This window comes from Chlorella variabilis, assembly GCF_000147415.1.
Source record: "Chlorella variabilis unplaced genomic scaffold CHLNCscaffold_18, whole genome shotgun sequence".
In the NCBI taxonomy this organism is placed as follows: Eukaryota; Viridiplantae; Chlorophyta; class Trebouxiophyceae; order Chlorellales; family Chlorellaceae; genus Chlorella; species Chlorella variabilis.
In genome coordinates this window covers 137,973-202,320 of record NW_005435070.1, presented here as the reverse complement: position 1 = coordinate 202,320, position 64,348 = coordinate 137,973, and the positions used below count along the sequence as shown (strand labels likewise).

At 67.4% G+C, this 64,348-nt stretch overlaps 12 protein-coding genes across 12 annotated transcripts in view; 6 read left to right on the top strand and 6 right to left on the bottom strand.

The window, feature by feature from the left end:
* The window catches only part of CHLNCDRAFT_58591 (expressed protein), a 4,561-nt gene extending 4,069 nt beyond the window's left edge, over positions 1-492 (bottom strand). Inside the window, exon 1 of the mRNA XM_005845205.1 lies at positions 90-492. Coding sequence (XP_005845267.1) covers positions 90-374 — 285 coding nt within the window. The 5' untranslated portion in view covers positions 375-492. The remainder of the gene's footprint in view (positions 1-89) is intronic.
* A 3,623-nt stretch (positions 493-4,115) lies between these two features.
* Positions 4,116-8,732, bottom strand: CHLNCDRAFT_36508 (hypothetical protein; the record flags this gene model as incomplete). The annotated part of the gene is made up of 14 exons (XM_005845204.1): positions 4,116-4,249; positions 4,411-4,484; positions 4,694-4,771; positions 5,000-5,127; positions 5,828-5,928; positions 6,109-6,223; positions 6,395-6,502; positions 6,731-6,839; positions 7,062-7,129; positions 7,309-7,401; positions 7,550-7,612; positions 7,836-7,922; positions 8,163-8,277; positions 8,467-8,732. 14 exons carry the CDS (start codon positions 8,730-8,732, stop codon positions 4,116-4,118), a joined length of 1,539 nt encoding a protein of 512 aa, XP_005845266.1.
* A 1,397-nt stretch (positions 8,733-10,129) lies between these two features.
* On the top strand, positions 10,130-12,332 carry CHLNCDRAFT_136953 (expressed protein; the record flags this gene model as incomplete). The annotated part of the gene is made up of 4 exons (XM_005845336.1): positions 10,130-10,164; positions 10,875-11,157; positions 11,337-11,891; positions 12,054-12,332. 4 exons carry the CDS (start codon positions 10,130-10,132, stop codon positions 12,330-12,332), a joined length of 1,152 nt encoding a protein of 383 aa, XP_005845398.1.
* A 9,506-nt stretch (positions 12,333-21,838) lies between these two features.
* Positions 21,839-25,221, bottom strand: CHLNCDRAFT_53844 (hypothetical protein; the record flags this gene model as incomplete). Its single annotated transcript, XM_005845203.1, has 9 exons — positions 21,839-21,960; positions 22,112-22,173; positions 22,402-22,498; positions 22,665-22,797; positions 22,950-23,786; positions 23,970-24,142; positions 24,374-24,517; positions 24,728-24,839; positions 25,114-25,221. The coding sequence occupies 9 exons, from the start codon at positions 25,219-25,221 to the stop codon at positions 21,839-21,841; spliced, it is 1,788 nt and encodes a 595-aa protein (XP_005845265.1).
* A 737-nt stretch (positions 25,222-25,958) lies between these two features.
* On the top strand, positions 25,959-38,536 carry CHLNCDRAFT_53843 (hypothetical protein; the record flags this gene model as incomplete). The annotated part of the gene is made up of 28 exons (XM_005845335.1): positions 25,959-26,026; positions 26,434-26,884; positions 27,076-27,498; positions 27,715-27,823; positions 28,042-28,124; positions 28,370-28,681; positions 28,863-28,971; positions 29,115-29,329; positions 29,525-29,599; positions 30,341-30,965; positions 31,153-31,483; positions 31,629-31,855; positions 32,006-32,220; positions 32,374-32,610; positions 32,754-32,867; positions 33,101-33,619; positions 33,768-33,887; positions 34,094-34,205; positions 34,437-34,829; positions 35,012-35,487; positions 35,649-35,752; positions 35,969-36,121; positions 36,333-36,416; positions 36,619-36,692; positions 36,820-36,893; positions 37,037-37,382; positions 37,534-37,746; positions 37,956-38,536. The coding sequence occupies 28 exons, from the start codon at positions 25,959-25,961 to the stop codon at positions 38,534-38,536; spliced, it is 6,843 nt and encodes a 2,280-aa protein (XP_005845397.1).
* A 592-nt stretch (positions 38,537-39,128) lies between these two features.
* Positions 39,129-40,867, bottom strand: CHLNCDRAFT_36505 (hypothetical protein; the record flags this gene model as incomplete). Its single annotated transcript, XM_005845202.1, has 5 exons — positions 40,695-40,867; positions 40,377-40,497; positions 39,711-40,175; positions 39,419-39,521; positions 39,129-39,284 (listed from the first exon to the last, which is right to left on the bottom strand). Exons 1-5 carry the CDS (start codon positions 40,843-40,845, stop codon positions 39,129-39,131), a joined length of 996 nt encoding a protein of 331 aa, XP_005845264.1. The 5' UTR covers positions 40,846-40,867.
* A 174-nt stretch (positions 40,868-41,041) lies between these two features.
* On the top strand, positions 41,042-47,440 carry CHLNCDRAFT_58587 (hypothetical protein; the record flags this gene model as incomplete). The annotated part of the gene is made up of 16 exons (XM_005845334.1): positions 41,042-41,245; positions 41,356-41,496; positions 41,692-41,785; positions 42,010-42,079; positions 42,242-42,278; positions 42,458-42,529; positions 42,696-42,829; positions 43,058-43,241; positions 43,477-43,603; positions 43,785-43,924; positions 44,140-44,287; positions 44,515-44,657; positions 45,481-45,558; positions 45,800-46,415; positions 46,767-46,915; positions 47,101-47,440. The coding sequence occupies 16 exons, from the start codon at positions 41,042-41,044 to the stop codon at positions 47,419-47,421; spliced, it is 2,658 nt and encodes an 885-aa protein (XP_005845396.1). The 3' UTR covers positions 47,422-47,440.
* Positions 47,441-49,472: 2,032 nt separating this feature from the next.
* CHLNCDRAFT_11901 (hypothetical protein) lies at positions 49,473-50,241 on the bottom strand (the record flags this gene model as incomplete). The annotated part of the gene is made up of 2 exons (XM_005845201.1): positions 49,473-49,905; positions 50,036-50,241. Coding segments are annotated over 2 exons (639 nt in total), but the record flags the coding sequence as incomplete, so codon positions are not given.
* Positions 50,242-50,493: 252 nt separating this feature from the next.
* Positions 50,494-51,013, top strand: CHLNCDRAFT_25875 (hypothetical protein; the record flags this gene model as incomplete). Its single annotated transcript, XM_005845333.1, has 3 exons — positions 50,494-50,611; positions 50,729-50,820; positions 50,912-51,013. The coding sequence occupies 3 exons, from the start codon at positions 50,494-50,496 to the stop codon at positions 51,011-51,013; spliced, it is 312 nt and encodes a 103-aa protein (XP_005845395.1).
* Positions 51,014-51,451: 438 nt separating this feature from the next.
* CHLNCDRAFT_58586 (hypothetical protein) lies at positions 51,452-55,586 on the bottom strand (the record flags this gene model as incomplete). Its single annotated transcript, XM_005845200.1, has 12 exons — positions 51,452-52,072; positions 52,244-52,346; positions 52,550-52,662; positions 52,826-53,053; positions 53,104-53,335; positions 53,477-53,544; positions 53,853-53,948; positions 54,101-54,215; positions 54,329-54,617; positions 54,798-54,957; positions 55,165-55,373; positions 55,454-55,586. The coding sequence occupies 12 exons, from the start codon at positions 55,584-55,586 to the stop codon at positions 51,809-51,811; spliced, it is 2,010 nt and encodes a 669-aa protein (XP_005845262.1). The 3' UTR covers positions 51,452-51,808.
* Positions 55,587-56,500: 914 nt separating this feature from the next.
* On the top strand, positions 56,501-58,260 carry CHLNCDRAFT_53838 (hypothetical protein; the record flags this gene model as incomplete). The annotated part of the gene is made up of 7 exons (XM_005845332.1): positions 56,501-56,564; positions 56,701-56,885; positions 57,006-57,114; positions 57,327-57,404; positions 57,604-57,685; positions 57,784-57,951; positions 58,101-58,260. 7 exons carry the CDS (start codon positions 56,501-56,503, stop codon positions 58,258-58,260), a joined length of 846 nt encoding a protein of 281 aa, XP_005845394.1.
* A 1,176-nt stretch (positions 58,261-59,436) lies between these two features.
* On the top strand, positions 59,437-63,842 carry CHLNCDRAFT_136939 (hypothetical protein; the record flags this gene model as incomplete). Its single annotated transcript, XM_005845331.1, has 21 exons — positions 59,437-59,481; positions 59,603-59,672; positions 59,803-59,847; positions 60,069-60,374; positions 60,527-60,559; positions 60,696-60,794; positions 61,122-61,187; positions 61,295-61,360; positions 61,488-61,553; positions 61,682-61,747; positions 61,875-61,940; positions 62,068-62,133; positions 62,261-62,326; positions 62,454-62,519; positions 62,664-62,729; positions 62,907-62,972; positions 63,077-63,142; positions 63,247-63,312; positions 63,416-63,481; positions 63,621-63,686; positions 63,808-63,842. 21 exons carry the CDS (start codon positions 59,437-59,439, stop codon positions 63,840-63,842), a joined length of 1,557 nt encoding a protein of 518 aa, XP_005845393.1.
* Positions 63,843-64,348: the final 506 nt, after the last annotated feature.

Below are 64,348 nucleotides of genomic sequence, written 5' to 3'. Positions count from 1 at the left end.
ACAGGGGTGCGCGGCGGCCTCTGTTGCCATGCCTGCTGCATCGCGCTTTGATCGATCGCCAGGCACGCCATGCGATGTGAGGATCTTGCCTGGAACTCGAGGGCGGTGTGCGCCTGCATGTCGGTCAGGTAAGCCTCTGGCGAGGCGTGCACGTCTGGCAGCGCTGCCGCCTCGCCCGCCTTGCCGAAGGTCAAACCCCGCCAGTGCTCCTCCGAAGAGCCCTTGGCCAACTTGCGAGCGAAGTAGTCGATAGCAGGTATTCGCCCCACGTTGTGGCGATCGCTGCTGTCGGCGGCACAGCCGCTGACAGTGACCTGACAGCCACCCAGTCTGAGCCGGGCAAACACGTCGGCCAGCGTGTCGCCATCTGCCATCCTGATCGAGCACCTACATCACGTTTGCGGCAGAAAAAGAATGGTGTCTGGACATCACCGTGTTGCCCGTGTTGTGGGTGGGCCCGTGGGGTCTGACCCACAAACGAGGGGGCCCGGATATGGCCAAGAGGCGTGGCCGAGACAACAGTGCGACTATTTGCTCGCTTCAACCACAAACACATGGGATCTTTCCACCTCACCTAAAACTGACGAGTCTATTGTTCAAAGCTTGTCATGATGAATTTGGGCAGACAACCAATCGTTTACAGCTCCTTAGGTGATTGCGACGTTAGCTGCAGGTGCTAGAATCTAAAAACACCCGAAACCACGAGTGCCAGCCAGCTGGCGTCTTCTACTTTCTTCCCCCTTTGCCCCTCACCCCAGGTGCAAGGAACCCGTAAACTAATATTGTAAACTGTCTTTAGGTAGGTAATAACCCCGTGGAGGCAGACATGCCTCACCTGGTGGCGCATCTGAGATCATGAGACATGCGATTCCAAAAGCAACCAGCGGCCCAGGGCTCTCTTGTTTTGACTCCTGTAACGGTTCTTACAATCGTGCCAGTGTATAAGAGGGGCCAGAAAGTCAGTGGCTGCGGCCTGTCCCCGCCATGCCCCCACAATCTCCTCTTTCCAATGGCTGCCGGGCGGGCGCGGCCTGGAAACAGATCCTAATTGTCGAACAGAGTGTGTGAGGGGTGAAATATCGGCGAAAATCGCACGGCGGCGCCTTGCCAGGTGGCATGAAATGCGTGCTGAGGAACCCACCTTGGACGCACCTTCAGAGCCATCGCAGGACAGTCTTAGGTTTGGTAGGCTGAGGTCTGGTTCCTGAAACTCCACACCACCAAAACTTCCCAAGGTCTGAGCCGCGTCAGGCTCTGAGAGGGCGAGCGCAGCTGCTGCCATCAGCACGCTGTGGCCAGCCGCCACCGCCAGCCATCGCCAGCCGCCATCGGTGCCAGCGGTCCCGCCCCCGTGACCCGCCTGATGCCTGTACGCACCCCCCATGGTGCTGCTTGTTCCCAGTGAGCGGATCAGGCCTGCATGCTGGCCCGCTCCCAAAAGCCAGGCGCTGATACCGCCGCACTCGCACTGCCGGGTCTGTGCTCTTACCCCCGGCAGCCCCACCCGGCAGCCGAACCTCCCGTCCCCTCCCCACCGCAGTTTACATCGCCGTCTGCCTCACGGCGCTACTGCTGCTCCTGGCGCTGTGCGGCATGCGCACAGTCAATGCGCACTGGCCTTTTGAGGCGCGCAGCGAAGCAGGCGTGCCTACGCCACACGCCGATTCCGGCGAGGCCCACCGCCGCGACGCGCAGCAGCCCTTTGCCGTCGATGGCGGCGCTCAAGCAGGCGCGCTCAGCCGAGGCAGGCAGCAGCTGTGGTGCCGGCAGCGCAGCAAGCTGGCAGCCGCGGCCTCTCACTGTCCGCGTCTGCTCTGGTTCCTGCATGCGGCGACCCCTGCTCCATCCATGAGTTGCTGCTGCCGCTGGGTCGCTGCCGCTACCCGGTGCACCTGCAGGCCAGGCCCGCCCGCCCTGGACCCCGAGAGGGCGAGGTGCGGCGGGGCGGGTGCCGGTGGTGGTGCTGGAGCCTGATGGCCACGTGACGGTTGCCTACCTGACCCAGGACGCCAGCGGCTCTCCTCCCTGCTCTGGCACCAGTGCTGGCAGCGAGCAGAGCCCAGCTACGGAGCCCAGCGAGCATGGCAGCAGGTGGGCTGTCGCTGTGGGGGCAAGAGGGTGGAGGAGGTCAGCCTAGCATGAAGACGGCAAGGCTGGCATGGCCACAGCCTCACATGTGCTATGCGCTGGCCGGCTGCTTGCAGCACGTGCAGGGGAGTCGGGCAGGCACCCAGTGCCAGCGCGGCGCCAGCTGGCTCTCTAGCCGGCGGTCCAGCCGGCGCAGCGGCAGGGGTGGAGCCCCGCCTGGCGGGCAGCCACATGCGGGATTCCTCAGAGCTTGCAGCTGATGGTGGAGAGGGGTCAGACCTGGAGCAGGGCCATGGTGGCAGCCTGAGATGAGACCGCCAGGCTGGCACTGGCATGGCTGCGGCACACAATGGGCGCCCCTCCACCCGCCAATGCCCAGGCAGGCCACACCCGTCCAACCAGGCGCCATTGCGTCCCTGCACCGCTCCTGCATGTCGCTGTCTATCAGTTTACATCATGCGTGCATGGGCTGGGCAGCCCAGCGCAACCTCTCAAAAAAGTGCACTCTGCAGTCCAGGTGGCAGTGCACGTGGCAGGCATCTCAAAAGGCCGGGCACAAGCAGAGATCGAGGGAATGGCCTCGTGCCAGGCGGCAGGCTCAAGGAATGATAGGCAAAGGGGATGGGGCGCCTGCGCCCGCAGCAGCAGGCAGGGCCACTACGGCCGCAGCTCCGCTGCAGCAAGGTGCAAGCAACATCAGTGCACTGGGAAGACCGCAAACACGCTCCTGCTGAACACTAGCAAAGGGGATTGGTGTAATAAGGGAGAGGAAAAAATAACCAGTGGGAGAAGTGTTTGCTGCGATTAGTAGGCAAAGGGCAGACAGAGGGGGGCAGGCACTGGACACAGGAGCACGGGGGCACAGGTGTTGGCAGGGTAGCTGGGTGGGTGCTTGGGATGGGGCATGGTGAAGCTTTGCATGGGGGGTCGCGAGAAACACACAGGCAGCAAGCCGGGGAAGGTTGGGTGGCATGGTAGCAGCACGCGGCAGCCAGGCTGAGCCGCTGCTGCCTGCTGCCCAGTGCCTCGCATGCACAGCCTGCAGCTATTCAATCGGCGGCTGGCTTGCACACATCGTCCCACAGGCTTCTGGCCGGAAGCAGCGACACTGACGCCCATCACCTCTCGGTGGCGGAGCTCAGCGTATGTAGCAGGGCCCCGGTGCCGCCCAGGACGGGGCCGGCGTCCGAGCGGCGAGGGGATGCCACGGTGTAGCGGCCGACCATTGAGGCGCGAGGGGTGAGAGCCGCTGCAGGGGTGGGGCACAGGGGGGGCATCAGCAGGGGGAGCAGGCACGCATGCATGCACACACACACGCACGCATGCACGCGTGCATGCACGCGGCAGCGACCGCCGCCGCTGCCCACCTCCGCCGCTGGGGCTGGTGGGCATGACCCAGCCGCCAAAGGGCGAGCTGTCGCCGATGATGTCGGCCTCCTCCCACCCCGCATTCATCTCGCTGTTGGGGCCAGACATGACACGCAGCCCGGTGCCGTACTTGTTGACCTGCGGGGGGTGGTGCGGGGAGTGAGAGGCACGGTGTAGCGGGTGGCGGAGTAGGTGCAGGTGCTGGGGCTGTTGTGCGCGTGTGTGTGCGCATGCGCGTGCGAGTGGTGTGGACGGGCAGGGCAGGCAGGCAGAGAGGCCCTGTGCCGAGCTGACGGGCGCGCAGCACGGCGTGCCACCCACCCAGGGCCCCACCTGCACCACCTTCACCACCATGGACCCCTTGACGCTCTTCAGGCACACCACGTAGTCGTTGGGCTTCACCAGGCGCTGCACAAAGGCGGCGCTGATGGCCTCGCTGATCAGGTCCTCTGCGAAGCAGGCGCAGGGGAGGGCACGCAGGGCAGACACAGGTGAGGATGTGTGGGCGGGGCAGGCGCAGGGGAGGGCGCGTCGGCGTGAGATGAACAAGCGCTGGCAGGCAGCTGGGGCAGGGCCGATCGGCGACGCGTGGGAAGGGAATGGTAGGCGGGATCGTGCCAAAGCCTCTTGGCGGCGCTTGTGGCGCGTGTGTGCAGCCACTAGGCCACTACGCAGCCAGGCCAGGCCAGGCCAGGCTCGACAGCCCTTGCCCCACCTGAGCCCTCAGACATGGGCGCCGCCAGCATCGGCACCACACCGCGCAGCAGGCAGGTCTGGCGGGCCAGGTACTTGCCTGCAGGGCATGCAGGGTGGACAGGCAGGGTCAGCCAGCCAGCCAGCCGGAAGAAAGCAGGACAAGCACAGGGGCGATGGCCGCTGCTCCCAGCTGGCGAGGCACAGCGCGGCATGGTGCGACGAGGGTGGCACCGCGCAGCGCAGCGGCATGGCGCCCACCCTCCAGCTGCCAGCCCAGACGCGTGGACTTGAGCTTGGGCACCACCACAGCCATGATGGGCATGGGGGGGCGGCTGCAGGCAGTGGAGCACAAAAGAAAGGGGGAATAAATGCAGAGAAGTGGGCGGCGTGGGGTGCTGTCACATCACCATGGCTGGCACCACATCCAGGCACCCCCCGAGGCCTGAACAAGAACCCTGACACCTTGCCCCTGCTGCCGGCGGGCCGTGAACCCTCCGCAGCCATTTAAACAAAAGGCAGCCTGCACGGCAGCACTGCTCACTACTTGGACACGAGGGACACGGTCCTGCCGCTCTGCACCATGACGATGATCAGGCCGGCATTGATCTTCTCCGCCACCCTGCGGCAGGAGGGCAGGGCAGGGAAACACGTCAATGGAAGGCAGGCAGGGGGTGCTCAATGCAGCATCTGTTGTGGTAGCAGTTCAGACAGACGAGCACCGCTGGGGCACGGCCAGCTGCGGACCAGGCCACCCTGCAACTCAGCCCACCCCGCGCCCACCCTGCACCCCCACCCCCACCCCCACCCCCGATGCCGCCCAAACAGGCGCGAACCGCAGCCGCCGCACCTGGTGGCCGAGGAGGCCAGGCTCTCCAGCTTGGTCATGTAGGGGGCGTGGGTGAGCAGGATGCGGTTGAGCTGCATGCTGGATCCCGCCATCTTGGGCCTCAGGCTGCCAAACTCGGAGACGTATGGCTGGGCCGGGGAGCCGATAGACGTCTCCATGGCCAGCCCGCCGTTGCCGTGGTCGTCGGAGGCGTGGCCGTCGCCGGCGGTGGCGGCGGCGACGTCGGCGGCGCTGCTGCCGGGGCTGGTCGCCGCGGCCAGGGCGTTGCTGCTGGGGATGGGGCGCATGCGGTGCGTGTGCACGTTATGCACGGTGTGGTCGGGGGAGCCGCCAGTTGGGTGGTACATACCAAAGTCTGCGGCAGGAGCGATAGGAGGTGGTCGAGGGGGCGGGCGACACGCGTATGCGCAGATGAACCGCGGGCTGCGGCTGCCAGCCAGGCTTCCAGCAGCGCACATGCCCAGCAGGCTTCCAGCTGGGTTGAAGGGCAGGCAGCAGCAGGGGGCACACACCTGAGACTGAGTCGTTTGCGTGGCCAAAGGATACCTCCTCCTGCACCAGCCGGGAGCAGCAGGGGAGCGTGGGTGGGTGGGTGAGGCGAGCGTGCGTGATCGGGTGAGACACCCAGCTGCCCACCCCCACCAGCCAGCATGGGGTGCTCTCTGCCTGCTGCGCCCTGCCGCGCCCCAACCCCAGCCCCCGGTACGGCCCGGGGGGAAGGAGGAGCATCAGCGTGCAAAGGCGTGCCTGGTAGGCCTCCCCCATCAGCTCCTCGTGGTGGCTGCGGAAGTCAAAGTGCTGCTCCGCGGCGTGGCACAGCCGCAGCACCGTCTCCGCCGTGACCAGGGGGTGCAGGCCGCGCAGCGTCTCAGCGCCCAGCAGCATGCCGTCGGCGCCGTCCAGCACGGCGTTGGCCACGTCGGTAGCCTCTGCAGAGCAGGTTTTCATTGTGTTGGGGGAGGGGAGGAGGAGGGGGAGGAGGGTGGAAGGGAGCAGCGGGAGGGTGGGAGGTGGTAGCGCGTAGGGGAGGCCAGCGGGCACGGTCCCAGCAAGACGCAGCAAGCCAGCGCGGCCCTCGGCCCCCTGCCACAGCAAACCGGCATGCCCACCCGCGCGCGTGGGGCGTGGCGTTGCCACCATCGTGTCGACCACGCGCGTGATCAGCACCGGCTTGCCCAGCTGGTTGCAGCGGGCGATGATACGCTTCTGCAGAAGCGCCATGGCCTGCAGGGAGGGAGCGGAGGGGGTGCGGGCAGGCCGCATGTCGCATCCTGGCGCCGCGAAGCAGCCAACAGCCCAGCCGCAAACCAGCAGCTGCATGCCACAGTCCCTGCTGCACAGCGCCACAATCCCCAAAGTAGGCCCAGCTGCAAAAAACAAAACAAGAGGATAAACACTCGCCTCTGGCTCGAAGTCGAGGCCCAGGTTGCCCCGCGAGATGATGATGCCGTCTGCCGAGTTGGCGATGCCCTCGAAGTTGCGCACAGAGCTCTTCCGCTCAATCTGCGGGAGCACGCCAGAGGGAATGCGCGTGTGCGTGTGTAGGTGGCGTGCTTGTCTGTGCGTGACGGCGAGGCGGCGAGGCGGCGGAGGCACACCCGCCCCCCGTTCCTGCAAGGAGGCTCTGATCGACCACCACCACCACCCGGCTCGTGTCCAGCTGTCCCACACACCACAGACCTCCACACCACCACCGGTACCGGCCCCCCGGCCCCTGCTTGCCTTGGCCACGATCTTGGTGTACTGCATGCCCAGGGAGTCGAGGAAGGAGCGGGCGGCGTACAGGTCCTCCTCGTGGTTGCAGTACGACAGATTCACAAAGTCGACCTCGAAGCGGGAGCTGCGGGTGGCAAAGGGAGGGAGGGCCTCAGAGAAGGAAAGGTGCGGGCGTGCAATACGGCACATTGTTGCTCGCAACGGCGCAGTGGCGGGGACAGAGCGGAAGGAGGAAGGCCGTGCGGAGCATTCTGGCGCTGTACCGCCAAAAACCTATCGCAGGCTAGGGCCCAACGTCAAGGCATCCTCCCAGCCAGCCAGTCAGCCCAGCCAGCCCACTCCTCACCCCAGGTACTTGATGCAGTCTGCGTCGTGCTCTGTCAGCAGCGGCAGCGCAAAGTCGCCGCTAAAGTCCTCGTCCTGTGCGACGGTGGTGTGGCGGTGTTTATGGTGGGGTGCCAGTGCGCCTGCCCCTGGCAAGCCACGGCACGCCCCCGCTGCTGCGTCACGGCACATTGCCCCAGACTGGCCCGGCACATCTGCACATGCCTCAGCACTGCTCGCCACAGCAGCACCCTCCAACAGGAGCCCACCTCGGTGTGGCAGATCATGACCGTCAGCAGGCCGTCCAGCACGGCAGAGTTGAGCGCCACGCAGGTCACCGTTGTCTCCGTCTTCTCCAGCACCTGCAAGGAAGTGAGCCATGGCTGGGGTTGGTGGAGGGCCGAGGCGGCGGCGAGCGTTGCCGTCCCCCCGCTTGCCATCGCCGAGACCGCTGCCACAACTCTGCCTCTCCTCGATTGCCCCCCAGCCAGCCAGCCGGCTTGCCTTGACGTACAGCGAGGCGCCCTCTGCGCCGGTGGCCAGGAAGCGGCCAAACTGGAGCTGGTGGTCCACCTGCACACGGGTGCGGCGGCGGCGGGCAGGCATGATGGCATCGGTGACCACAACGCACGTGTGCCGTGAATGGGCCGGCGGCAGCCCAACCGGCACGTGGGCAGGGGCTCTCGAGGTGCAGGGTGAAGGGAGGCAGGCATCACGGGCTGTGCCGCCATCACACACACACACCCTCGCACTCGCACACAGCACACATACACACACCACACACACACACACACACCTCCACAATCTCGGGGAAGCCTGGGTAGGAGACGGGGAAGAGGGTGGAGGAGGGCTCGGCGGTGGGGTCGGTGGTGATGGTGATGATCTGCAGGTGGGCAGGGAGGCGCGCGTGTGTGCGTGTGTGTGTGTGGGTGGGTGGGTGCGAGTCGTCCGCAACATGCACCCATCAGGCAGATTCCAGTGGGCATCCCGATGGAATCTGCTTGACGAAAGGCAGCCTGGCCCTTCGCGCCAGGGGGAGCAGACAGCCGCGCGCCACTGCGACTGCGAGGTAAGCGGGGTGGCCCGTACAGGGGGCCAGCTGGCCTGTGGCGGCCGGGCCCACCTGGTCCTGCTCCACCTCCACCTTCTTCTCCCCCTTCTGTGTGGGCCAGCCATGCTCGTCAAACTGCACCGGCCGCCGCACCGTCACCTCCCGCCCCACCGTGTCGACAAACACGCTGCAAGCAGGCGGGCAGGCAGGCAGGCCACATGAGCCGACCCTTGCCAAGCAGTGGGAGGCGCGTAGACAGGGCAGCAAGACCAGGGCTGTGGTGCCCTTTCAGTATCGTGTTCAGCATGTGTGCAGGGCATCGCCGGCTACCTCCATGCCCAGCAGCGCTGCACATGCCTCCATGCATTCGCCCCACCTGCACAGCCGCTTGGTCTGCTTCATCGCCTCAGCCAGGTTGGCCAGGGAGCGGGCATGGTACTCGCGGGTGCCCCAGCTGAGGTTGAGCCGTGCGCAGCTCACGCCCGCCCGCAGCAGGCTGACCAGCGTCGGCACATCCTGGCACTGCGTAGCGGCAGGGGTGGGGTGGGCGGCGGCAGCATGTGTGAGCGGCAGCCGCACGCCCGACCTGTGCCGTGCATGCAGCAGCAGAGGTGGCTGCAGCTGCAGCAGCGGCTTCGCCATCGGCTACACCGGCGGCACAGCGGAAAGGGCAGGCAGGCACTGGCAAGGAGGGCCGCCGGCGGCAGGCGCGCTCTGTAGAGGCCTGTTCCTCGCTGCTGCAGGCGCGGCGCTGCTGCAGGCGCGGCGCCGCTCACACTCGGGCCGATTGTGATGACGACTTTGGAGCCTGCCCCAGCCCGGATCTCTTCCTCGGGAATGGTCTTCACCACCTCCTCCATGGCCACATCCATGAACACATGCGCCTTGGCCTTGTGCTGCCTGCAAAGGCAGCACCCACGCACCGCGGCGGCGGCGGCAGTGAGGTGCTTCGCACGGGGGCGCGACAGCTGGGTGGCTGGCCTGGCCCTCCCCCGAATGGCTGGCATGCATGCCGTTCGCCGGCTTGCAAGGCACTGTACCGACATATCTAGCAAAGCAGGGCAGGCAGGTGCATGCGGCAGGCGCGGTCGGAAGCGGTCAGCGGTCAACGAGCCTCGCGGGCGGCGACGAGCGGCAGTGTCCCAAACGCAGCGCTGCCTGCGGGCTCTCAGCCAGCGCTGCAAGGTGCATCCGAGACTGCGGGGCACGCCCCTGAAGCCCAGGCGATGCGCGCTCACCTCCACGGCATGGCGGCGGCTGGCTGGAGAGTCTCTGAGGCGGGAACAGTTGCTGCCTGGTGGAGTCGGGGCGAGCTTTTTAGCGAGGTCGACAAGAGGCCTTGCACCACGGGCGGCGCTTGGGCTAAACACAGGCGCAACTGCGTCGGGACGGTGCCGTGCTGCGCAGGTTGAAGAGGATGCAATGAGTGATCAACCAGGCAAGGCGAGGCGCAGTTGCCGCCACATGCACATCCATGCATGGAGCGACGGCATAGCCGCCACCGCAACCGGGAACCTGGCGGCATTTTCTTTGCTGGCGCAACAGCTACAGCTACAACAGCATCGGTCAGGGAAGATATCTGCTGGTGGTTCTGCTCACGAGGTTAGATTGGAATGTTGCTCAGAGGCCCCAGCTGCTCGCTGCTCGCTCGCCGTCGCTGCCAGCGGCGGACCACTTCTGCGTCGTTGTTGCAAGGATGGCAGCTGCCTGCACCGAACGACGCCACATGTCCTGTTGGCACTCTCCATATTGCAGGGTGCACTGCACCTCACGCCCCGCATGTGGCAGAGGCGGCGGCGGTGCGCTGATGAGGCGGCAGTACCTAGCATGGAAGCTGGGGCGCCTCATGAACTGGTCGGGAATCTGCACGCAAAACCTGTTGGGCTTTCCCTCTCCGTATCCTCCCCATTGTTGCTTGCAGCACGGCCACCACGTGGTGGTGGGTGGCCCCTCCCCCCCCCGCCCCCCCGAAAATCTGGCCGTCCAGTGTTCCGCGCGCTTTGAGGCCTGCCGACATCGATGCGGCACGTCCTGCTGGCATGGGTCCTACTGACCTTGGCAGTGGCCGCTACAGGTGCGCCAGGCACGGCGAAGGGACCCCAGCTGCCCTGTTGCTGTGTCGCTCGTGTCCCAAACGCAGCTTGATGTAGCAGGGAGTGCACCGCAAAGCAGCCAAAGCAGCAGTGGGTGGGGTGCTGCGCCGGCTTGTGTGCGCTCGGCGCCCACCCGCCGTCGCCGCCAGCGGGGCGCTTGCACCTTGCGCATTTGTGGACACTGTGTTCCCCCCATTGCTGAAATGCTGCAGCGGCAAAGCCACCGCCTCGCCCTCGGCCTAGGCCGCCTCGCCCCAAGCCCCCTCGTCCTCCACGCCCCAAACCGCCATCACCAAAGCCGCCTCGTCCTCCGCGTCCCAAACCGCCATCACCAAAGCCGCCTCGTCCTCCGCGCCCCAGACCACCTCGTCCACGTCCACCGCCTAAACCAAAGCCACGTCCACCGCCTAAACCACGTCCACCGCCTAAACCAAAGCCGCCTCGCCCGCCTTCGCCAAAGCCTCCCCGGCCGCCGCCGAAGCCCAAGCCGCCGCGGCCACCTCGCCCGCCGTCTCCCGCCCCGCCACGCCCTCCCTTGCCGCCACCAGCGCCCCCACCACCTCCCCCACCTCCACCTGGCCCCCTGACAAGGCCAGTGCGCCCGCCGCCGCCGCCCAGCTCAGTCTAATCCAGGCGTGGTGTCAAGCTTCTCACTCCGCCTCTGTTCTCCTCTGCCCATCCCCGCCTGCAGCTGCGCCCAGTGCCGGTGCGTGTGGGACCTGGCTGCCAGCCAGCCGCCCACAGGCGGGCCCGCCTTGTTCATCCCGCCCCTGAATTCCACTGCCGCCACGGGCCTCAACCCGGCCTGCCCAGCAGTCACCCTGGATGGCTCCGCCTTCACCGCTGCCGTGCCCAACTGCACCTCGCCCAACCCCCCCACCATCGCCGTGTTCAACGAAGGAATCCATGGGGTGGTGGTGATGTCGCAGGCGGCGTGCACCCTTGAATCCTACTTCTGGGCCAACTCCTTTCAGGTGCCCGCCGCTGCGCATGGTTGCGGTGCCGCCGCGCCGCGCCCTGGCCTGGAGTGCAGGCTGCAGCCCGCGGCTCGGCGAGCGGCTGCTGCCCTGGCCTGTTGACTACTCGCATCCTGCTCTTGCACTCCTTGCACCACCTCTGTCTGCCACCCCTCCCTCCACCTGCCCCATGGCAGATCAAGTCGGCCTCCTTGAACGTCTCCCTGGCCGCCTTCCTGGTGGGCTTCACCGGGGCTGGGCTGAACGCGAGCAGCGCGATATCCTGGGCCTTTAGCGGCGGCGGCACCGGCGCCAACAGGACCGCGTCGCTGGCGCCGGGCGCCGCCCTGCCCACCACCCGCCAGCTGCGCCTGCGCCTCAACACCCCCGCGCCGCTGCTGCTCACAAACGGCAGCGGGGTGAGGGTGAGCATGGTGGGGGGAGTGGCAGATGGCTACATAGACGGCGCCTACCAGCTCATCCGATACCTCTACTCCTTCCAGCGCGGCACCTGCTCCTGGCAGCTGGCCAGCGCCGCCGCGGGCGGCAGCGTGGCCGCCGCCGCCGCGGGCTGCCCGCGCGTCACGCTGGGCAGCCCCTACCGCGCCTGCGGCTCGCCGCCTGGCGTGTCTGGCGGCTTGGTGGGCGGCGGCATGCGGCTGTACCTCAACACCACCCTCGGCTGCATCCCGGAGGGAGCCTTCTCGTCTGTCAACCTCACCGCCGGCGGCGTCGATGTGCTGCTGTCGCAGGTGGGCTTTGGTGGTGCTGGTGGTGCTGGTGGGGTGTGGGGCTGGTGGGGTGTGTGTTCGGGGCTTGGGCATGCCTGCATGTAGGTCACGAGACAGCCTGTGGCACGGCTTCCCTGCGTGCTTCGCTGAGCTGATGCTGCCAACCCTTCCCTGCACGTGCAGGTCAACATCACTGGGGTGGGCACTGCCCTGGATCTTGCTCAAGACATCACTCTCCTCCTAGCCACCGCCGACGGCGCCATGCCCGCCACCCTCGCCGGCGGCAGCCTGCCATCGCCAGCTGCCAGCGCGTCTCTAGCGCTGGATCCGCCGGTGCTGGTTCGGGCAGGCGCCAGAGCTAGGGTGTCGGTAGACGCCGCCACGCTGGCGGGCGGCGATGCTGCGCAGGCGTTCGTCGTTGTTGGCGCCCTGGGGGACGCCCCGAACTGGGCCAATGCCTGAAACCTCCCTGCACAATGGGTTGCCAGGGGTGGGGCTGTAATCATGATCAACCTGGATGGGGACGGGGACCTTCCCGCGGCGGTGGCAGCCTGGCACGACTGGACGTACCATCATTTCCACTTGACTGAATTCAGGCCAGCGCCTTACGCTGCACCACACCAAGCTATTACTTGTAAGCAGCCCCTTTTCTGCCTGAGATGCGTTGCGTGGTGCTGGCCTTACTGGCTCTATGGGCCGGTCAAGCAGCGTCGCTCTCGCCAATGCCCCAGAGGTGTGTGCATGTGATCTAGGCCGCTTACAAGCCGCACAGGAAGTGCTGGGGCGGCGGCGGCGGCGCGCCCCCGCTGTAGCGCACCCAGAACGCGTCTCCGCACTGCATCCAGCTCACGGGCAGCCGCCAGAGGCGCCTGCAAGTGCCGCAGCGCGTAGAGACAGGCCGGCGCCGCTCTTCCCCCTTGTCCCGCCTGCCTCCGCCCCGCCCGCCCGCTGGCGCCTGCCGCGAGCATGCCGTTTTCCCTTGTTCCCTCGCTGCCGCAGCTTCTCCATCATGAATGCGTACAGAGCTGCGCTGGCCCGAGATCCCGCCGTGAAAACAAGCATTACATACACTGATTCAACGCCGCAGCTCGACATTGAGGGTGCGAGTCAGCGGCCTGCCACAGCCCTCATCGCGCGCCTTTGCGTTGGCTCTGAAGCAGCAGGCTAAGCTTGTTGGCTCTGCTCACCCCAATGCTGCCGCGCCCTGCCCTTCCCTGCCCGCTGCGCAGTTATTCGCTGCACCACCAACCGCTGCAATCGCACCGCCCGCTTCAACAAAGCCCAGGCGCTGTCAACGTTGCTGAGCCTGTCGCTTGCAGCCCACCTGGAGGGCTTGGGCGACCAGGTGACAGGCGCAGCCCGCAAGCAGCGGGGCACACTCGGCGCTGGCAAGCAGATCCCGCGTGCCATGCTGCCCAACAGCTCCAAACCAAACCCACCCACCTCACGTAGCCCCTGCGATCATCATCTGGTGCCAGCCACATGTCCCATGCACCCCACGCTGCTGTGCCGACCGGCCGATCTGCAGCGCCTGCCCTTCTCCGCCGTCTGCGCAGATCGCCCTTAGCGTGAAGCTGGGCACGCGCACCTTCAGTCCAGGTACCGCTCCCAAGAATGCCGCAGAAGCAGCGGCGCTGCTCAGGGATGCCCTGCGGGGCAACCGATACTATGCCCAGGCAAGGGCTGTGGGCGGTGGTGTTTCGGTGTGTGTGTGTGCTGTGGTGATGGCTCTGCGTCTGCTGGGGCTGCCTTTCGAGGCAGCGGCTGGCGAGGGCTTGCAACGAGCTGCTGAGTGACTGCAGATGCTCGACCGCACAACTGAGTTCACCCCGGCCGGGCTGGAGGGCTACTGGTTCATCTTCCACCCCAAGGTGTGTGCCTGCTAGCTCGCTCCGCCAATGTCCTCTCGCTGCCTGCGCCTGCAGCCCTGCAGCCGGATGACGCTCGCAGGGCTGCCATCGCCGCCAGGCTGCCCTGGGGCTGCTCCCTGTCTGCTCGCCCGCTGGGCAAGGCAGCGAGAACACGCCTCAGATGCGCCACCAATTCCTGCCTGCCTGCCCGCCTGTGCAGATCGTCCAGTATCATTCCAGCAACGTGTTCGAGTTGAATGCCCTGACAACCATCTCTGCCGCGGACGTGAGTGGCAGGGTGGTGTGGTGACGCAGGCGCGGTCGACCCCCATGCGCAAATTGTGGCGGAGACCTGTTTGCGCCCCTTGTCCTGCCTTTTGTGCAGCTGATGAACTATGTGTTCCGAATCGAGAGCCTGAGCTACTCGCTGCGGTCCACCAGCGGCGAGTGCACAGGCATGGCATCGTCGGGGTGTGCGGCGCCACTCGGATGATTTGTACGGGGGTGGCACCTGGCCAGCAAGCAGCAGGCAATGGCTTCCATTAGGACAGCAGCACTGCAATAATAAGATCGAAACACACACTCATGAGACACTCACCTCCTGTGGGACACCATGTACCCAGCAGCTCAAGGGCGGAAAGGCAGGGGGAGGGATGAGGCCATGGTTCCATGTCTTAGAGGGCCACCACCGCCTGGTTAAAGGCGGTTGGCACCGCCTTGCCGTCGCCTAGTGCCTGCAGCGGGAGCGAGCATGCAGCTGGTTCGGTTGCAGTTGTGCTAACTGGCTGCACAGTCTGGAAATTGGGTGGGTCTGAATGAATGCGGATGCCATCTCAGGGCGCCGGCGCCACCTGGTTCATGACAGGAACCTTTGTTCGTCGCTGCAGGCCAATTATCCCTGCCTGCGGCTTTACAATGCCATCTTCGTGCCTAACAGCAGCCTGCGCCGCACCACTCGCTGCGCGGGCATCCACCACAACGCGAAGACTTACCTGCAGGCAGCGAGCATCATTTCGCTCTGCTGCCTCTGTCTAACGCCATGCCGCACGCTTTCAAGGCCCAATGGATGGCTCGCAGCCGGCCAGGCCGTCGCCGCTCGCTTGGACCCGCATCGCCAGTCTGAACAGCAACGCCAGCACCCTGCAGCACCTCGTGAACCAGGTTTGTGACCAACAGATCAGCGGGGCGCGTTGCCGGTCAGCCGCCGCTCCACCGCCGCCCGCCCGTCTGTTCACGGCAGCGTCTGCCTCCACCCAGGCCTGCAGCGCCCATGGCGAGGCTGCCGCAGCGCCTGTGGTTGTCTGCTGTCCGCTGTGCCCGCTGCAGGGGAAGTTCAGCGTGCTGGATCCCGAGGATGTGCGGCACAGCATCCGCTGCCACATGCTGGAGCAGCACGCCGGCGGCGAGGCAGAGGTGTGCATCGTGACCTGGGCACCGGTCGGCAGCCAAGGCAGCCAAGCCATCCCGCCAGGCACCCGCGTGGCAGTAAAGCTGTACCACCGGTCCAACGGCGGCAACGGCTTCTTGCCCATCAGGGATGAGTTTGACCGCATCCAGGAAGGTAGGCAAGCAACAAGTGCAGCGAGGCACTGCAGCGCCTGGAGAAGGCGCATGGCATGTATGCACAATGCGCTGCATGCCGACAAGCCCCAGCCTATACTGGGTGCCTTGCCGTCTGCCTGCCTGCAGTGGCTCAGGGCCTGAACTCTCTGCGCAAGGAGGTCAACGTGATGCACAGGCTGCAGCAGGCGGGGCTGAAGACGCCGCAGGTGCTGGGCATTGTGCAGCACCACGGAGACCTGCGCAACCAGGCAAGCGTCTTGCCGCACCGCCGCCTGCCACGCCTGCCGCCAGTGTTGGTAGGGCAGGGCAGGGCGGGTAGCACGCATGCCAAGGCATCGAGTGCAGTGCGCCCTGTCCACTTGCCTGCCCACCATGCTGCAGCTGCTGTGGGGCTACGTGATGCCTGCCTACCAGCACGGCTCCCTGTATTCATTCATGCACCGCACCTGCCACCGGTGCGTGCGCGGGAGCGGGGCCAACCCCTTCCTGTGCCGTCGGGCTGCAGCCTCACCTGCTGCGGCTCCACTCTGCTCACACGCTGCCTTGCATCAGGCGCCCACACAACACAATCTGCCTCGCCAAGATGCGCCACCCTGCCGCTCCTCCATGCAGGCAGATTGCAGAGGGCGTGTTTCCTTCTTTCTTTGCCTTCCACAAGCTGGCAGGTGGGTGCTGACCAGGCGGGCAGGATGCTTTCCAGCCTGCTTGGCTGCACCCACCTCGGGGCCACCACCTCCAGCCGGCCCGGCAGCAATGCCCCTCCCCATCCCTATCCCTGCCCCATCCCAGCGGCCCTCCCACCCGTGCGCTTGCGCCTCTGTGCTTCTCCCGTGTGTGCAGGCCATTACGAGCAGCTGCACAGCGCGCTGCTGCGCTTCTCCAGCCCCGGCGCCGGCCAGGGGCTGCTGCTGCAAGACATCTCCAGCAACAACCTGCTGGTCAGCGAGCTGGTGAGCTTCGGGGCCGTCGGCAAGGCGGCCAGCACGGCAGCCCCCTCCTGCGAGCTGCTCTTCGCCGACCCCTCCCAGGCACAGATCATCGGGCACCTGCAGAAGCCGCAAGCGTAAGCGCTGCAGCCCCTGGCAGCGGCCACCAGCGGCTGGGGACGCACAGACAGGGGCGGGCTGCAGCACGGTGTCAGCCCAGCAAGGGTGCCCGCCTCCCACCCAACCCGTGACTGATTGGTCCTGCACTATCTACCGTCTTCCTGTCACCCCACGTGCCGCTGCTGCTGGTGCAGGAGCTGCTACGTGGTGTCCACGTGGCTGTGGGGCTCCCTGTCCACCCGGTATGGCATGGTTGACCCTCTGGCCGACCTCTACTCCCTCAACGTTGTGTTCCTGGAGGCAAGTGGCCTGCTGGCACGGCCGCCTGCCTCCCTGCCTCCCTCTCTGCCACCTTGGATCCCCGCTAGCGACAGCCTGCCTTCCGGTCCCAGGGCCCAGACACCACCACCGTGGGGGCCAAGCTGAACACGCCTCCTCCCTCCTTGCCCTGCTGCCGCAGTTGTGGATGGTGGCTGAGGGCGGGCCCGTGCCGCTGAAAGAGCTGGTGCAGAGCCTGGCGGCAGATGGCGACAGGTGGGACAGAGCGGCAGAGTGAGCGCGCCTCTAGCGTGGCCCTGCCGCTCAGCTGACCTTGTGCGCACCGCCGCCGCCGCTGGTGGTGGTGCAGGAGCCAGGGATGGGCGCTGGCAAGGGCGCTATGTGTGGCCATGCTCAGGCGCCATGTCTGTGGCGGCGGCATCCAGCCCCGCAACAAGCGGGAGGTGCCGGTGAGTGGCCCCACAGCAGGCATGCCCTGGCTGGGTGGCTCGAGCAGCAGCCCAGCCCGCAGAGTCAGCCGTGCATGCTGCTGCTCGTGGCAAGCAGAGTGGTGCGGCCCTCTCTGCACTTGCTGAGCCGCACCGTGTGCTGCCCGCCCTCCGGGCTCCCCTGCCGCAAGCTGCAGCTATCCTGGCTCCTGCTCTGGTCTCTGCTGCTTGGCACTGACGACCTGCGCAGCGGTCAGGAGCTGGCCAGCGTCATGCTGTGCCGCCGCCCCAGCGTTGCTGACATGGCGCAGGTCGCTGCCCGCCTGTCCAGCATCGCCACGGCAGTCGAGGTGAGTGGTGAGTGTCCCTGGTGCATGCCACAGCGCTGCCGGCCTGTGGCAGACCTGATCTGGGGCACACCGTCTCCTCTGCCGCATTTGACAATGCTGTGCCCTCCTGCCGGCCTGCTCCTGCACAGGAGCTGGGAGGCAGCCTGACCTCAGAGATACTGGGCACGGCTTCGGGCGCTGCTATGGTCACGCAGTGCGTGGAGCTGTATGGGCGGCTGGTGCAGCTGTCTCAGCTGGAGGCGGAGCCAGCCACTCCTGCCAGCCTGCTGCCGGCGGTGAGTATCCGCTCCCTTGGGCCGTCGCTGCCCTGGCCCGCGGTACCGGGTTCATTCAAGCCCAGGAAGTGTTCAGCCCACCGCTTGGCGGTGCTGCGCGCCAACGCCTGCCCCTGCAGGACGACAGCCTGGTGTGGGTTGCCACTCACTTTATGGCGCAGGAGCACCCGCTGGTGGCGGCAATGAGGGAGCAGGTGGAGGCGGCTGTGCGCTCAGGGGAGGGAGTGCCCGCTCATCTCCCAGCCAGCGGCTGAACAGCAGGCTGGGATCGCAGGCTGACTGGTCGACCTAAACCCTAGCCCCGCTGCTGCAATGTCGTGCAGGGTGTGGTGCTGGTGTGCGGCCAGCAGGCGCCGCCCCTGGCGCCGCTCAAGCCCTACCTGCGCAACTTCCAATATGCAGTGCATGTAAGTGCTGCCAGCCGCGCCAAGGACGGTGTGCAGCCGGCGCCACTGCCTGCCCACCTGCCCATCCTGCCCTAGCAATGCTTGCCCTGTGTTTGCCTGCCGCTGCGCAGGAGGCCCAGGGCAAAGCCAAGTGGATCGGGGGCAATGAGCTGGTGGGGCAGGCGGTGGAGCATGCAGCAGTGGCAGCTGAGGACAGGGCGGCCGGCCAGATGCGTGGCTTGAGCCAGGCAAGGAACAGCCCGAGTGTAACTGGGCACAGCTGGCAGCTTGGCAGTGCTTCCCTCCCAGTGTGTTTGTGCATCCCGGTGCTGCTGCCGCTTGTCGCCTTGGCTGACGCGCTGCCTGGCCGCCGCTGAAAGCTGTGCCTGCCCGCGTGCGCCTTGCGCCGCAGGCCTTCCTTCGGCTGCGCGAGGCTGCCCTGCGCCTGGCGCCTGATGAGCAGCAGCGGGCCGAGCTGCGTGAGGCGGCTGTCCTGCCGCCAGAGCTGGATGCCATTGTGCGCTCCACCCCGGCGTCGCCATCAGGACCGTTGGCACCACCTACTGCTGCTCCCTCCAATCCAGCAGCGGAGCCTGAGCGGCCTGCCGGCCAACCGCCTGCTGCACACCCCGCCTCTGGCTGCGGCAGTATGGCCAGCCCTGCAGCAGCGGCACCTTGCTCCAGCTTGGTCAGCGGCACTGTGGCGGTACCTGCCTCCATGCCTGCCACACCTACCAAGCAGCGTCTGGAAGCGCAGGCGAGCAATTAGTTTGTTTTGATAGCTACAATTTCTGTCTTGTTGCTGTTTAAGGGATATATCTGAAGCAAAACAGCAAAAATGAGCAATGGGATAGGGATCAATGCACACGAACCAGGAAGCTTGCACGTTATGGGAAACTGGCGGCAACTGGAGCACGCTGCGGCGGGCGCAGCAGGCTCCCTCACGCTGCGACGGGGTGAGCGTGCTCGCTGCCCACACGGCTGCGGGCGCACGCCACGCTGCGTCCGTCCCAGCATGCCGCCACTGTCACCCTTTGCGGCTTGTGCCCCGGCACCTGCTTTCAAGTAGGCTCAGTTGACCCGACGCTTCCCACCGGCACCTCAGCAGCGCCGGTGAACCCTCCCCGCCAATGGCGCCCCCAACCGCCACCCATTGCCATCTGCCGGGCGCCACCACCTATCCAAATCTGCGACGCAGGCTCACCGCCTCTCACCAGGCAACCCACAGGCACCAGATAGTGCTGGCCAGCCGCCTCGCCTGATCTGGCCAGTCGCCTCGCCTGATGCCGACACGGCAGCAAATGGCCTCAGGGCGCCGTTGCCACCTGGTTCAACCGCATTTTTTGTCGCTGCAGGCCAATTCTCCCTGGCTGCGCCTTCCCATTGCCATCTTCGTGCCTGAAAGCATCCTGCAGCCGCACCACTCGCTGCGCGGGCCATCCACCACATCGCGGAGACTCACCTGCAGGCAGCGAGCATCATTTAGCTCTGATGCCTCTGTCTAACGCCCTGCCGCACGCTTCCAAGGCCCATTGGAGGGCTCGCAGCCGGCCAGGCCGCCACTCGACCGGTCGAGCATTCGCAGCCTGAACAGCAACGCCGCTGCCCTTCAGCACCTCGTGAAGCAGGTTAGTGACCAGCCGGTGAGCGCCGAGCTTTGCCCGTCAGCCGCCGCTCCATGCCGCCGCCCCGCCACACACCCGCCGCTTACGGCGCCTGCGCCCATGGCATGGCTGCCGCAGTGCCTGAGCAGTGTGCTGTCCGCCGTGCCCGCTGCAGAGTGAGGACAACGCGGCTCGCCAGATGCGTGGCTTATGCCAGGCAAGGAACAGCCCGAGTGCTGCTGGGCACAGCTGGGCAGCCTGGCGGTGCATACTCACCCCACCTGCAGTGAGGGCTTGCGACCCATTGGATGGGGTGCTTCCCTCCCAGTGTGTTTGTGCATCCCGGTGCTGCTCCCGCTTGTCGCCTTGGATGACGCACTGCCTAGCCGCCGCTGTTAGTTGTGCCTGCCCGCCCACGCTTTATGCCGCAGGCCTTCATTCGGCTGCGCGAGGCTGCCCTGCGCCTGGCGCCTGATGAGCAGCAGCGGGCCGAGCTTCGTGAGGCGGCCGTCTTGCCGCCAGAGCTGAATGCCATTGTACGCTCCACCCCGGCGCCGCCATCAGCACCGTTGGCACCACCTACTGCTGCTCCCTCCAATCCAGCAGCGGAGCCTGAGCGGCCTGCCGGCCAACCGCCTGCTGCACACCCCGCCTCTGGCTCGGCCAGCCCCGCAGCAGCGGCACCTTGCTCCAGCTTGGGCAGCCGCAATGTTGCGGTAGCTGCCTCCATGCCTGCCTCCATCCCAACTTTTTTGGGCGAGTCGCCTACCAAGCGCAAGCGTCTGGAAGCGCAGGCGAGCAATGTGGCTGTGTCGCTGCGATGCGCCGCTGCAATGCCGCCATCACGGAATTGCTAGCACAGCCGGGTTGGCAATGCTTGCCCATTGCCTGCCATGGACTCCCACAATGCTGGCAGTGGTGGTGCAGGTGCAGGGCGATGCTGCGCCACTGGAGCAGCCCACACACCGCGAAAATGCCTTCATGTCGCAACCGAACCGTGCCACAGCTGCACCAGCCAACTCGCTGCCTGCGGGAGTGTTCCAGTTTGGGCCCACCCAGCGCGGCGCCGCCGCCGGCCTGCCAGCCTTCCGGCTGGGCTCCCACAAGCTGTACAGCCGGGTGTTTGCCATCTCACTGGTGAGTGGGACGCCACCACCTTGCCGTTGTGCGCTGTGCGGTGCTGCAGCCCATCACTTCCGCCCCGCTTGTCACCTCCTGTGTGTGCATTTGCCACTACCCGGCATCCACGTGTGAGCTCAGCAATAATGCTGTGCTGGCCTTGTGGCATGGGAGGCCAGGCTCGAGGCACCCAACAACGGCCATCTGTGGCTGCCTATTCCTGCATGCAGGGCCTGCTGACGCAGCGCTTCCTGCCTGAGGTGCACCAGCTGCTGAAGCAGCGGAGCGGGCCGTACGAGGGTGTGTGCACGGCCTATGGCCTGCAGGCGGGGCAGCTGGACGGCGTTGTGCAGCGCTACCTGTCGGGCCAGCGGTACATCGAGGTGTCTGCAAGCTTTGCCTGCAGCGACCCGGCCCGCTTTGCCAGCTGCGCCCCGGTGCTGTTTGATGGCAGCAGCCGCGGCAGGAATTCCGACGGCCTCTGCGTCGACACCACGCTGATGGACAGCAATGCGGCGCTGCAGCAGGAATACAGCGCGGCGCTGGTGAAGTACATCGCCACTAACAAAGGAAAGCTGCAGCCGCCGGGGGGCTACTTCGAGGTCTGGTTCCGGCTGAGCGCAGCGCAGGCGGCGCTGCCGCTCGGCTCTGCCACACCCTGGGTGCCGTGCCGCGGGGGCGTGGATGCTGCAACCTGCGAGGCCATCCACTCCAAGGCCCGCTGCTTGTAACTGCGCCGCCGTGGGCTGCCGCAAGGCTGGGAAGAAGGCACGCCGCGGGAAGATGGCACGTGCAAACAGGCTTCAGTACAGCAAACCAAAAACTTCGTGTTTTCACATCAGGAGGACTGCAACGCAATTTTTGAGAGCAGCTAAGCAAAGGGGGGCAAAGGACAGCGGAGAGGGGGAGCAGGGGCATTAGCCGACAACGTCGTACAAGGCATAGCTCTCACATGAGCATGGGGCAGTAAGAAGTGCATGCCCTGAAAGCGGGCCCGGTTCAATGCACAAGCGGCGTGGCAAACCAAGCAACGCCACGCGGCCAGCCGATATCACAGCCACCCGCCATCTACACCAGCAGCTGGTTGACCTCCCCCATGACGTTGATGCGGCGCCCCAGCTTGGCCGACAGCGCCCGCTCCACCTCCTCCTTGGCCTGCCGCGTGTGCTTCACCAGCACCGCCAGCTTGGCTGCAGCGGGGCGTGGTGGTGTGGTGTGGGTGTGCACGTCGGCTGCTGTGTGGCAAGTGGGGCAGAGTGGCAGGGTAGTGCGCCGCCACCAGCTCAGCCCAGCCCAGCCGCACTCCCGGGCCCAGCCCCAGAACCAGGGAGCATTGCTCACCCGAGTCGGCCATGAGCTGACTCTGGATGCCGCCACGCCGCGCCTCCGCCTCGGCCGCCGCCCTGCAGGCAGCCGCACGGTCATGTAGCATGCAGTCGGTGCACGGGAAATGCACCCGTGCAGGACCAGCCGGCCAACTGAACTGTCAGGCGGGCGGCCTCGGCCAGAAGGAAGCAGCGGGTGGCCGCTGTCCCAAGGCACCGCAAACCGCCGCTCTCTGCACATGGCTGCCCGCATCGCCGCAACGGAAAGCGGCCGGCCGCGCAGCGGCTGCCGCTCGCCTGTGGAACTTGGCTTCCTGCGCCGCCTTCTGCTGCAGCCCCGCCGCCAGACGGTCCAGGTAGTGGCTGCTGGTGCGCAGCGCAATCAGCTGCTTCAGCTTGTCGCCTGCGGGCGGGCGGGCGGGCAGGTGGGGGGCAGCAGGGGGGGCGGCAGGGCGCATAAAATGAAATTCCATCCGTAGCAGGCAGGCGAGGCAACACCAAACCGAACAGTGCATCTCAGGGTTGAATCGGAGTGCCTGCTGCCGAGCAGCTGCAGGCCGGCTGCTCACCCCCAAACCGCGCCAGCGCCTCGTCGACCGCGCCGACCATGTCTGTCGCCTGGTCGGCGCTGACGTGGAGCCCCCCCTCGGCAGCAGCCGCCAGCAGCAGCTCGCTGCTGCGCCCCGACAGCTCGCGGCAGCGCTGCGCGGCAGGGGGGTGGGCATGGACCAACGGCAAGGTGCATTGAGAACCGCTGGCGGAGAGGCACACTCCGCGCCTGCCTGCCTGCCCAAAATGCCGGCCAACTAGAGCCAGCAGCTGCTACGACCGCACTCACACACACACACACACACCTGCATGAGGAAGGCCCTCAGCTCATACAGGTCATCCAGCAGGCGGGCCCGGTAGGCGGCATCCTCGATCAGCCGCCGGATGGTGGCGGGCTCGTCCGCCGCCGCCGCAGCAGCAGCAGCCGCGGATGGGCCGTCCGCTTCGCCTGCGCCCGCGCCCTGCTGCCGCGCCCCTGCCAGCTGCTGCTCCTGCTGCTCCGACTCCTCGCCCACGCCGCTGATGTCGATGTCCCAGGCGATCTCAGCTGGCGCCACCTCAGCCGCCACGTCAGCTGCCACGTCAGCAGCAGCCGCCACGTCAGCAGGGTCCACCTCTACCTCCCAGCTGATGCCGCCTGCGGCGCCGCCCCCTGCGCCTGCCGCATCATCGCCGCCGTCTTCTGCAGCGGCTGCCAGGTCAGAAGCATCCAGGTCCCAGCTGATCCCCGCCGCCGGTACCGCCGCGCCGCCGCCGCCGGCCTCCTCCCCGCCAGCCGCCCCCAGCGCCGCGCCCAGATCCCAATCCAGCTGCAGCCCCGTCGCGGCGCTGCCGCCGCTGTCGGCCGCGGCCGCATCGCCGCCGTCGCCGCTGGCCGAGCGCGCCGGCGCCTCTGCCGCCGCCGCCGCTGCGGGCGCCTCAGTGCGCCCCTCTCGCACCTCTGCCAGCACAGGGAGCAGGGCTGCCTCCCCCTGCTCCTGCTGCTGGCTGCCGGCAACCGAAGCATAGTACTGCATGCCCTGGCTCACGCCCTCCGCCTGCAGCGCCTCCACCGCCGCCGCCGCCAGCGCGGGTAGCTCGGCGGTTAGGCCCAGCAGCCCGCCCCGAATGTTGGAGCAGTCGATGCCCAGCGCCGAACACTCCTGCACAGGCAGGCGGCGGGGTGTGCAGCGCGCCGGAACGAGCGGCCGTCAGCCCACAGAAGACGGCAGCGGAGATTGGAAGGGAGAGCAAAGGAAGGCATGCCCTCCTGTACACCAAGCAAGGGTAAGGTAAGCCCAGCCTGTATTGCGCAGCCCGCCGCAAGACTTCGAGGCCGGCCCCACACGCGCCTGCTGGAATTCCGCCGCCGCCGCCGCCGCGCTCCTGCCCGCCTCCGCCTTGCGCTTCTCCAGGTCTGCCAGCTGCTGCTGGCACTTGGCGGCCTGCTTCTTCAAGAACGGGATCTCGAAGTCGGCGTTGCGGCACAGCGTCTGTGCCGCCTCCGCCAAATAGATGACTGCGGCAGGTGGGCGGGTGGCGGGGAGGCGGCGCGGCGGCGTGGGCGGAAGTGGTGGTGGATGGGGCGGGACGGGGTGGTGCAAGGCGGGTGGGCGCCGGGGCAGCGCATTGCCAGACATGCTTCACGCCCACGGCCCCCCGCTCTGAAGCCACCCTGCGCGTTGCCAGCACCCACGCTCATGTTAACCCAGCCAAACCGAACCGAACAAACAGCAGCAGCCCCGCTCACGGTTGTACTCGTAGGCTCGCACCACCTTGTCCCATTCGCCCGCCGCCCCTTTCAGCGACCCCAGCAGGCTCTTCTCCGCGGTCTCGCTCAGCTTGGCCAGCACCCTCTGGGCCTGGAAGTAGTCGAGCGGGGCATCCTCGCCGCCTGCGGGACGACAAGGAGGGAGGGTGGTGATGAGGTGGTGTTCCGGTGGCGCAAGAAGGTGGGGAGGTGGGCACGGGAGCGAGCGGTTTGAAGTAATCAAGGAGGCGGCAGCCGCTGCGGCAGCCTTTCTTGCTGAATAGATGGATGAATCTTCATGCTGCGAGTCCCAGGAGTGTGCCTGGAGGCACAAGGGCCAGGGCCCGCCCGCACCTTCAAACTGGCCCAGGAAGCCCGGCGGCAGCTCCCGCACTGCCGCCGCCGCCTTGGCTTGGATGGCCTGCAGCTTGCGGTTCCAGTCGGCGGGCACCTGCTTGCGGTCCACCTGCGGGCGTGCATAGGCACCAGGAGGGTCGCGCACAACACCAGGCAGCCACGGTGGGAAGGATGCTGCAGGAAGGCGCACAAAGTGTCGGGCAGCGCCCGAAGGTGGCGGCGGAAGATGGGGCGATGAGCGGGCCTCGCTGCATCTGCCGCTGCTTGACATGATCATGAAGTGTCTGCCCACTGCGTTGCCAGCCTCCAGGGCGCTTGTTGGGACGCAGCGAGAGTTTTGGCTGGGCACCCCGGCCATCCCTCTGCCCATCACCCGCGCTCACCAGCCATTCGCTGAGCTTGGTGTACTGGACATCTATCGGCAGATCGCTGTCTGCGTTCGGCCGGGCATACCCCTCGCCGACAAGCTTTGCAGTCAGGTAGGACGTCATTGCGCCCCTGCGCTATCCAAATCGAAGGATCTGGCAGCCAGCGGCACTCAGGGGGCTGCGACCGGCACTGTCAGCCGCCGCAGCACACGCAGCAGAATATAGATTGGCGCCCAAAGGCCCCACCACAGACCAATTTTGATCATCGATCGGACTGCAGGTCACTCTCAAGACAACCTCAGCCCCTGGCCCTGTCACATGCACCCAGTGTTGTGACCACTCCACCTCCCGTCCTGCCCGAGGCCCTGCCTGCGCTCCTGCTAGCGCCTCACGCGCCCCAAGCGGCGCCGCACAGCGCAGCCATGTCCGAAGGGGACCCGTGGCTGGGCGCCCAGCCCCTGCTGCCGGGGGGGGGCGACGGGCTGGGGGCCGGGGAACTTCTGGCACGGCCCTCCTTTTTCCTTTTTGAATTCGACCCCGCCATTCGAGATCGGGGACCCCAAGAGGAACTTCGCCTTGCCCGGGGGCCAGGAAACGCCCACCATCGAGAAGCTGATTGGGACAGGAGGGCCCCGGGGGGCGCTCCCCCGCCGCTGCTGCTGGCGGCCATTGATCGGGTGGTGTGCCTGGAGACCCCCTGGCACAAGGGGTCCATGCTACCCCAGACCGTCTTCACCCCCCTGTACATGCTGCAACCCGACAGGGGGGCCTTGGAAGGGTGCGCAGGGGTTCCCTGTTCGCGCCAGGTCCAAGCGCATGCGCTCCCCAGCCCCATCCCTGCCCCTGACATGCCAGCAGCGATGGCGCCCTCCCTGCTGCCTGCCTGCTGCTGGCGCGACGATGGCTGGCGCCCACCCACCCGCCTAACGTGCCGCTGCTGCCGCCACCCCGCAGGCTGGCCGCCAACCCACCGCTGCATGCCTTCTGCCTGGCGCTTCGCTCTGCCTGCTCTGTGTTTGTCGACATGGCGCACGCGGCTGCGGTCACAGAGGTGGGCTGGGGAGGAGCAGGAGCCTGTGTGGGTGGCTGAGGGGTCTGGTGGCTGGGGAGGGGGGGGCGGAAGCAGAGAGCGCCGCGCGGTGCGCCACACGGCACTGCTGCGGCAGCGGCAGCTGCTTCCACGTCCCCTTCCGCCCTTCCTCCCTCCCTGAACAGTGGCTAATTCATCATCCCATCTTCCTCCCTCCCTCGCTCCTCCCTCCCTCTGTCCTCCCGGCAGGACGAAGACTTCTTTGTTCACACCTTTGGCATCCGCATGCTCGACCTGCCCGGCAGCAAGCCAGTGGCGGCGGCCCTCCAGGCGCTGGCCGCCGCGGAGGAGCAGCTGGAGCAGTGGGTGGCGGGCACCGGCGGCAGCGCCAGCAGCGGCAGCAGCGGCGGCGACGGCGGCGGCAAGGGCGGCGGCGGTGGTACTAGCGGCAGCCCCCAGCAGCAGCCTGGCAGCGCTGCTTTGCAAGGCAGCGGCTGGCCTCCCAGCTCGGAGCAGGCGGCGGCACTGCTGGCCCGCATCCGCTTCCGGCGGCTGGTGCTGGAGGCGGCGCAGTCGCTGCAGGTGTACAGCCAGGCGGGGGTGGAGGCGGCGCGCCGGCAGTGCCAGCTGGCAGAGGCGCAGCTGGCGCTGGTGGAGGGGAGCGCCGGCCTGGCGGCGGCGCCGAACAAGGCCCCGGGCTTTGTGCCTGACATCAACCGGCAGCACATGGGGCTGGTACCGCCGCGCCGCGTGCACGTGAGCACGCCTCTCCGCCGGCCAGCTGGCAGCTCTTCGGCCACTCTGTGCGCTGTGTGCTCTGTTCGCGCTGGCCAGCAACGTCATGCATGCCAGCCGTGCAGCGAGGGTCGGAGCTCCACCCCGGCTTGCACGTCGAGCCACCTGAGCGTGCGCTGTGCCCTGCCCTGCCCTCATCCTTTGACGCGCAGGCGGTGACCCTTGGGCAGGCGGTGGAGCACTGGCGGCGCGTGCTGCGCGGCCTGGCCGACGCCTTGCACGCCCTGCTGTTTGTGCGGGGCAGCTGGCAGGCGCTCAAGGCCGCCCTGGTCGACCTCGCCTCCCACAACCATCACTCCATAGTGCGGTCGGCGCTGCACCTGCAGCTGATCAAGCCGCTGCCGCCTCCGCCCCCGGCCCCGCCAGCCGGCGCCGCGGCGCCGCCTGCGCTGCAAAACGGTGGCGGCGGCGGCGGCGGCGGCGGCGGCAGCAAGCCCGGCGGCGGCAGGAAGCCTGCGGCGGAGGTGCCGCCGTGGTGCCCCGGGCAGCAGATGGTGTGCCAGGAGTTGGGGGTGGCGCTGCCCTCGGTGCCGTGCCCAGAGGCGGCGCTGTTCCTCGAGCAGGCTGCGATAGCGGTGAGAGCGGGGTGGCCTGGCCGCGGGGCAGGCACGCGGCAGGCGATGGGGCTGGGGACGCCATGGCTGCCGCTCTGCCGTGTGCTGTGTGCACCTGCCTGCCTTCCCATCTGATTGACATCCACACAGATGCCGAATACGCGTGCAGTGCAGTTCCCTCCCCACTTTATTCAACACCATCGACACAAACAATGAGTCATTCTTGGTGCCCCGCAGATCCAGGGCCAGGCGTTCGCGCTGTGCCTCAACCGCTGCCGCCAGCGCCGCCGCCTGCGCCGCCAGATGGAGGACTGGAAGAACATCTTCGACCACGCCTTCAACGCGGGTGGGTGGGCGGCCGCCTCGAATGCATGCAGGCTGCTATCAATGCAGGTGGCTGGCTTTGGTGTGGGTGGGTGTACACGGGTAGCTGGCTTCAATGCATGCAGGGGAAAGTGCTGTCCTGTGCTTGCCCTCACTCTCCCTGTGTTTTGGTGCCGAAACAGTTGCCACCCATTGGTTGCGCCACTGACCGCTGGCATCGCACGGTCCCTGCTGCTGCAGACGTGACCCCCGAGATGCAGGGCTGGCTGGCCAAGGCGGGGTGGCGGTGGGAGGGCCAGCACGAGGGCCTGCTGCAGGGACAGGTGCGCCCCTGTGCTGCGCCTCGTGTTTGCCTGCCGTGCCATGCTGTGCCGTGCTGCGATGTGCTGTGGTGTGCCGCGTGCTGTGCTGTACTGCGATGGGCCCCTGCTGCGCCGGCCGCCTCATGCTGGGCCCGTGCTCGTGTGTGTGTGTGGAGGCGCTCGGCGCTGCAAGGAGCGCTGCTGTACTAGCAGGGTGGCTGGTTGGAGGAGTGTGAGGTGGCTGGCTGGCCTGCCGCTGCCTGCAGGGCCCGGCCGCGACCTGGGCGGAGCGCGAGGCGGCTGGCTGCGCCCTGCTGCACCTTCAACTCGGCTTCCCGCTGGACCTGTATGCCCCGTACGAGTACTGCCAGATGTACTGGTACTGCGACTACCTTCTAGAGTGCCAGTACCGCCAGGGCCGCCTGCTGCACGCCGCCGCCCCGGCGCCGCCGCCACCCCCCCGCCGCGGCGCCGGCGGCCGCGGGGGCAAGCAGCGCAGCGGGCGCGGCGGCGGCGCCAGCCCCAGCAGCGGGCAGATGAGCGCCGGGGAGCAGGTGGTGGCGGCCAGGGAGGTTGAGGTGCGCTGCGGGCTGCGCCGCCTGCCTCCTACTGCCCTCCTTGTGTTCCCTTCCACAGCCCCAACTTTCCTCTGTTCTTTGAATCAGCTCTCCGCCTCGCTGGCAGGCAGAGCCCCCTGCCAAAGCAGGCACAGTTCTTCTCCTCTCTAACCTTCCCCGTTGCCGCCGCTGCTGGCTGCAGCTGGTGCTGCTCGAGGTCGAGCGGCTGATGTGCGGCGGCATGTTCCGAGCGGCCATTGCGCTGCAGCAGCTGGGCTGCATCGCGCTGCCAGACGCGCCCTTCAACACAGGTGTGGGGCGCTGCTGCGTTGGCGGCGGTATGGCGCAGGCTGGTTCTGAACAGAACCGTTGACGCCCTGTCGGCGCTTGCCGCAGACGCTGCTGGCGCTGGCTACCCTGTGCCCTCTTTCACGCTGGCTCGATCCTTGTGCAGAGGAGCAGCGGTACGAGCAGCGCTTTGGCTTCCTGGAGCAGATGTGCCGCCCCGAGCTCCTCCCCTACCCCCACTACCGCTCCAGCACCGACCCTGCCGGCCTGCCGCCCGCCCGCGTGCTGGCAGTGGCGCTGTCCTCCTTCCAGCGCGCCGGCGAGCGCGCGGGCGGGCTGCTGGCGGCGGCGCCGCTGCGGGCGCTGCTTCGGGAGGAGCAGGTGGGTGTGGGCCTGGGCCGCGGCTGGCTGGACGGCCAATGCCAGGGTCTCTACCAGCTGTTTCTGTGTTTTGCATGCACGACTTGGCTGGGTGCTGGTGCTTTCTGGGCAGCAGTGGGCACGCGTGTGCAATAACCCTCGCCCGACTCGCTGGCGGCCGCGATCCTGACAAACCGGGGGACCCTTTCAATGCAGGTGCGGCACCTGGAGGGCGTGCGGCGCACCGCCGCCCAGAACGCGGTGGCGGCCAAGCTTCTGGCAGCCACCGCGGTGCGAGGTGCAGCAGCAGATGCGGCAGCGGGCGTGGCGGGCGGCGGAGCGAGTTCCGCTGGAGGCGCCGCCGGCTCGGCGGGTGCCTTGCGGCAGTCGGCGCCGGCCTTCAAGGCGCAGTTTGATTTCAAGACGGCGCTGACCAGCAGCATCGCCCACTTCTATCCAGCCATCCTGCTCAAGAGCTGAGCCGTCTGGGTACGGCAGCAGCAGGAGGAACTGGCAACAGCAGGCACAGAGGCCTGCGCGTAGTGCATGCGTGGGTGGCGCCATCACCAGCTGGCATGTAAACACATCTCATGCAGACACCCTCTGAGGTTGCACACCATGCCTGTCCCTAAGCACTGGTTGATGGTGCCGCCCTCTGGCGGCCTGGCCGCGGGAACCAGCAGTGGGCTCTGATGTAGCAGCGTCCGGCGAGACGTTGGAAATGCATTGAGACGCGTCCATGCCGGCACGAAATGCAACAGAGTTGCCACAACATTGTTAGCCTGCCGCCACAGCGGGCCCAGCGGCGGCGGCACGAAACTGAAAGGTGGCGGCAGTTGGGCACAGCTTGCGCTCGCCATCGGCCGCTCTGTGCCCTGCCGCCCTGAATTGGCGTTCCCGGCTTCGAGCGTTCGACTTTTTGCAATGTGTTAGTTGAAGTCGGCCACCATGCGCTTGCCCCTGCTCTGGCTGGCACTTTTCACGCTGCTGGCGTGCCCCGCCGCGGCCCGTGACGCCTGCGGCTTCACCCAGAACCAGCCGCGCTTCTACCAGGGCCGCACAGGAATCACTGCCCTGAATGTCGACCCCCAGGGCGCCCTGTTCCTCAACGACGCCCTGCTGCGCACCCTCACGCGCCAGCTGGGCCTGGCCGAGTGCCAGGTGCTGCTGACGCAGGGGGAGGAGTGCGAGGCGGCGCTGGCCGCCGCCCCCTGCCCTGACCCGTCGTGGGTGTGCGGCGGCGACATGGTCATCGCCAACTCCGTCTACCAGGCCGCGCGCAGCGGCCTGTGCGCCGGCGGCAGCACCGAGGCCGTCTGCCAGACGCTGGCCGACTATCCAGACATCGCCGCGGCGGTGGCCGCCGGCGAGTGCGAGGCCATGTGCTTTGCGCAGCTGGCGGCGGGCAATGACACCGCCAGCGGCGGCGACGCCCCCGGCGCGAAGCTGGGCCCGCCGCCGCCGCCGCCAGGCCCTCCCAAGGCCCCCGCCTCCGCCTGCTACGCCTTCACCCTGCAAGTCGACTCCGCCACCCAGAAAGAGGCGCAGACGGTGGCAGCCAACGTGCACAATGCCTCCACCATGGGAGTGCTGCTCGACACCCTGGCTTCTTATTCCGCCCCCGGCAAGCGCATCGCCTTTGTCATGGGAGACACAGGTGACAGCAAGGGCCATGCGCACTGCACAGCTGCGCCTGCGCAGGACACTCCTGACATACTGGCATGGCGGGGCCCAAGCGCGGCGGGGTGCCGGCCTGCGGGGCCAGAGAGCCCCCTCAACTCCCTTCATGGCTGCCTATGTTGCCTGCCTCACCTTCCATTCAACTCCCCACGTGCTCCCTGCAGACCTCAGCCCCATCGTCGGCTTTGGCTACTTCCCGCCGCCCAGCCCGCCGCCGTCCCCTCCTCCACCCTCCCCACCGCCACCGCCCTCCCCGCCACCGCCCCTCGTGTCCTTCCAGCCCACCGCCAACGCCTCCGGCAGCAGCCCCAGCTTTGACATCCAGTCCGTGGATGGCTCAGCTGAGCTGCAGTATGGCGCCTGGAGCGGGTGCAGCTCTCCCTGCGGCCCCGGCTGGCAGACGCGCTCCGCCTCGTGCCTGTCGGCCACAGGCTCGCTGCTGCTGCTGGGGCTGTGCCCTGGTGCCGATGGCGCCCTCATCTATCGTGCCTGCACGTGAGTGGGCTTGGGTTGAGGCCCGGGGCTGCCTGGCAGCTTGCGTCCCCTGCCTGCTGGCAGCCGCTCCATCTATGCCGCATGCCGCGATGGGATGCCTCAATGCGCTCAGCGCCTTGCCTTCCCTGCGCCGCCACCTCTGCAGCGGCCCCTCCTGCCAGACCGCCCACTGGGAGTACTCTCCCTGGAGCGCCTGCAACGCCACCTGCGGCGGCGGCGTGGCCACCCGCGTCGCCACCTGCTCCGCCCCTTCGGGCTCTAAGTGCGACCCAGCCACACAGCAGGCCACGGAGCAGGAGTGCAACACCGCCGCCTGCGAGGTCTTCGCCTGGCGGGCAGGGGACTGGGGCGCGTGCAGCGCCAGCTGCGGAGGTGCGCCCACCAGCCGCCCGCTGCCCCCGCGCCCTGAATTCGACCAGTGCGCCGGCCCTCCACTCTAGCTGGGCTGCCTCCTGCCCGCCCTATCCCCCCTGCGCTGCCAGCACATCCACCCTGTCGCTGGTGCCGCTGCTTGCTGCGCAGGCGGCGACCAGTCGCGGACGGTGGCCTGCGTCGATCCCTCGGGGCAGGCGGTCGCCGGCGACAAGTGCGCCGTGGCGCAGCCGCCCGCCCAGCAGCGGTGCAGCCTGCAGCCCTGTGACTTCTGCGCCGGCAACGGCTGCTTCGGCTACGGCGTGTGCAGCGGCGGCGCCTGCGCCTGCAGCCCGGGCCTAAACGTTACGGGAGAGTACTGCCAGGTGGGCCCCCACTGGGTACTGCGGCTGCAGGGGTGGCGCTGCCTGGCTGCTCCCTTTTCAGGCCCAGCCCAAGTGCACCCCTGCGGTTTTGGTGGCTTGTGTCGAGCTCACTACCGCTGCCCCCTTTGGTGGTGGCCCCGGCGTCGCCTGCAGGTGCCCGCCGACTGCGACAGCGGTGTGGTTGATGTGCAGCTGCAGTGCTGCGGCTCAGGCCTGGTGGATGCATCCGGCGCCTGCTGCCCTGCTGGCGCTGTGCTAGACGCTGCGGGTGCCTGCTGCGACGCCGGAGTGCTCGACGCCTGCGGCGTGTGTGGCGGTGCAGCCCTGTTTGTGGACACCTCCGGCGCCTGCTGCGCGACTCTGCTGGATGCCAACGGCGTGTGCTGCCAGGTAGGTGCCAGCTGTGCTGTGAGACGGGAGGTGGCCGGGCACTGCGCTGGCTTGCAACAGCAGAGCATCGATACACCTGGCTTGCAGTGGGCGGTGGCTTTGCTTGCCACTCGAGCTGCATGTCCGCTGTGACCCCTGTGCAGAGCGGGGAGGTGGATGAGTGCGGCGTGTGCGACGGCGTGGGCAACAGCTGCGCCGTCACGCTGCAGCTGGAGATCGACGTCAGCCCCAGCCTCATCTACGGCGACAGCATCGAGGTGGGTGGGTGGGGGTGGCTGGTGGCCGTACAGCTGGCTGGCAAGGAAGCAGACACCGGCCAAACGTAGCATGAGCGGCACATGCGCATCGCAGGGCGCTTGGGGGGAGGGCAGATCTGGTGGCACCACGCTCGTAGCCAGCAGCGTGGAGAGGCAAGCAAAGCAGCTGGCTGTAGACATCTCATGCTGCCCGCCCGCCCCCGGCCCCCGGCTGCCTGCCTGCCTGGCTGCAGGAGGCCCCCCTGGAGGCCTTCCTCGCCAACCTGACTGACACCCTGCAGCTGCCTCCGGGCTCGCTGTCCATCGACTCGCTGCAAGAGGCCGACCCCTCGGCCGCAGGCACCCTGGCCGTCGCCTCTGAGGACGGCACCAAGCGCCTGCTGCTGGCAGAGAAGCAAGTGGGCGGCACCGCAGGCGCCGAGCAGGCCTCAGAGAATGGCAACAGCGCCGCCTCGAGCAGCAAGGCGGAGGATGAGGAGGAGCCCCAGGAGCCAGTCACCCTGACCGCCACCATCACTCTGGAGCCAGACGCGGCCGCAGAGGGCGACGGCGGCCCCTTCTCTGCAGCCTGGTTTGAGGCGGCGCTGGTGGCGGCCGCAGCGCAGCAGTCGCCCGCTGCCCCGGTGCAGCTGGGCGGCGCGCAAGCGGGCAGGTTGGGGGTGTGCGGCAATGGTATTTGCGAGGTGGGGGAGCGCAGCGTGGAGGGATCCATCAACGGCACCTGCCCGCAAGATTGCGGCTTTGAGTCCAAGGTGGGCTGGTGTGGCAGTGGTGCTGGCGGCTGCAGTTGTCATCAGGGCCAGCGGCGGCTGGTAATACCTTGGCTGGCGTAGTCGCCCTCTTACACATTCTGCCTGCAAGCTTGATTGCGTCTGCACACTGCCCGGCTGGCTGCTGCAGAGCTGCCCCGCGGGCTGCGGCGATGCCGGCGTGTGCCAGCCCGCCAGCGGCGCCTGCCAGTGCTTTGCCGGCTACAGCGGCGCCACCTGCGAGGTCTGCGCCTCAGGCTACACTGCACAGGTGGGGCGGGCATGCCCTGTTGCCACTTGCTTGTTTGCTTGTCAGGCTCATGGCTAAGGCGGGGCTCCTCCCAGCTGGCAGCCTGCCAACCTGTGCTGCCCCATGCCGCCTCTGCGCCCAGGCTCCTGCTCCGTGTGCTGCCCTGGTGCCTTCTGCTGCCCAGCCCTCCATCCCTGTGCTGCCCCATGCTGCCTGCCGCCCTGCAGGCCAACGGCACCTGCGTGGCCGATGTCGTGCAGCTGGGGCTGGTAACCCCGGCAGCCCCCTCCTCCGACACTGGCTCGCCAACCGCACAAACCGACAGCGCAGAGAGCCAGGGTGAGCGGGCAAGGGGCGGCGGACCGTTTGTGTGTATGGGGTATGTGTGTGCCCTGTCGTCGGGTGGCTGCTCGCCTTCTGGCAGTGCTGGGGCTGGTCTGACCCTGCGGCGCCCTGCCATGCCTGACGCCCGCACCCACCCACACAACACACACACACACACACACACACTTCACTCACCCACAAACACAACACCCGCGCCACCCCCCACCACGCCTTGTGCCTCTACAGGAGACGGCGGCAGCACCAACGTCGGTGCGATTGTGGGCCCCATCATCGCTGTGGCGGTGGTGGCCCTCACCGCTGGCATCTTCCTCCTCCACCGCCGCCGCCGCCGAGCCTTCCTGGCCTTTGCCGCCGCCCACTCACCCACCAGCTCCGGCGGCGCCTGTGGCGACTTGGAGAGCCAGTCTGGCGGCTCCGCGCCTGGCGACGCCGGCGCCGAGACCCGCAGCCTTCGCGACAAGTACAGCTCCGGCAGCAGCCTGGGCGGGGCCAGCTCGCAGGGCGCGTCGCAGGGCGGGTTTGGGGGTGGAGCAGGAGGAGGCGGCGGGCGGGGCATGCGGGACTCGCAGGACGCGTTCTTGCAAGGCAGCCAGGAGCAGTTCAAGTACTATTCCAACTGTGAGTGGGCTTGGTAGGGAGGGCAGGGAGGGAGGGGTGAGTGGAGGCAGGGAGGTGAGGGGGAGAGGGAGCTGGCTGGCTGAATGTCATGCGATGGTTTTCAGGGGTGATAGATGGCAGTTCTGCACCCCACTTTGGCTCGCAACTTACCCTGCCCAACCCTTGTGCCCTCCACCCCGCAGCTCTGGCGCTGCAGCCCCAGCCGCAGGGCAGCGGCGGCAGCGCCGGCACACACCCGCTGCGCCACTCGCTGTCGGCGTCCACGGGGGCGCAGCCGCTGGCGGCCGCGGCGCTGGCGGCCGGCGCCCTGGCCGCCACCGCCATCGCCTCCACCACCCCCATGCCAGCAGACAGCCACCTGCGCCACTCCCTGGGCAGCCTGGACAAGCAGGGCGGCACCTCCGGCCCCACCTCTGCCACCCAGAGCAGCTCCCATGCCTCTGGAAGCAGCGGCAGCGGACAGGGCGCCCCCGCGGCACCCACCCTAGACGCCTCCCACCTGTCTGCCGACAGCCCGGCGGTGGCCACCGCCGCCACTTCCATGATGGTGCACCCCATGCTGTCCGCCCAGCCCTCCATATCCCAGCTGTCGCTGCCCTCCACTGTGGGAGCGGCGCAGTGGCCGGGGGATGCCAAGCTGCAGGGAGTGCTGGCGCCGGTGCGCCGCTGGGGTGGCTGACCAATAGGCGCAGCGCCTATAATGCCCTGCCTGCCAGCCTCCACCCTGCCTGCCTGCCTCCTTCTCTCCTTGCCTCCAAGCAGGCGTGTTGACCGTGCCCGGTAATGCTTTAAAAGCTGTCCCCGTCTGCCTGCCTGCAGCGCTACGCGGCCTCGCCGCTCGACCCGCAGGCCCGCCTGTTCAACAACCCGGCATACAACGCAGAGGACGTGGCGCGCATGAGCGACAGCCAGAGCATCATGAGGTGGGCTGCTGCCGCCGCTGGGCATATCAGTGGTTTCCCTTGCTTGGGGCTGGTAGGGAGGGGGAGGGCAGCAGCATGCCATCACGGGAGCTCTGGGCTGCTGCTATGCTGCGTGGCGCGAGGAGACCAGCAGGCACCCTGACGCCAAGTTTCCCCGCCGCAGCTCATCTGCTGCCTCTGTGCTGCTCCCTTGCGTCGCCGTTGCCCTGGGTGCAGCGCCTCCCATGTGCCACGCCCCGGCGCCCTGCGCATGCCGCTCACCGACCGCCCAAGCGTGAGCGGCTCGCAAGAGCTGGCTGCCGACCCGGCGCAGCGCCGCGGGCTGGATGTGAGCCAGAGCTTGGCCAGCCAGGACACGCGGGCCCGCCGGTGAGTGGGGCAAAGGGATGTGGTGGGATGAGATGGAGTGAGCTGTGGTGGGGTGGGGTGGATGGGATGAGCACCAAGCTCTTGGGTGGGTGGTGCATGGCACAGCTTTGGTGAGAGCGAGCCGAGGGCTGTGCCCTGCCTTTAAAGTTGCTTGCCATGCATGCCCTGCCTGCACATCAACCCCGCACAACCGCCCCTGCCCCACCTGCAGCGACAAGCTGGACAAGCTGCGGGCGGCGGTGGAGGCGCTCGAGGTGGATGCAGCAGAGGGGCGCCTGGGGTCGGCGCGCCGCAGGTGGGGCCTCTCGAGCGCTGTGTGTGGGACTGTTGGGCGCTGTGTGGGGTCTGCTGGGTGGCTGACTGGCGCACTCATGGACTCGTGCACGGCTGCCCGGCCAGATGCCAATGCCGATGCAGGATGCCCTCGTCCAGTTGAATTGTGCTGCCCTGCTCCCGACCACACACATTGCACGTGCGCGCCTGTGCTGTGTGTGCAGGGTGGCCGCCCCCGGTGAGCTGGAGTCGCCATCGGGCGCCCACCCCGCCAACCTGCGGGCCAGCGTGGAGTCGGGTGAGGCTGCTCCGCCGCATGCAGCGTCAGCGCCAGGGTGCCTGTCATGCATCTGAACTCACAATGTGGATGTGCCGGCTCATGCTGCTGATGCATCTCGCCACCGCCTGCCCGCTCTCGCTTGCAGTGTGCTGGGTGGGGCAGGAGGAGCAAGAGGGCAACGCCTCGCCGCTCACCCTGTCGGACAGCCAGCGCGCCAGGGTGGGTGGCTGCTGGTGCAGTCTCGCGGCTGGAGCTGCCAGCCTCGCTAAGCTGCCTTGTTATTGTGTCATAGTCTTATCCACATTGAACCTGCTTGTCTTTGGCATGAGGTGGTTGATCTTTCCCCACCCAACCAACCGCAGAGCTTCCTGGATGGCCGTCCCGGCGTGCCCAGGCTGCAGCTGGGCAGGCTGTTTTCCGGCGACCATGCAGGTGCCGCTGCGGCGGCGGCAGAGGCAGCATCTTCGCGTGCAGACGATGCCTCCACGGCCGAGGCGCCGCCGGCCAGGCCCGCGCTGCCGCTGCTGGCGCTCAGCAAGCTCAACCCCGCGGCGGGCGCCAGCAGGAAGGGCGTGGTGCAGTCCAGCCGCATCCCTGCCGCCAACTTTAGCGCGATGGATGCCAGCCTGCACCGCTCCCCCAGCAAGCTGCAGTACAGCTCCTCTGGCTACCTCACCACCACCGCCAGCGCCTCAGGCACAGGCAGCGGTGTGTGGGAGGAGGAGGTGCAGGGGCTGGCGCTGCGGCTTGCTGACGCTGCGGCTGCAGGCTGCTGGCAGGGTGTGCGCTCACCTCCACATAAACGCGCCATCCATCCACCCCTCGCTCTTACCCATCTCCCTGCCCCACCTGGCCGCAGGCCCCGCCCTTCCCGATCCGCTGGAGGAGCTGGATTCGATGCTGGGCTCGGCCCGGCCCTCGCAGCCCACCAGCACGCGCGAGGCCATCGCCCAGGGCTTCTCCCGCCTGCTGGCGCCGCTGCGCTCGGCGCGGCGCCAGCCGGACGTGGACTGGGCGGGCCAGCTGTCGTCGCGCGGGCTGGGCACGCCTCGCTCGTGGGCTGAGGACTCGGGTGGGTGGCGCATGCGACGATGTGGGTGGTTGGCGGCGGCGCGTGTGGCATCGCTGTGTCTGGGTTGTGTTGGCGAGGCGCCGGGGCCGGCGGCTGGGGGTTGCAAGCATGTGGCAGGAGATGAGCAGGCACTGCCGGTGAGCCCACCCGACCCTCCCACCACGCGTCTCCCTCTGTGCCTCCCCGCGCCCGTACTGGCCCGCTTGCAGGCATGCAGCGCACTCGCGCCGAGAGCTCCCTGCAGCGCAGCCTGGAGCTGGAGGACGGCGCGCCGCCGCTGGCGCCCAGCCCCAGCATCGGCATGGGCTCGGGCGCCACCCCCACCACCACCGCCAGCGGCGCCAGCCGCTACTTCAACACCCCGCGCGGCCGCCTGCTGCAGACGCTGGCCGCCGAGGCGGCGGCGGCGCACAAGGAGCTGAGCCTGAGGGAGACGCGGGAGGGGCTGCCTCCCAGCTATTCGGAGGTGCTGGGGGCGGTGGATGCCGCGCTGCTTCACTCGGCAGGCTCCAGCCCGAGCAGAATCCCGCGCCAGGCCTCTGGCCACGGCGGCGGCGCCGTCGACGCGGCGGCCGCCGCCATGCGCCCCGTCGCCTACCGCAGCCCCTCGCGCATCCCGCGGCCCGCGGCGCTGGGGCTGCCGCCCTCGCCGTTTGCTGCCGGCGACGAGAACGCGGGCAGCGTGCCTGCCAGCCCGGACAAGGAGCAGCCTGCCGCGGGCGTGGCGGGCCGCTTTGGCCAGGCGCTGTCCAGCAGCATCGAGAACCTGCGGGGCTTCTACCACCAGTGATGGTGGGCCGTGGATCGTGGTGCCACCCCGCCGCTGCGGCGCTGGGCGGGATGGAGGGCCCGCACGACAGCTGCCGGCAGGTGCCTGGACCACTAGACTGTTCTACCAGGATTTCACCCTACCCCGCTTGGCCCTCTGATCTTACCAGTTGCCTTACCGCCTTGACTCCCCAGATTCGTTGCCCGACAGGGCATGCTGTTGCTGTTGGTCCCATGTTGCCCCCGCGGCTGTAACGCCGCTCGATAGCGGACTGTCCCTTTGATTGTTCTCCTGTTTCCGACCCTCCTGTCGCTCCTACCTGTGCGCCACACCACGTGCTCCTGCCTGAACTCCCCCTGCACAGCCCAGCCTCAAGCACACCACAACACCTGGCCGTCTGTAACGCAGTTAGACGCCCTGGGCACACATCCTCACTCCCATTGGTGGGTGGTTGCAGCAAAAGGCAGGGTGGACGGAAGGAAGCAAGGCATGAATAAAAGAGGCCACAATAAAAGGGAAGGCGATGATGCACAGAGTGGAGATACAGTCGGCAAGGGGATGCTGCCAGCAGCACTTGCTTAAGCGGCCCCCATGCGCTTGAGATGCCCACGCCTCAGGCGCTGGCCACGACGGCGGCCGCCCCGGCCTGCTCCGCCGCCGCGGCCTCCCCTCCATCGGCGTACTGGAAGCCGCCGCTCTGCTCAAAGTGCAGCATGTCCAGCGCAACTATGCAGCTGTCTGCCACAATGGGCTCGGGGTCTTCGGCGTACTGCAGGGAAGAAAGGAAGCCGGAGGGACCCTTTGGGAGCTCGCGGCGGCGCCAGCGGAAGCGCACGTGCGCCTTCCGCGGCAGCCGCTTCGGCGCCAGCTCGAGACAGCATCCCTCCTGCAACCAGCCCCTACCTGCTTGAGAAGCTCGAGGCACTCTGGGGCGGCAATGGAGCCCAGCGCCTCGGCCGCCTCATGCCGCACCATGGCATTCTCCGTAGCGTCCCCCAGCACCTCCCTGCGCGCCAGTGCAAGGAGGGAACCGCTTGGTTCATTGAGTTTCCCCTACGCCGGCCTTGCTGCTGGCCGTCACGCAGCACTCGTGCCAATCCGCTGCCGCTGCCGCCGCCGCCGCATGGCAGTGCATCTGCTCGCACCACCAAAACACTCTACGCACAAGCGAACAGCAGCCTGCCCGCCTGCTTACTTGAGTGTCTGCACGGCAGCCGCGTCCTGCATCTGGCCCAACACATACGCCACCTCGTGCTTCAGCAGAGCCGAGGAAGCTGCGGTAAAGGAGGCGCCCAGCGCCGCCACCGCGTCGCCGCCGCCGCGGTTGCGCAGCGCAAACATGGCGCGGTACCGCTGGAAGATGGGCGCCTCCTCGCTCAGCAGCGTGGCGCGCAGCTGCGACAGCGGCGTGGCCGCGGGGGCCGCGGGGGTGGGGTCAACCGAGTAGTACCGGGATTCTGAGGGCGCGGCGTCGGTGCCGGCCTCGGCCGCAGCGGCGTCGGCTTGCGCCTGCACCGCCGCAAAGTGCTCGATGCGCTGCAGCGCCAGCTGGCACGTGTGCGCCACCTCTGCGCACGGGTCGCGCAGGTGCTCCCGCAGCGGCGCCAGGCACTCCTCGGTGCCGATCGCGCCCAGCGCTTCGCCCGCCTCGTGCCGCACCCTGCGAGCGCGGCAGGCGGCGGCAGCGTAAGCGGGCATGGGAGCCAGCCAGGGCAGCCAGTAAACGGCAGGCGCACGAAAGTAGCAGGGTTGGCGAGCTAAGAGCATCTAAGCATTTCTGAGCATGGGCAGAACAACACTGGGATGCTCCTCCAGCACGGCGTGCCCTGCTGCAGCAGCGAGGCGCCGCAAGCACCCTCACATGGGGTGCTCCCCCTCGTCTTTGAGTATCCGCTTGAGCGTCTCCACCGCTGCAGGGTCCTGCCGCTGGCCCAGGCAGTAGGCCACCTCGTGACGGAACAGGGCGGAGGGGTCCTTGAGTCCTGCAGCGGCAGCAGGTTAGGCAGGCAGCGCGGGTTGGCGGCTGGCGGTGGTGGCGGCAGGTGGCGGCGGCGGGTGGTCAGCGGCTGCGGCGGCGGCGGACGGGAGCATCCCCAGGCACGCCGACCACAGCTAGGGTGCTATGGGACCCGCCAGCAGCCACGCAGGAGGCCCAGCCGCCGCATGCATGGCGACGTGCCTTCCAGCATCGCGGCGTGGGCCTCCGGGCCGGCAATCCCGCGCAGAGAGAAGAGAATCCGATATTTCACTGCCAGCCCCGTCTCTGGATTGCGCAGTTTTTGCAGCAGGCCCTCCACCACCGCGGCGTCGCGCTCCACCAGGCTGGCCATGGCGATCCTCGCGGTGTGAGCTTACACAAGTGCAAATGCGAGAGGGCCTGGAGTGTCTGGTGCGTTCATGTCTCGTTGTCCACCTCAGCCCCACATTTTGCCGACAATTCAGCTTCATCCGTCATTGACTGTTGGCTGCAACGAGTATACGGATCGCTTGAAGCTGGCTGGTTGAGAGCTGCAACCCCGCCCAGCAATGGCCTCTCCCGCGCTGCAAGGCCCAGCAGCTTCTTTTCTGGCATCCATCGCTAGCAGCCGCCGCGCGTGTGGACACGCGTTCAGGTCAGCCGCCTTCAGATCCCGCAGTGGCAGCCACCCGGCGGCGCGACCCTCCAACGGTGGAAGCAGAGGCGGCGGCTGCTCCGCCATGTTTGCCGGCCTGAAGAAGGCTCTTGGCCAGGTGAATGTCTTGCTGTCTCTGCAGCCGTCTCACCAGAAAGGCAACCTGCAAGGCACTGGCCAGCCACCCACGCTGTGCTGCACTGCACTCCCCCGCTCGTGGCACCGCAGGCGGGCACCGCAGCGGCAGTGCCCAAGCCCAGCCTGCGGGCAGTCCCCTTCCTGGACACGGCTCCCTCGTGGGAGGAGCTGCAGGCGATGGTGGAGGCCAAGCAGGAGGCGCTGAATGCGGTGCCGGCTGACCTGGAGACGGTGGGTGGGCCGCATCTGCCCTCGAGTGCCTGGCCGTCTCCTCCTCATCCATACACGAGTGTACCCATGCTTCGCACCTGCCCTGGAGGCTGCCTGGTGTTGTGCTGCAGACCTTGGGAGCGGCCCTCAGCGGCACGTAGCGCACCCCCCTGACGCACAGCACGTGCTGCTGCCTTGCGCCGCCTGATGCTGCAGGGCCCCGCCAGCGCCTACGCCCTGCGCCGCACGTTTGGTCAGCCCGGCGAGCCGCGGGTCAAGCTGTACCGAGACCACGCTGCCTGGTGCCCCTGTGAGCCTCGCCGCCCTGCTCAGCCGCCTCTGCCGCCCACCTGCGCCGCTCCGGCTGGCTGCCACCCCGCCAGCCAGCCCAGCAGCCTTCCTCCCTGCAGCCTGCATGCCAATCAGCAGCGCCCCGATTCTGCTATCTCCCACCCCGAGCCAGCTTCCTCACCCACACAGCACCCACTCACACACTCGCACCACACACACCACCTGCCCTGTGCCTCCCCGCAGACTGCCACAAGATCGTGCTGCAGCTGGAGGAGAAACAAATCCCCTACCTCATTGAAAAGATCAACATGAGGTGGGCGGGGGCTGGTACCTGTACCAGCGGTGCCGCCGATGGCTGAGTGGCTGCTTGAGTGGCTGGCTGCCTGGCAGCCGGCTGCGCATGCACGCCCTGCATGTGCGTTCCTCACAACGCTCCGGCCCTGCATGCTGCCAACCCGCCACCCGCTGCGGGCAGGTGCTACGGAGACAAGCCACCCGAGTTTTTGCGCAAGGTGAACAAAGGCGCCTGGAGCGTGCCCCACAGGCCAGGCGGCTTGCTGGGGGGTTCCGATGCGCAGCGGCCAGCCAGCGCACGCTCAGCCGCGCCTTTGCTGGCGCCCTTTCTTTTTTTCTGAGCCGAGCAGCAGCCGGCGCACCACGCGCCGCACCTCGGCTTTGGCCCACTGTGCAGGTGCCCTCAGGCCTGCTGCCGGTGCTGGAGATTGACGGCCAGGTCATCACGGAGTCTGCTGTGATCCAGCAGGTAGGTGCCGGGCTGGTTGGGGTGCCAGCAGAGCGCCACCAGGCGCTGCCGGGATCGAGCCCTTCGGCTTACGCTGCCAGCGGCCAGTCGCCTGCTCCGCTGCGCAGCTCCCAGCGCTCGGCTCGCCCGCCGCCGCCGCCTGGGTGCTGCTGCTGCCGCCGTGCAGGTGCTGGAGCAGATCCAGCCCGACCCGCCCATGCTGCCTCCCGAGGGTTCCGCCGAGCGCCAGCGCGCCGCACAGCTCATGCGACTCGAGCGCCGCCTCTTCTCCGACTGGCTGCAGTGGCTGTGCAACGGCTGGTGGGTTCGCTGGTGCCCGGCGGGGGGTGTCAGCAGAGCAGGCGCTGGGCCGGGCTGGCGTTGTTGCTTGGCCCCGGCAGCCAGCCGGCTGCTGCCGCCGGTGTTGCGGCCGAACCAGTGGCCGCCGCCCCGGCCGCCAGCCATCCGCAGTGCCGTCCTGCTCGCCCCTCCTGCCCGCCCCACACGCTGCCGCGGCTCCCTTGCACACACACACACCGTGCCGTGCAGGGGCCACGAGAGCAACCGCGACCAGTTCTGCCGCACCATGGATGCGATAGACAAGGAGCTGCGGGAGGCTCCCGGGCCCTACTTCCTGTCAGAGTTTGGGCTGGTGGACATCACCTTTGCACCCTTCCTGGAAAGGATCGTGTCGTCCCTTCTCTATTACAAGGGCTTTGTGGTGCGGGGAGAGGTGAGGGGCAAAGCGTGGGGGATGCAGGGGCAAGGTAAGTCATGTCTGTGGTGCTTCCCTGACGCTGAGGTGGGGGTAAGGGAAGGGCTGGCGGGGGGCGGGCTGGAGGGGGTGGGTGGAGGAGGCTGTGGGGCAAAGCGTTCGGCTGCAGAGGAGGAGGGTGCAGGGCAAGGCTGCGTGGGGAGACCCGGCGCTGCCTCCCAGCCCACCCGGGCCCGCATGCGGCTGTGTGCAGGGGCGGTGGGAGGCTGTGGAGCGCTGGTTTGATGCCATGGAGAGCCGGCCCGCGTACCTGGGCTTCAAGTCCTGCCACTACACACACGTGCACGACCTGCCGCCGCAGCTGGGGGGCTGCGTGTCGGGTGGGTTGCACGCCTGCTTGCCCCGCGGGGGGGCCTGGCGCCAGGCTGCGCCTGCTGTGTGCCGCCGCAAGGCGCCGCTTGCCCGCTGCGCAGCTGAACGGTGCCACGGCGCACCAGCGCCCTCTTTCCACTCTCCACCACCCAACTCTCGCCCTCTTGTTGCTCGTGGTGCCCCCGGCAGTGCCCGAGGCCGCTGCCTACGCCGCCGCCATCAACGGCACCGACGGCAGGAGCTGGCACCTGCCGCTGCCGCCGCTCACCAGCACCTCGCTGCCCACGGCGCACGCCCCGGGGGAGGAGCCTGAGGTGGACCGGCTGCAGGTGGGAGGGCTACGATGGGGTGGGGGTCTCCTTTCAGAGGGCTGGAGTGCCTGTCCCTGCCTAGGCAAGCGTCTGTGCTGCCTTACGTTGTCCCTCCGGCCCGGCTGGGGCCAGTTGAACCGCCCAGGTTCGCCCTGCTGCGACCACCGCTTGCCCCTGCCTGTGCCTGCTGACCCGGACCCTGCCCTCCCGCTGCGGCCTCCTTCCACCGGCAGGCGGCGGCGCGGCTGGTCCAGAACCGCGAGGCGGTGACCAAGTTTGCGCTGAGGGGCGTGGGCCAGCGCGGCGCGCGCCCCGTGTCGGCCCGCCTCTGCGACCCCACCGCCGTCCCTGGGCTGGAGTTCATGCCTGAGGTGGACGCAGGTGCGGCGCGTGACCTGCCCCCGGGGCCTGGCCTCCCCCCGCCACTTGCCTGGCTGCCCCTCTGCGCATGGCAACGGCCAGTCACTGCTGGCAGAGGCATGCTGCTGCACTTGCGCCTGGTCGGCTTCCTGCCGTGGGGTGGCAGGTGGCAGGGGCCAGCCACCATGCAAGATGCAATCAGGCACGTTAGCACCGCACGTGCTGCCGCTTGCTCCTCCTCTCTGCAGCGCTGCGGCACGTGGCGCATGCGCTGCTGGTGGGGGTGGAGGCCAAGCAGGCGGGTAGCGCGGCGCTGGGAGCGGCGGGCGCATCTGAAGGCGCTTTGGACGGAAGCCCTGTGGTCCCCAGCCTGAGCTATCTGCGGGACAGAGTGTGTGTGCCTCGTGACCTGAAGCTGCCGGCAGCGCGCCAGCTCCGAGCACACCTGAACTTCGCCATTGACGCGTTGCAGCAGGAGCAGTGATGCCGTCGAGCCACGCAACCCTGGGGATGTTGAGCGCCACGTGTAAGGCATTTAGTGGCTCGGCTCGGGTATCGTCACCCGGCGGCGGCGGTGGCGGGTGCGGCGTGGCGGCAGCGGGACGGGCGGTGCGGGTGTTGCTGCAGCGCTCCCTGCCTTTCATGACTTCATTCCGTTCTGCTGATCCAGACGGCCCAGATTCGGTACGTTCAGCTGAAACGATCGGGACAAGGCGTGGCAGGGAGCAGGAGCGCAGGTGCGGCACCGCGCAGCGGCGGCCAGCCTAGCAAAACTCCCACTACACTAGATCGCTGCCGGAAGCGCTGCATGCCACTTGGATGGAGAATTGGAGCCCTTTAAAGTAATATACATGCTTCCCGCCCAACAATCCGCCCTTGCAGACCAGGGGGTAGGGACGGGCTGCCAGGGTGGCGTTTTTCTTCCATATTGTTCGGCCCCCGCCGCATTCTGCTATTCCCCCTTGTTCTTGACCCTCCACTGTACCACCCGCACCTATCCTTTGCTTGGCTGCAGCCCCTACACACTGCTGCCCCTGCCCCACTCCAGCGGTTGGCGATCTGTGACTGTGGGGCGGAACGGGGCCGACCATGGCAGTGCAGGAGGTGCATTGAAGCCACAGCCGCCGCCTGGCGACCAGGAGGACGGCCCAGTTGCACGCACCTTGGGGCCCAGCCTTGCAGCCCTCGCTGAGGCGCTCCCAGCGGCCATGCAGGCCGAGAGGCTGCGCAACAGGTCCTGTTGCGACCTGTTGGCGATGGAGTTCGTGGAGGAGGGCAACACGGTGAAGCAGGTGCGCCCATGACATGCACCTGGCCAGCCAACCTGCCCCCCTTCGAGCGACCAGCCCCGCTTGCAGCCCGGTTTTGGCTGCGCGCCAGCCGCTGGGGATCAATTGCGGTGATCTGGGCGGCCCAGAGGCTCTCGCCGCCCTCGCATGGCCCGCATGCTCCAGTTTCCCCCCAGGCCCCACATGTCGCCTCCCCTGTTGTGCCCCGAACACCTCCCCCGCCGTCCCTTCCCCTTCCTCGCAGTTCTCGCCGTGCAAGACCTCTAGTACCAACGCGTGGGGCCAGGCGCGAGGGCCGCGCCGGCTCTTTGGCGACGGCGGCGCGCCCGCCGGCTCGCCCACCGCCGTCGCAGACCAGCCCGCCTACGCCACCGCCAGCCAGCCCAGCTCTGCCACCAGCAGCCTGGCGGCGGCACTGGCGGACCTGCAGGTGTCCAGCCGGCAGTCGAGCGCTGGCGACCTGGGAGACCGCTCCCGCATCCTGGCCTTTGCGGCGGCCAAGGCCTCGGCTGCGCCTGCCGCGCACTCGCGCTCCTCCTCTGGGGACGAGCTCCCGGGGCTGGCGCAGGAGGAGGGCCTGTGCGCCACGGTGCTGATCGGCGCGGTGCGCTGCTTCGACAGCATGGTGCTCAAGACGCTGACGCCCATCAAAACCCGCAGCCGCGCCAGCTCTCACGACGGCGCCGCCGCCTCGCCGCCCGTGGCATACGTGGAGACGCTGGTGTCGCCCTTTGGGGGCAACCTGAAGCCCAAGGGGCCCATGGGCAGGCCCGTGGTGTACCACTCCCGCGGCAGCAGCGGCATGGGCGCCCCGGGCGCGTACAATCCGTATGACCTCACCGCCGCCGCACTCTCCTCAGGTGCGCGCCCCGGCCGCGCGAGGGGCGCCAGCCGCAGCCCTGCCCGTGCCGCTGCCCGCTGTGCCGCCGCCGCTCCCCGCACGCGCCAACGGGAGTTTTGGGCGAGGGACGCGCCAGATTCCCCCAGGGGCTCGTACTGGAGGGTTTGCCCTAAGGTGGCAGTACGGCTGCCGGGCCCAAACTGTACCTTTCTTGCCCGCCTGCTTCGCCCTCCCGCGCCTCGCCCATGGCCCCTGCCAGATCAGGGCCGCCCGCCTCGGCTGTGCCAAAGGCCTCCCCCGCCAGGCATGAGCACGGTACCGAGCGTTGATCTCACTCCGTACCGCACCCTGCCGCCGTTCGCCCCTGCAGAGTTCCGCTCACCCGCCAAGTCGATGTACTCGCCCTACCCCTCCTCCTCCCGTACCGCCTCCGCCAGCGCCACCCCCAACCAGTGGGGGTCTGGAAGCTACCGGGGCTCCGCGTACCGCGCAGCCGCGCAGCAGCAGGCGATGGCGCAGGTGCGCGCCGCCGCCGCAGCCGCAGCCTCGGCGCCCGCGCGTGGCGTGCTGGCCTGCTGCGTCCATGTGCTCGCCGATGTGCTTGCCGCGGCGCTGCACAGGTCCCCTGGTCCTTTCCGCCCCTTGTTGCACGCTCCGGTGCCGCCCCTGACGCCCCTTCTTGCCCCCTGAACCCCCTGCTGCAGGAGGAGGAGCCTGACTACTATGTCAGCGTGCCAGGCGTGCGGCGCCAGCAGTCGCTGTCCAGCAGCGCCAAGGCCAGCCAGGCGGCGGCGGCGGCGGCGCAGCAGGGCGAGGCGCAGGCCGCCGCCTCTGGCGCCGCGTCCCCCACGCCCCTGCAGCGCCAGCCCAGCACCAGCGCCGCGCTGCTGCGCGGCGGCAGCGGCGGCGGCGCGGGCCTGCTGCGCCAGGCCAGCAGCGGCACCGCCAGCCTCGGCAGCGGCACCGCGGTGCACGGCTTCAAGGGCCTGTTCCGGAGCGTGATCGCCCGGGGCCCCAGCCAGTAGACCGCCAGGCAGGCTCCCCAGCCACAGCACTGACGAGTGCTTGCGGGCCTGGCGCCCCAGTTTTGACTGCAGCCTGTAGCATCTCCAGCCATTCATTTGGTACGTTGTTATGCACTTAGTCGCTCCCTTCTTACTTCTCTCTTCCCCCTAGGCAGTCTATCCCGGCAGGTAGTCCGAACTGATAAACACAGCAATTGACAAACATCGGCGCCGCCTGCTTGGCAGCAGCCCCCTCCCTCCCCCCCCTTCTTATTCCGCTCCATTGGCGGTGCACTCGAAACTCTGTTGTTTCTGTGGGCGCGGGCGGCCAACCGATTGGTGCCGCCCGCCGCCCGTTGTGCCTCCCTCTGCTGCCTTTCCTTCGTGTGCTGAGCCCATTTGTCCGATCTGTCCCACCTGGCCCTGTGAATGCCCCCGCCAAAAACCTTTTCCTCCCCACCCCCATCCCACCCTCCCCACCTTGCCCCCATCCCGCCTTCCACAGAACCAAAAGCCCCCAAAATGCGACTGAATGCGCGCACGACAGCGCTGTTACTGCCCGATTGCTTGATGCAGAACTGCGGGGACCTTGCCCGCCTGCTGTCCATTTCGACGCCTGCCAACATGTTTTTCTCTCTCTCCCCGCTTCCCTACCTACAAGGCCCGCGGCGAATAGCTGCACCGGAATTCCTTCCCTTGATTCCAGCCTGCCTTTCATATCCCTCCTGCTTCCACCCAACCATCTGCGCGTGTGCATGTATGTTATATAGCGAGCTGCTTCACATGTAATGAACACACGCGGACATAGTGTGGGCAGGCGGTGTCAGGTTATGACAGTAACCGGCCCCGAAAGTCATGGCATTGCCCAGAGTCAGTCCAGGGCGGTGAGGTCATCGTCCTCTGACACACTGGCCGACCCCCCACCCTCATCGTCGCTGTCAGTGGCAGGCTCCACACACCCCACCTCGGCCCCACACCACGCGGCGCTGCCCTGCTGTGCCTGCTGCCCTGCGGCAAAGATGATGTGTGCGCCGCCTGCCTCCTGCCCTCCCGCGCCGCTGGCTTGGATGCTGACAGTCACCTTGGCCTGAGGGACCTCTGGTTCTGGCGTCGTCCCGGCAGCAGCTGCAGGCAGTGCGTCAGGGCGTGCGCCGCCGCTGTTGGGGCAGCTGTTCTCTGCCTTGGTCTGCGCCGCTCCAATGATCGCTGCCGGCGCAAAGCAGCTGACGCCCTGCTGCAGCTGGGCTTGGTTGGCACGGCTCTCCTCCAGCACCGCTTGCACATCAGCGTCCGCCAGCCCTGCAGAGTGGGCAATGGCGCATGGGGGTCATTAATGTGTGGTAAGTGTCATGGCATGAGTGTATGATCTGAGCCCAAATCAGCCCAGCGCAGCGGGCGCACATATGAAAATGCTGGCTTGTGCCGGCAGTGCAGGCCTGCTGTGCCCCGGTTCTGGACCCACCTGGCACCTCCTGCTCCCCCTGCTGCAGCTGCCTGCCCGCGGTGAAGGCAGCCAGCTGCTCCCGCGTCTCCCGCAGCTCAGCCGGCTCATCGTCCGGCTCCCAGTCATCGGGCAGGTCAGGCAGGTCAGGGTCCCCGCTCCCCGCCAGCCCCATCGCCTCCCGCTGCATGGGCAGCGGGGGGAAGCAGCGGTGGGTCATGGGAAGGCTGGCGGCATGTTGTGTGGCGCAGCCCGGCTGGTGCTGCACCCCTTCCACCCAGTGGCTGCCTTCACACCCGGGCAGATACCGGACCCCAGGCCCCAGACCACACACCTTCTTCTTCCAGCCCGCCTGCCGCAGCTCCCGCAGAGCCGCCACCCGCCGCCGCTCCCCCTCCTGCTCGCGCTGCCGGTGGGCCGCCCGCGCCTCGCGCTCGGCCTCTACCCCGCCTCGGGCCCTGCAGGCACAGGCAGGTGACACCCAGCTGTCAGCGGCTGTCAAAGCTGACAGCTCAGCAAGGGCCACAGCCACGCTTTGCCGGGTGCCTGCCAAGCTCGCATTCGGCTGTTCCTGCCTTTGCTCACTCGTGAGACTCCCCGCCTCCCTCCCACCACACAGCCCAAGCTGCAGCGCGCACCAGGCCTCTGCAGACAGCCGCTCCACCTCAAACACGGGTCGGTCGTCGAGGTAGGTGAGGGTGGGGATGGCGGCGATGGTGGCCTTGCGGTAGCTGCGCATGCTGCTGACCAGCGGATTGCCCTTCAGGTAGAGGCACTTGAGGGCTGGCAGGCGGGCGCAGGCCGCCAGCACAGCCTCGCCGCCTTCCAGCTTGTTGTTTTGGAGGTCGAGCGTTTCAAGGGCAGGGCAGCCCTCCACCAGCGGATCCAGTGCGGCCGCCTCGGCCAGGCAGTTGTCGGCGGCAAGCAGCGTGCACAGCGCGCCGCACCCCTCCAGCCCCTCCAGGCCCCGCAGCTGGTTGCCGCTGAGGTTGAGGTAGGTGAGGCGGGGCTGCGCCGCCAGGCTACCGGGCGTCAGCGTGCGAAGCAGGTTCTGCTGCAGGAAGCTGCGGCAGGGGGGGCGGTGACGATGGTAGGTGCGCGGCCGCATAGGCAGGCGCATTAGCAGGAGCAACAGGAATGCAATCGGTCATAGGGCGTGTTCTTAACCAGCTCCAGCCATCCAGTCCCGCTCACAGGCAGCGCAGCTCCGGTAGCGGTGGCAGGCCCGCCGTGCTCTCCAAGGCGTTGCCCTCCAGGAACAGCGCCCGCAGGCCGGTATAGGCCTCAAGACATGCCAGCGAGCCGAAGCCCTTGAAGTTGCAGTAGAGCGTCTGGTTCAGGTGGGGCGTCTGGTAGCCGTGGTGCTGCTTGCAGGCCGCCAGCAGGGCAGTCTCGTCCATCTCCATAACTAGTAAGCTGCGGAAGCGCCGGTCAGGCCAAAGGAATGCAGAATTGGGAGCACGGGAGGCTGGTCAAAAGCTGACCTGGCTTGGAAAGCGGTGCCACATTTGTTGCAGCGTCGGACGGCCTCTCTGCAAGTACAGGGCAGCGTGCAGACCTGCAGCAACCTCCCAGAGAGCCCGCGCCAGCCTGATCACCCGCCGCTCATCAGAAGGACCCAGCAGCCCGTCAGCGGCGCTCTTCCGGCCAGGATGAGCGCTGCGGAGAAGAAGGTGGTCAAGCTCATCAGCGCCGAGGGCTTTGAGTTCGTGGTGGACTACGATGCCGCCTGCGTGAGCAATACCATAAAGAACATGCTCAACTCGCAAGGTGGGAGGCATGCAGGATGCACGGAAGCAGCGCGGACAGCCCGAAAGCCTTGGCCCTCTCCCGCCGCCTGCCCGCCCGCCCATCCCGCCCGCCGCCGACGCTGCCTCGCCCCGGCAGGCAGCTTCATCGAGAACGAGCAGGGCGAGATCCGGTTTCCAGAGATCACCACGCCCGTGATGGAGGTGGTGTGCAAGTATTTCTACTATAAGGTGCGCCAGAGCCAGGGCAGGGTTTGAGAGAAGAGCCCTCCTGCCCGCCACTGACCATTGACTTCGCCCCTTTGGTGTGCCTCACGCACAGCTGCGGTATGCCAACACGGCCAGCAAGAGCATCCCGGAGTTCAAGGTGGCGCCGGAGATGGCACTAGAGCTGCTGATGGCGGCAAATTACTTGGACACGTGACCCCCGCACCCGCAGCCTCTCCCAGCAGCGCAGCACTGCACCATACACGAACGGCCCACCAGCGCACCAGGCGCTCCCAAAGCGGCGTTGGTGCCTGGCCCTTCCCAGCACCAGAGCTGGACTGACCATGCCAGACCACCCGCCTGCCCGCCTGCAGGCCGCTCCCCACCTTTGTACCACGCCCGCTGCTGCGTGCCCGTCTTGTACCACCATGCCTGTTTCTCGCGTCCGCGCCCCTGGCCTTCTGTCTTTTTGCTGCTGACCTCTCTCTGTTGCTGCCCGCTGCCCACTGCTGCCCCCCTGCCCGCTCCATGCTGCTATTCATTCGTTTGCTGCTCCTCACCCGTCGATGCCCTGACTTCTGTTTCTCGTCACTAACCCCCAGGGTCGCTGCCCGCAGCCCACTCTCCCATGCAACTTGCCCAGAAGAACGGCCAGGACTGCTGAGGCGTTACAGGCAGCTGCTGGGCGCGTGAAAAAAACAGCAAGGCATAACATGGTTAGCAGGGGCATAGATCAGGCATGGGTCTGAAAAGAAATGACGGGGCAGACGAGAAAAATGGGCGGCTGAGGGGACGATGGTCACACATGTGGTTTGGGGGCCCGTGGGTGGGCGGCTGCCGCGGCCGGAAAACTGTTGCATGGGGCGACGGCTGAATGGAGCCGGATGTATCGTGTGTTGGGGCTGGAAGCGAGAGGAGCGGGTGCTATGGCATGAAAACTGTGGGACGGTCCCAGGTGGGGAGCACAGCTGGCCACAAACGGTGAGCAGCACGTGAGTGGAGTACCGTGAGCCTAAGCGCCGCAGGGGGCTGCCCCCGCGCCCTGCCCGGCCTGCTTGCTGTACAGGTAGCCGTACAGCTCCCAGAAGGAGAGGCACACGTGGTGCGGGTTGGCGGCCTCCGGGTTGGGCCCCACCAGCAGCAGGCGGAACATGCGGTACGGTACCGCCGCCGCGTGGCTGCTCACGGGCCACGACGCGTACTGCCCGGGCATGCGCACCGTGCGGTCGCTGATGTGGCGCCGCAGGTCCGCCCAGCTGGCGCCGTCGTTGGAGCCCTGCCGGGGAGCGGCAGCCAGGGAGCATGCGCGGGCGTGAGATCGATCGACACAGCGCAGGGCAGGCAGGCAAGGTGGATGCACTTGCCAAGGCATGCGCCGGCCCAGCAAGCGCCTGCTCCGCCAGCGGCCCCACCCCGTCCTCCCACCCTCCCCGGCGGCCCACCGCACCTGCAGCACCCAGCTGCGCAGGAAGTCTGTGGAGCCGTCGTGGCGCAGCGTGTAGTGGTTGCAGATGAGGCGGTGCTCCGGCCCCAGATCCAGCACCCACCAGCTGCGCAGCACACAGGCCAGGGCAAGGGTCAGGAGCAGGGTGGGTGTGGTGTGGGGGGAGGAGGGACATGGCAGCGGGGGCTGCCTGGCTGGGAGGGCGGCGCCCGGCGCATGCGACGCAGCGACGGGCAGCGTGCAGGCGCTGCCCAGCCCGCAGCTGCCGCACGCCACCCCGCGCAGCCGCAGCCGCAGCCAGGGCCGCACCTGGACAGCTGCCCGTTCTCCATGCGCGGCCCCGCAAAGTTGCAGCGGGCAAAATTGTTGCCGGCCAGCGCCTTGGGGTCGGTGCTGCGGCAGGCGGGGCTGCTGGCCCGCACCTGCGGGCGCGCGGAGGGGCCGGAGGGCATCAGGACAGCGTTTAGGGCGGCGCCGCACAAGCCGGCGCTGGCCAGACGTGAAGCATCGGTGCAAGACCAGAAACAAAACCGCTCCCAACACACAGAAACACAGCAGTTTGACCCCGGCTTGCCCCTGCCGCACCTGCAGGCGCCCCGCCAGCACGGGGTTCACCCACGGCTGGCTGCCGCCGCGGCTGCCCAGGTGCCAGCACACGCCGTTCTTGTCGCCGTCATACATGTAGATGAGCTCGGCGCAGCCGGGGGCGCGGCGCAGGCGGAAGCGGGAGGAGGCGAGCTGCTCGCTGGCGGTCAGCGCCCGCACATGGCGCTTGCCCTGAACGGAGATGGGGCCCCGCTGGCCCCGCAGCGCCTGCACAGCCAGCAGCAGGGCCGCAGCGTGAGAAAAAGGAGTTCATTGACCGCGCAATGGCGGCGCCTTGGCGGCCTGGCGCAGGCTCTTGATTTCTGGCTCTGGCTGGCCTGCCAACAAGCCGGGCAACGAGCAGGCGCAGCGCGCTGCGGCCACTGGCTCCGGCCGCTGGCTTGCAAGCTTGCCTGCGGCGCCCGCTGCCCCTCCTCATCCATGCGTGCATCCAGCGCCTCTTGCAGCAGCTCCTGCAGCAGGCTGCTGCGCTGGCACATGGCGTGCCGCCTGCAGGCGAGCAGACGAGCAGAATGCGGGCGAGGGTGGAGCAGAGCAAGCCAGCACGGGGGACGCTCCAGGCGTGGCCTGGGTGGCGGGGGTGGCGCTGCTGCACGGTGGCGCCCCAGCCCTGCTCCCAGCCCTGCTCACCTCACAGCCTCCAGCTCCTCGTCCCGCATCAGCGGGAAGCGGATGCACGGCAGCAGCTGGTCCAAGTCCTGCAGGCAGGTGGGCAGGTGGGCAGGCAGGTGGGCAGGTGGGCGGGCAGGCAGGTGGCCAGGCAGGTGGCCAGGCAGGCAGGCTGGGTGCGCAGGCAGGCAGGCAGGTGAGCAGGCAGGTGGCCGGGCGGCCAGGCAGGCGGCCAGGCGGGCAGGCTGGGTGGGCCGCTTGATGGAAGGGGGAAGGGAGGGAGGCACTGTGTGGGGGAAGGCCACGCCACAGCGCTAAAGAAACCACACCGGCACGTGCACCGCTGCAGGCAGGCAGCTGAAGACAGACGGCGAGTGGCTGCAAGGCAGCAGCGCACCTGCATCGGGTGGCAGGCGGAGGAGAGGTCCGCCACGTCGCACCCATACCCCGCCCACTTCATCACCGCGTCAAACACAGCCTTCTCGTGGCAGTCCTGCACCAGAAGTGGCATTGCTTCTGGGTAGATGGTAGGTGGTCGGTCTAGCAGCACACATGGATGCACGGCGGCACGACGCATGGAAAGGATGGACGAGCTGCGCCCTCCCCAGCAGCAGGCACAGGGGCAGAGTCCAGGCAGGCTCGCACCAGCGACTGGCTGCACAGGATTTCGGACAGGCAGGCGGTGCTGAGGCTGCACAGGCCGGCAAGGTCTTGCGCGGCGACCGCTGAGAAGTGCTGGGCGGCATACTCGACGGCGTGGCTGCAGGTCAGCAGGGAGCGCCAGCGCAGTGAGTAGGCACCGTTGAGGGGAGGAAAGCCGCGCCTGCACGTCGCGCTGCCTTGAAAGACAGACGTGCCCGCTCAGCGGCCCACCTGCGCAGCCGGTCGGCCACAGGCGAAAGGCAATCTGCCACTTGCAGCAGGTCGCAGACAGACAGCGGGGTGAGACCTCGCAGCAGCGCCGCCTGGCAGCAGTCCAGCAGGCTGGGCGGCGACGCGGACGGCGGCGTCTGCGCCTCCTCAGGCCACAGCTCCCACGGCTGCTGCTGGCCGGCGCCCGCTGCGCGCTGCTGCTTGGGCGAGGGGCTGCGGGGCAGCAGCGCCAGCGCTGGGTGCATGCACAGGTTGCGGTACCCAACATGCTTGTCCCACGCGCTCAGCCCTGCACAAACACGCGTGGAGCTGCTCAGGAGGGCGGTGGCGAGCGCGCCTGCATGCTTGGCCTCGCCGCCCACATCCGCGTGCCCATGTCGCTCAGCCTGCTGAGCTTCCCGTTCACCACGCCCCAACGGGATGCCTGCGCCGCGGCTTTGGGCCCCGGCATGCCCTCAGCAACCTGTACCTGCGTAGTGGATGTTGGGGATGGGGTCTGGGTCGGTCCAGGTGTAGCACAGGTTGTCGCCCGGCTCTCCTGTGCCCACACTGATGGCGCCGCCGTCAAAGTTGAGCCAGTACTTGGAGAAGCTGCTGCTGCTGAGCTTGGCCTCGGGCGCGGTGGGCACCTGCGGGTGGGAGTGTCGCGAGATAGGGGATGAGTGGCGTGGCCGCGGCAGGGATGCATGCCACCGGCTCCCTGATTGGGCGGCTCAGCTTGCGGTGTGCAGGCTAGGCTTCCGCTGTGACACGGCACAATAAAGCAGTCGGCAGTGGCGGCCAGCCACATTTGCATGCACTTGGGAGGTGGCAGTAGGCAGCGCAGCCCCGCGCACCATGCAGCACAGCTCCCCGTCCTTCTCAAACTTCAGGCAGCTGTTGCGGTGGCTGCCCAGGATGATGGTGTAATTCTGCTCCACCGGCGAGCCGCGGCCTGCTGCTGGCTGCCCGTTTGCGGCGGCGGCGGCGGCCGCGCCCAAGGCTAGGTGCTGCCAGCGGCGGGAACCCGACTGCTGCTTCAGCAGCACCGTGGCGTCGGTGTCGCCTGCGGGGGCGCCAAGGCGGGCGTGATTAAGGCCCAGGGCACTCGGCCGAAACCGTCCGCGTTTGGGACTGCTCACTCACCCTTGACCTCGAAGCTCAGGCAGCCTCGCCCATCCTGAAGCTGCAGCTCGCTACCCGTGAGCCACACCGCCTCCATAGGGGCGACCACCAGCACATCCCCCACGACCCCACAGCTTGTCAGCGTCCTGCTCATCCTGAGGTCGCGGGACGCATGGGAGGTGAGGCTGAGTCCGAAACAGCGGCCCTCCACCCCCCGCTGCTGCGGTTGATGTCTCCCGCGGCCAACAAAGGAGGGAGCAGGCCTTCTGAGCTGATGATGATTATCCCAAAATGAGCAAGACGATGTATGCATAACTCACACGCTGGGGCTGGGGAGCATGCCGCTGCTGCGCGCGCAGCGTGACATGGCGGCGGGCTGGCTTCTCATGACACACGTGGCTGGGTGGATGGGCAGCCAGGGGGAGACCTCAGGGAGGCTCAGGGCGTGCTGGACCGGGCGGCCAGCGGCGTGCAAGAGGCAGATTGCGCCGCCGGCTGCCGCTGCCGCCCTCCGCTGCCAGTGTTCAGTTGTGAGTCAATTCATGTTGCGTGCCGCCGCCCCACGCCTCTGCCACAGCCACTCGAGGCGGGCGGCGACCGCCTCAAGGGGCGCAGTGCCAGGCCCGGGGCATGAACTTGAATCACAACATCGCCTTTGGGCGAAGCATCAAACTCGGGGAGGGCGCCGCTGCCCCGCAGGCCCACCGCCACCCGCCACTGCCCCCGCGCATAATGCCGCCGGTAGCCACAGCCACCGCTCGGGCAGCAGGCTCGCTGAAGGAGTGGGGGAAACAGACAGAGACTCAAAAGCACAGGCAGCGCTCCTGCGGGCAGCGAGAAGCTGCACTTTCGGGACTGCAGGTAGCAGCGCGCCGCTGGTGGCGTCCCGGCACCCACGCTGCTGTGCATGCAGATCACTTTCACAAACGCAAGTTGCAATGCACGTGCTGTGCCTGCGATGCCAGTCTGTAACTGGCCTCTCGCTCTGACAGAGAGAATCGCAGGCATAGTCCAGCCGGGAGGTGATCGAGGATTGCAGCGACTGTTTGTGAGGGTCCACAAACAGAGATGGAAGAGGGCTTGGAGCCTTCTGTGCTTCAACTGAGCGAGGGGACTCGAGACTTCCTTGCAGGTGGCTGCTGGGTCGTCTGGGGTGGCCTGAGCATCCGTTGCAGCCACCATCCCGCCGCCGCCGCTGCCGCTCGAAGTGCGACCGCCGCCAACCACCTGCAGCCTCCTTTTGCTGGTGCTTGCCTCCTCGTGCGCAGGCGGCATCGGCGGCGCATTCGGCGTGATAGCAGGACAGCCGCTCGACACCATCCGCATACGGCAGCAGCAGCCGGGTGCCGGCGGCGCCGGGGCGCGGCAGTTTGCCCGTGCCATCCTAGCAGCCGAAGGGGGCCGCTCCTTTTTCCGCGGCATGGGCTACCCTCTGTGCACCGCGGCGCTGCAGGTCGGTGCATTGGCTGCTTGCCTCGTTCCGCGTTTAATCCAGTGCCCTGCACGCCATGCTGCCATTGGCAGCTTTTATCGGCATGAGCAGCTGAGCCTCCCCTGTGCGCTCCACCTGCAGACTGCGGTGGTGTTCCAGGCGTACGGCATCGCCGCCCGCCACCTCGCAGGCGGCCAGCCCACCACCGCGCTGTCCCTCCCGCAAGTCTTCTATGCAGGCTGCTTTGCTGGTGCCATCCAGACTGTGCGTTGCTGCTGCCATCCCACCCCACCACTGCACAGCTCCTCCAACCGCGCCGTCCTGTGGAGCCTCACCTGTGCTCGTGCTTCTCAGAAGTGAGGCACTGGACCGACAGCTGTTACCTGCCGCTCTGCTGCTGCCCACACCACGCAGGCAGTGGTGGTGCCAGTTGACCTGCTGAAGATCCGGCTGCAGCTGCAGAGGGCCCTGCCGGGGCGCCGGGCTATGTGGACCCTCTGGCGCTGCTGGCCAGCATCCTGCGCAGCGAGGGGCCGCGAGGTGCGGCGCGGGCTCGCTCCGCCGCTGGGATCCAGCAGCAGCGTGCATGCGGCGCCTCAAAGCGCAGCCTGCATGCTCCAACAAAAGTGCAGCTGCCGCAGCCTGTCGCCTGGTGCCCCACAACCCCGATCACTCCCCGGCCCTGCCTTTGCATGAGCTGCAGACAGCCGTACCAACCTGTGCCTGCTGCTGCATGCAGGCCTGTACCGCGGCACGGCCATCACCTGCATCCGAGACTTCCCCAGCCACGGCGTCTACTTTGCCGTGTATGAGGCCTGCAGGTGCGCTGCCTTGCTGCTAGACACAAACGCTGCTGCCGGCACTGCCCACCATCAAAACCACACTCTGCACACCACCCCTCGCTCATCCGCCCACTCAGGGAGCTGTTCGAGCCGGGCTCCCGAGCGGGCGGCAGCGACAGCGCCGCGGCTCTCTGGGTGGCGGGCGGCCTGGCTGGCACCCTCAGCTGGCTCAGCGTGTACCCTTTTGACGTCGTCAAGACGCGCATGCAAGCCGCCGCCGCCTCGCAGTCGGTGTATGCAGGCAGGTGGAAAGTTGCGGGCGGCGTCAGCGCCAAGCTGACTGCACGCATGCATGCATGCATGCATGGCAGCAGGCGGCTGTGAGCCCTGCTGGCTTGAGCAGACCCTGCTGCACCCGCCCGCCTGCAGGCTGGATGGACTGCGTGCGGCAGAGCCACGCGGCAGAGGGAGCCCAGGCCTTCTTTCGCGGCCTGACCACCACCCTGGGGCGCGCCTTCCTGGTCAACGGTGCCATCTTCACAGCATACGAGGTGGCCCACAAGCTGCTGTCCCAGCAAGCGCCAGCCGCAGCTGCGCAGGCAAGGGAGGTGTAGCCGCTGGGCGAGGCGGCACGGCGCCCCTGTATGCTGCTTGTACACCAGCCGGTGCCAGCATGTGTTGCTGCTGCCTGGTTATCTGTATACCTCGCTGTCTTTTCAGCATTGCCTGCTCTCCATTTGATTTCGTCCTGCCAGTGGTACTGGCGGCCGCCACCATCGACTCGAGGTTGTGCCGCCATCAGGCTCACAGACCTCAACCTGTGTCGGCCGGCTTCTAATCACTCTATTCTGTCAATCTGCATGAAATGCGCTGCCTGTACCGAGCATTGGGGAGGAGGAAGGCCGCTGGCCAGGCTGCAGCTGGCCATCGCCGCCATGCATGGCGGAAGTGATCCTGCATGCTGCTGCCAGCGCTCGCTGGAAGCGCGGCTGCAGCCGCGTGGTTACCCAGAGCCACCTTGGTGGTTCCTGGTCACCTTCACCGCACATTCCAAAGGTGGCTTAAAACACCGCGTCAGGTAGCTGATGATTGAGCCACGCGGTCATGGGGTTGGCTATAAAATCCGCCGCCCAACACATCTTATTCATCTTCTATTCTACTTTACTCTGATCCATCACACCAAGCAACTTTGTTTCGCACAGCTCTGAGCCATGCCACCCCCGAGTCGCGTCAGACTCTTGGCGCTCGCCCTCCTGGGGTGCCTGGCGCTTGCACAGGCGTGCACCGCGTCCGTGTGAGTGCAATGGCGGGTCATGCAAGGCTGCCCGAAATCGAGCCTAACGCGTCGCCCTGTGCATGGTTGCTGGTTTCCCGCCGCTTGCATTTTGGGCATCCACCCGCCAGCTGGGGGCGGGGAGGAGATCAGCGATTTACCAATGATCCAAACGGCGCCCGCCGGCACCCGAGCTGTGTGCACGGCTGCAGCTGTCGTTCCGCCTGTTGCGTTGCGCCGCCTGCCACTGCCGCTGCCGCTGCCACTCCTGTGCAGCTGGCCATGCTCACCCACCCACCCACCCGCGCCCTCATGATTGCTTGAATTGCAGGGACGCGACTTCCGGCTCTACCGTCGGTAAGCGTGGTAGCCGCTTTTTCTCACCGACAGCAGCAGAGTGCCCCCCGGCGGGGGCCCTTGCACTGCCTTGCCGGCTCGGCCAACTCCCGACCGCCCTTCTTGTGCGCTGCTGCTGCCCCTGCAGGCAGGAGCCTGCTGGCTGATGTCATTGCCGGGGATGGCGGCGCTGGTGGAGGTGGCGGGGCCGGGGGAGATGCCGCCGGTAAGTTGTGGCCAGAGTACACGAGAGCGCTCACTAGTGTATGCGCTTTTCTCCGCCACCACCCGGGCCTGTTCTGAGATCCCAACATCCCAAACCACAACCCCGCTGCTCCCGCCTGCAGGCACCGGTGCGGTCGCCGGCGACGGCGGCGCGGGTGGGGCCGGCGGTGCCGGCGGAGATGTTTACAGTGAGTGGGCGCGGGGGCCGAGCCATCACGATGCCTCACTGGGGGCTGGTGCACCCCTGACATCAGCCTGGCCTGTGCCATACCCCCCAGTGCCTCACACTAACGCCCGCTGCCTTTGCCCTGATCCGCTGCAGCCAACACCCCCAAGCCGCCCTGCCACGGCTGGGGCTGCCTGCCAAGTGAGTGCGCCCTGAGGACAATCTGCCAGCCACCCCGCATGCTGCCGCCAGCCAGCCCAGTCCACCTCCTCCACACCCCCGCTGCTTCTCACCTGCTCGCACTGGCCGTCCCGCCTGCTGCCTTCGCCAGCACTCCTATTCCTCGTGCCTGCTCCACCCACCAGCACCCAACCGCGCCTTCACCTCCCCCACCTGGTTGCCTGCTACTCCTTCTGCTGCAGCCTGCGACACTTGCAACACCACCGTCCCCGCCGAGGACCGCGTGGTAACGCGGCAGCATGGCATTTACTACTACTCCGCCCCGTGCTGGTGGAAGCCCTACATCTCCGGCTACCTGGACCAGTGCACCGTCTTCCACACCACCGGCTACCGCTCGCCCAGCCTGTGCAGCGACGGCCACTGCTACATCCAGATCAAGCTGCCCCACACCCACTGCCCCGTGTGGGTCATTGACCGCGACTGCGGCGCCGGCAAGGAGCCCACCACACACAAGGCCTGGTCTGGCTGGGACAACGCCTGCCAGGGAGGTGAGTGGCTGGCTCGCGGCTGCCTGTTGGTGTTGTGTTGGTAGTGGCGCTGGCTGTGGCAGAGAGCACGTAGGTCCCTGTTGTGCCTGTGGCAGACTGCCAGGGAGTGGAGACCACGCTCAACCGCTGCCTCGTTTCACCCTTACCTGCAGGCCACACCGATGACAAGACTACCCACCCCGTTGGTGAGCTTCAGCCCGAGCAAGCCCTTACGGCAGTTGGCATTGCACGCGTGTGGAGATGGCTAGCTGCCGCAGCGCTGCCTGCCGTGGCGGCCGCCGATGTCTAACCACCAATCTTCATTGTGGCGCTGTGGTGCAGACTGGGGCAGCGACACCGATTGGGGCCACGACAACTGGGGTGGCAGTGGCGGGGATGGCGGTGCGGGCGGCAACGGCGGGCATGGCGGAGACGGCTGGGGTGAGGTGGTGCCTGCAAGAGGTCTCTGGTGCCACCCCTCATCAGCAACACTGCACACAGCCGATCTTGTGCCCACACACACAGGCCGGGACAAGCTCCCCCTCTTCTGAGTGGCTCATCTTGTTCTAACTCCAACTCTTATTTCCCTTCAGGCCCGGGCTCCTCTGGCGGTGATGGCGGGAGTGGGGGCGATGGTGGAAGTGGCGGTGACTCTTGGGGTGAGCTTGTGCCGCGGAGAGCTTGCAGGGCAAACAAGGGTAAACGCACCCTTGTCTGCCGCACCGCACCTACCTCCTCCTACCCAATCTCTGCTGCCTCTTCTTGCAGGCGGCGGCTCCACGGCTGGGGATGGTGGCCCAGGGGGTGATGGCGGGTCTGGCGGCGATGCCTGGGGTGAGATTGTGGCGCCAGCAGTGTTCAGGGCAAGCGGGTTCACCCACCTCTTCCTGCCGCACTGCATCTACATTCTCCGACCCATCCTCTGCTGCCTCTTCTTGCAGGCGGCGGCTCCACAGCTGGGGATGGTGGCCCAGGGGGCGACGGCGGGTCTGGCGGCGACGCCTGGGGTAAGCTTGAGCCGCGGAGAGAGTGAGGGGCAAAGGAAGACACAATCGCACTTCAGCACACACTACCTCGGTCTTGCCACACCGCACCAGCCTTCTCACACCCATTCTCCGCTGGCTCTTCTTGCAGGCGATGACTCCACTGCCGGCGATGGTGGCCCGGGCGGTGACGGCGGGTCTGGCGGCGATGCCTGGGGTAAGCTTGAGCCGTGAAGAGAGTGAGGGGCAGAGGGGACCACATAGCACACTTCACCGCACAGTGCCTGATTCTTGCCACACCGCACCAACCTCTCCGACCCATTTGCTGCTGCCTTTTTCCTGCAGGCGATGACTCCACAGCTGGGGATGGTGGCCCAGGCGGTGACGGCGGGTCTGGCGGCGATGCCTGGGGTGAGATTGAGCTGCGGAGAGAGCGAGGGGAACAGGGAGACACAATCGCACTTCAACTCACAGTGCCCGATTCTTGCCACACTGCACCAGCCTTCTCACACCCTTTCTCTGCTGGCTCTTCTTGCAGGCGATGACTCTACTGCCGGCGATGGTGGCCCGGGCGGTGACGGCGGGTCTGGCGGCGATGCCTGGGGTAAGCTTGAGCCGCAGAGAGAGTGAGGGGCAAAGGAAGACACAATCGCACTTCAGCACACACTACCTCGGTCTTGCCACACCGCACCAGCCTTCTCACACCCATTCTCCGCTGGCTCTTCTTGCAGGCGATGACTCCACTGCCGGCGATGGTGGCCCGGGCGGTGATGGCGGGTCTGGCGGCGATGCCTGGGGTAAGCTTGAGCCGCAGAGAGAGTGAGGGGAACAGGGGGGCACAAGCGCACTTCATCGCACCCTGCCACGGTCTTGCCACACCGCACCAGCCTTCTCACACCCATTCTCCGCTGGCTCTTCTTGCAGGCGATGACTCCACTGCCGGCGATGGTGGCCCGGGCGGTGATGGCGGGTCTGGCGGCGACGCCTGGGGTAAGCTTGAGCCGCAGAGAGAGTGAGGGGAACAGGGGGGCACAAGCGCACTTCATCGCACCCTGCCACGGTCTTGCCACACCGCACCAGCCTTCTCACACCCATTCTCCGCTGGCTCTTCTTGCAGGCGATGACTCCACTGCCGGCGATGGTGGCCCGGGCGGTGATGGCGGGTCTGGCGGCGACGCCTGGGGTAAGCTTGAGCCGCAGAGAGAGTGAGGGGAACAGGGGGGCAAGGGGAACAGGGGGGCACAAGCGCACTTCAGCACACACTACCTCGGTCTTGCCACACTGCACCAGCCTTCTCACACCCATTCTCTGCTGGATTTTCTTGCAGGCGACGACTCCACAGCTGGGGATGGTGGCCCGGGCGGTGACGGCGGGTCTGGCGGCGACGCCTCTGGTGAGTGTCATCATCGGTAGCATGTGTGGAGGCACTAGCACACCTCACCAGCCGTTGTCCCATGTGCCTGAGAGGCAAACCCGGATCCGGCAAGCCCATCAACGACCTGGCGCTGCCCTGCCACCTGCCTCTGAAGCCTCTACCTACTCGCGGCCTGCCACTTCTCTTGCTTTGCAGGCAACAACGCCGATGCGGGCGATGGTGGCGCCGGTGGCGATGGCGGGACTGGCGGGGATGCCGAAGGTGGGCAGAGTGCACGGGGCACATGCTGCTGGGAAGGCTCGATTGGAGGGATCATGTCCCCCCTCCAAGCCAAATCCACTCCTTCCCTTCGCTCCTATTTGCAGGCGACAACGCCGATGCGGGCGATGGTGGCGCCGGTGGCGATGGCGGGACTGGCGGGGATGCCGAAGGTGGGCAGAGTGCACGGGGCACATGCTGCTGGGAAGGCTCGATTGGAGGGATCATGTCCCCCCTCCAAGCCAAATCCACTCCTTCCCTTCGCTCCTATTTGCAGGCGACAACGCCGATGCGGGCGATGGTGGTGTCGGTGGCGATGGCGGCGCAGGGGGCGATGCCGAAGGTGGGCAGAATGCTGGGCGCTCATGCGGGTGGCTGGCGAGGCCAAGGTGAAAAGCAGGAGTCCCCCAGCCAAGCCCACTCCTTCCCTGCCCTCCCTTTTGCAGGCGACAATGCCGATGCGGGCGATGGCGGCGCCGGTGGCGATGGCGGGACTGGCGGGGATGCCGAAGGTGGGCAGAGTGAGGGGCACATGCGGTGGTTGCGATTGCCCTTCCCACCTACGGGCATGCACGGGTAATGCGGCCGCTCAGGATCCCCCATCCCCAGCTGGCATTGATTCCCTTGCGCTTGTCCTTCTTCTCCGTCCAGGCGATGGCGCAACTGCTGGCGATGGCGGCGCGGGTGGCGCCGGCGGCGACGGCGGAAACGCTACCGGTGAGTCGGCTCGGCAGAACGAGTGCGGCCCCATCGCCTTCTGCCACAGAGCGTGCATATTGCTGGCGTCTGTTGCTTTGCCTGGCTGACCCTCCTGCCATTTCTGACTGCCTCCCTTCAGGCCGCAAGCTGAGGCTGAGGCGCCTCCTGATGTGAGGTCTGGGCTGCAAACGTCGCTGACGGGTTGGCGGCGCAACCGAAGACGGGCGGACACCCTCGCCCTTAGAGCTCTGCTCGCGACCCAGACTGAACGCTTCCACAGCCTCCATGTCTGTATCATCAAGTCAAGTTCTGGTAACCTCTTGTCCCATGCGGCGTGGACAAAGTCTGTCATTCCTTTTCCTGTCAGCCTGAATGATCCACCGATGCGCTGCCAATTTGGCAGCCGCTGTTTTTGTGAGCCCCTGCCTTTTGCCCTGATTCCTGATCTGTCATTCCTGATTGCTCTGCATATCTGTCATTTATGGTTGCCCGGCTTCTATGCCGCCATGGGGTGGGCGTGTGCTGCAACACGCACAGCCCTGGGTTTATCATGCATGCGCCACGCCGCCTTTCCATGATGAAGACATCTGCTCATGTAACCTGCAACCACTTCCTGCCATCACCAGGCTTGGCTGCAAGGCTCGGCTGGAGTGACCCTCACGCCAGGTTTCACCCGCTGT